Source organism: Capricornis sumatraensis, chromosome 16 (genome assembly GCF_032405125.1).
Source record: "Capricornis sumatraensis isolate serow.1 chromosome 16, serow.2, whole genome shotgun sequence".
In the NCBI taxonomy this organism is placed as follows: domain Eukaryota; kingdom Metazoa; phylum Chordata; class Mammalia; order Artiodactyla; family Bovidae; genus Capricornis; species Capricornis sumatraensis.
This window is the reverse complement of record NC_091084.1, coordinates 26,101,196-26,172,465: the sequence shown is the minus strand read 5'-3', so window position 1 is coordinate 26,172,465 and position 71,270 is coordinate 26,101,196. Positions and strand designations below refer to the sequence as shown.

Sequence of the window (71,270 nt, the reverse complement as noted above, 5' to 3'; positions counted from 1 at the left end):
GGGCTCATTCTTGTGAGAAGTCTGAATGCTGTTTCTTGTGAAGCTTTCTCTTCTTCCGTCTCTCCGCCCCTGTCGTTTCTCTGCTCTGCCCACAGGAAGTGTCTTCTAGCTGGCAGCCTCTCCCTTTTTATCCCAGCTTCAGTTCCTCGCTCACGTTGAGCCTGTGTCCACCCCGCTCCCTTTCCCTGAGCACTGGCTATTAAATAACAAACGCCTCAAATGCCGCTGACGGCTGACTCGCCACCACTTGCCCCTTGTGTCCTCCTCCTCTCTGCCTAGCCACTTGCTCCAGTTAACCCAGCTCCATGGTTTCTGCGTGTTCCAAGGTTGCCCAGAAAAGAGTCTTCTTGCTGATCACCTCATCAGAGAGGATATCTCCTGATGAGAGCGATCCCTTAGAACCAGGGTCTCCTGGCTTCCTCTCACAGACAATCCCAGCAGACTCGGTGTCCCAGCTCCAGCTCTCGGGTGTTGGCTGGACTCTGGGACTGGCTTGGTTTCAGGCAGAGTGGCTCCCTTCCCTCCGGCCTGTCTGGGTGGAGTGGCATCAGGAGTGGAGCAGCTGCTGGCTGGCTTCTGTCTCCCATTCCCATTCTCTGACTTCAGAAATGCTGCCTGAAAGAGTATTAATTGTTTTCATGTGCATGAAGGGCTCCATTTATGCCTGATGCAGCATGATAAAAATTATGCACAGCTTTAAATATCTCAGATTAACCTTGTTATACATTTAATTTCCATGCTAAGCTCTGTTCCTAAAGGCATAGTCTAAATAGTTTGCCATATCTGTATCTACCTTATTATTACTTAAAATTAAAAAATTAGGGCTTCTTGCTCACCTTCTCTTTAGTCATCTTTTGTAAAATGGACTTTAATCGCAGTAGGTCTTTTGCCCCCTTTTTGAAAATTGGGGCACTTTCTCATTTCAAGGACGATGTAACCTGGATTTGGGATTACATCTGAAGTTTCTTTTAAGTCCCATAATTCACCTGTGTCTGCAACTGTGAAAAACCCAGGTTTTCTTTTTCTGTCTTTTCACCTAACTTAGGCTCCATTTCCTCCCAAGTGCATTTGTCCTAGCCTTCCCAGGTTGAAGATAGTTCTCCTTGATAGGAACTGGGCAGAAAAATGGTGTTTGCGTTGTTCAATTCTCTTTGTGTCACTTTTTTAACATCACATGATCACGTGTGCGTGCCTGCACGCTCAGTCCTTTCAGTCGTGTCTGACTCTTTGCGATCCCAGGGACTGTACCTTTCCAGGCTCCACTGTGCATGGAATTTCCCAGGCAAGACTACTGTATCCAGTTGCCATGCCGTCCTCCAGGGGATCTTCCCGACTCAGGAATCAAACCCTAGTCCCCGGCATCTCCTGCATTGCAGGGGGAGTCTTTCCTGGTGAGCCATGGGGGAAGCCCCATTACCAAGTATAGCAGAACCCTTTTTTTTCCTTTTCTTTCAGTGACCATCCTCTTTTGCTGCTCCCCATCCACTGTCAAATTCATTGAAATAATGTTTTTCGTAAACTTAAGCATATTCTTGGTTTTGATCTTACTGACACTATCTTTTCATGTCCAGGCCATTCTTCTACTTTTGCTTATAAAGGGCCTGCTTTTGTTGCTGTTTTATTTAACTCATCACTGGGTTTTCATTTGTAGACTCTTTTTTTTTTTTTATTGTATTGTCATATTTATTATACAGTCAGATTTTCGGTTTTGAAATACTTTCTCCTCTTTCTTTTTTAAAAAAATTTTGGCCACACCTCAAGGCATGAGGGATCTTAGTTCCTCAACCAGGAACAGAACCCATGCCCTATGGTGGAAGCATGAAGTCTTAACCCCTGGACCACCAGCGAAGTCCTTCCCCTCCTCTTTCACTCAGAGTATGAAGTATTTTTAATTTTACTTATTAAGCTATAATTGATCTATAATGTATTAATTTCAAGTGTACAGCTTCAGATTCTTTTCCATTATGATATATTATAAGATATTGAATATAGTTCCCTGTGCTATAAAGTAAATCCCTGTTATTTATCTATTTTATATACAGTGGTGTGTGTCTACTAATCCCATACTACTAATTTAATCCCTCCCCTTCCCTTTTCTTCTTTGGTAATAGTAAATTTGTTTTCTATGCCTGTGAGTTTGTTTCTATTTTGCAAGTAAGTTAACTTTTTTATAAGTTGCATTAAAAAAATTCTACATATAAACATTATGTCTTTTTTAAAAAGTCTATAGCCTTGAGATGATTTCTGGCACCTTTCTGTGCTCTTTTTTCTTTTTTTGGCTTCGCCATGTGGTTTGTGAGATCTTAGTTCCCTGATGAAGGACTGAACCTGTGCTCTGCAGTGGAAGTTCATAGTCCTAAGCACTGGACTGTCAGGGAATTCCTTTTCTGTGCTCTTTGAAATATGCTTTCCTAAAACCAGGAACTGTGCCTTGACCAAATCATTTCTTCCTTGCCTATTGTGAACTTTGCAGTTGTTCTCTAACTGATGTTTTGAATAAAAAGTTCCCCTCTTTGCTTCTTTGGCTTTCTGAAAAGCAATCATTAGCAAAGCAACTTAAAAAACACATTAGACATCCTGGTTTTTAGTAGAATGGAACCTCTAGCAGACTTATGGAAAGCAGAAATTCCCTATGCCTCTGTGTCAACTTCTTGTTTATCAAAAAAAAAAAAAAAAAATCAGCCACTTTTTCCATCTGGCTGGGTGGTACTGCAGTAGATGCTTGTGGGGTATTATTTCTAATTTTCTGTTTCTCTTTGCCCCAAGTATCTAGTTGTTTATCATTCACTTTTTCAACCTATGAGAACTTAACTTGGGGTTCTCGGGAAAGTACAATCTTAACTCTCTGGTGTTTGGCTAATTTCTGCCAACAAATCAGTAAGGAACAAAGAGTAATTCAGTCAGAGGAGAAGCAGACCTATATGACAACTAATTTTTTTTTTTTTTACAAAGTCATGGTCTCATTAAGAAAGTAATATTATTTTTCCATGAAGCAAAGACAGTAAAAATGTTTTTTTTGCTTTGCACTGAATTATATTTCCCCTTGGAGTTTGCTTCAGAGTAGAAGAAAAATCTCCTGAAAAGCCTGAATCCTAGTTCTCTGTTTTTTTGTTTGTTTCTTTGTTTTGTTTTCTGGGGAAGAGTAGTAGAAGCTTTGGATGAGTAGGTGGGAATGAAAAAGGAAGAACAAGAAGAAAGAGCTTTGACCTTTTGGAGGATCATTGCAGCGGCCAGCTGGTCTACCCAGACTCGGGTGTGAGGAAGGGTAGAAGAGGCAGGGTTGGGGGTGGGTAGGTAAAGTGCCAGCCTGGGCTGTGGAGTCACACTGACCTGGGTTTCATATCTGCGTCTACATTTACTTAGTTCTGTGACCTTGGACACGTTTTTTATTCTAAGTCTCAGAATCTTCATTAGTAAAATGAAGTTAACGACTGAGGTCATGGGTTTGCTGAGAAGACTCAATGAGAAGATTTATGTAAAATGCACGGCACAGGGCCTGCCACAGAGTGACGACCACACAGACGTTAGCTTTAGCACTTCAACCTCAATGAACTCAACTTTAGAGTATAGTTATGTAGGGGTTTCTCCAACTAAACTGGAACTCTTTGTGGTCGAGAATGGTGTCTAATGCTCTTCTTGGACAAAGTATATTTAATAGATAATCATGGATTGATTTGAGGTCAGTCCCACACAATGTATGACAGCTCGGCTCAAATAAAATGCAGGGCACATTTGTGGCATGACCTGGAGTGTCCTTGTATGTAGTCCTTGTGACCTCTCATGTGGGAAGGGTTTGACATTGTTTTCCTTGACTGTGTGCAGATATTTGTACTTATGTATGTGTGTGTGTGTGTGTGTGTGTGTGTATGTATAGGTACATATGTATATGTTTATGCAGATGCATACAAACCTATTTGTTTAGAATTGATGCCACCTGGAGGTGCAAGTTATTGATAACTTCAGCTCTTGTTATCAGGACTCTTCACCACTAACTGAAGGCCTGACATTGTCCCTGAATCACTGACAGATTCTATAAGGCTACTGAAACAGGAAAGAGCAAACCATCCCAGTGCAGTTGGAATTTAGCATGTTTGGTTTATATTCTAATTCTTTGAAATTTGTTCTCTAGCTTTGATAGGCTAACTTTTGATCTTTATTGTTTTGTTGTTATTATTTTATTTTTGGTTGCACTGGGTCTTCGTTGCTGTGCAAGGGCTTTCTCTAGCTTCAAGGAGCAGGGGCTACTCTTCCTTGCAGTCCTCGAGCTTCTCACCGCAGTGGGTTTTCTTGTTTTGCAGCACAGACTTGAGGCGTACAGGCTTCAGTAGCTGTAGCTCGTGGGCTCAGCAGTTGGGGCTCTCCAGCTCTAGAGCATGGGTTCAGCTGTTGTGGCACACAGGCTTAGTTGCTCTGAGGCATGTGGAATCTTTGTGGACCAAGGATTGAATCTGTGTCCCCTGTATTGGCACGAAGATTCGAATCCACTGTGCCACCAGGGAAATCCTGATAAGATAACTTCTAAGGAGAATAGAAAGTTAACCAGAATAGTCAATCTCCCAACAAACCTGGACAAATAGAGCTTTACTATATGACCTTATTGTTACAGGAAGTGGTTTTCCATTTGGTTTTGTTATGATAATAACTATTTTGGAGTGGAGGTTGAAGGGTTTAAGTGACACGATTTTTTTTTTAAAGCAGGCAACAAAAAAGACGAATCAAAGTGCATTTCTTTTTCTCGAAGTCTATTTGGCTGTCTCCAGGAGTGAGCTCCAGAGTGACATGGTGAGAGGCAGGTCCTGGAGACTGCTAAATGAACTCTCCCCTCTGGCCCAAGTCTGGCAAGACAAATGAAGGAGGAGAACTTCTGAGCATTAAGCTGTAATCTCAGGATTTGCCTGGTGACCTCATGGTTAAGAGTCTGTGGGTTTGATCCCTGATTGGGAAACTAAGATCCCATATGCTACGGGGTAAATAAACCCATTTGCTGCAACTACTGAGCCTGCATGTTCTGGAGCCCTATGTACCACAGCAAAGACCCAACGCAGCTGAGGGGGAAAAAAAAAAGAAAAGCTGAAGTCTCCAGTCTGACAGAGGGAGAAAGAGCAAATGCGTGATAAATTCAGTGGGGCCAAAAGAATGGAGAAGGGATACAATCGTCATAATGTTCACAGAACCCCATGGAAGCTGTGGTAGCCTCAGACTCTCTTGCATTTTATAGTTATTTTAGGAAAATGAGTCATGTCAATTACATTGGTGTTGTTAAATGGTCATAATTTACATTGATGACTGTGCCTAGTTGCTGAGGGGTCATATGTGACCTGGATCAACAGAAGCCAAAGACTGTATGTTTTCACATTTAATCCTAAGAACACTCTTTTGAGAAAGAAGGATATTACTATCCCGATTTTACAGATGAAGAATCAAGGCACAGAGAGATGAAGTGTCTTGCCCAAGGTCACACAGTGGATAATACAAAGTCAGGGTTCCATCCCAGGTTGGTTTGACTCCAGAGCTGGGGCTCTTTTCACTGTTCTCATGAAAATTCCTTCTCACCCAGGGGTCTTTCTGGCTCTGGTGTGTCCCCAGATGTGTTAATTGGTGAGGTCTGCTGTAACAAAGCACCAGAAGTTGGGTGACTAAAGTAACAGAAATGTATCATCTCACAGTTCTGAAGGCTAGAAATCTAAAATTAAGGTGTTGGCAGAATTGGTACCTTCTGAAGGATCTGTTACAGGTCTCTCTCCTGTCCGTCTTCTCTCTGTGTCTCTTCATATCATCTTCCCTCTGTTCAAATTCCCCCTCTTTTAAGGACACCGGTCAGTCATATTGGATCAGGGCCCATCCTAATGACCTCGTTTTAACTTAGTAACCTCTATAAAGACACTATCTCCAAATAAGGTCACTGTCTGAGTCACTAAAGTTAGGATCTCGACACATGAATTTCGTGGAGGGAGGGCAATTCAACCCGTGTGTGTGTGAGTCACTAGGTCTTGTCTGACTCTGTGACCCCATGAACTGTAGCTCACCAGGCTTCCTGTCCATGGAATTCTCCAGGCAAGAATACTGGAGTGGATTGCCATTCCCTTCTCCAGAGGGTCTTCCTGACCCAGGGATTGAACCCTGGTCTCCTGTATTGCAGGCAGATTCTTTACCACGTGAGCTACAGGGAAGTCCTAATTCAACCCGTAACATCAGATAAATCACCTACAGGTCATTCTCTAGCAGCTGCCCTTCACATGATTTGTTTGTAGCGAGGGGACTTTTCCCATCACTCCTTATTTTCCGTGACCATTCTATTTAATCTGTTAACCAGTGAACATAGTCACCTTCTAAGTGGGCCTGCTCACTGGAGTGAGCTTTAGGTCAATAAAGCATTCAGTGGGCTCTAATTTAATTAACCAAGTTACTGGGACAGCTGCTGCATAACTCTTGTTTACGGACTGCCAGAGTTCACTGCTGATCCCAGGCATTCCTGATGCAGCCTCAGGCCCCGGGGAACTTTGCTCCTGTTTTGGCAGAAAAAGAGAGGGAAGCTGAACTGCCATCTAGAATTTCCTACCCTCAATGTGTCTTTCAAAAGTATATGGGAGAGAGGAGAGGGTGAGAAGTATAGAAAGAATAACATGGAAACTTACATTACCATATGTAAAATAGATAGCCAACAGGAATTTGTTGTATGGATCAGGAAACTCAAACAGGGGCTCTGTATCAACCTAGAGGGGTGTGATGGAGAGGGATATGGGAGGGAGCTTCAAGAGGGGATATATGTATACCTATGGCTGATTCATGTTGAGGTTTGACAGAAAACAGCAAAATTCTGTAAAGCAATTATCCTTCAATAAAAAATAAATTAATTTAAAAAATTCTATAGGCAAAAAATAAAAGTATATGGGAACCACCTTAAAAGTCAACGCCCTGCATTTTCATCTACCTCTTTTTTCATCTTGCCACAAATCAAGTCAGTTCTCTCCCATAATTTTAAGATTCCCTGGTGGCTCAGTGGTAGAGAGTCTGCCTGCCAATGCAGGAGACCCAGGTTTGATTCCTGGTCTGGGGAGATCCCACATGCTGCGGAGCATCTAAACGCGTGTGCCAGCTACTAGCCTGTGCTCTAGAGCCTGGGATCTGCAACTGCTGAGCCCACGTGCCGCAGCTAGTGAAGTCAGCACTCCCTAGAGCCTGTGCTGCGCCGCAGGAGAAGCCACTGCAATGGGAAGTCCGCACACTGCAGCTGCAGAGTAGCCCCCACTGGCGGCAACTCGAGAAAAGGCCCACGCAGCGACGAAGACCCGGCACAGCCATTAAAATTAAAAAAAAAAAAAAAGGTTTCCAAAAATCTCCCTCCGCTGGACTTGTCAGCTTCTTGCATCCCACTGGTCCAAGATGGCTTAGTTCCTCAAGCCTCTTCCTGTATCCCCCACCTAAACACTAGCTCAAGATCTCTCTTCCTCCAAGGGCACCAATGTTGTCCGTCTTTCTCTGATCTTCTCAGGTCTATGGGAGGCAGCCCTGGAGAAGGGGAGAGAGCTCTGGATTTAAAGTCAGAAGATTCAGATGCGTGTTTTGGCCTTGTCACTGGACTCACCAGCATGAACCTCGGCATAGCGTTTTGCCCCTCTGCGCTCAGTGTGATCATTAATCAAATGGAGATAGAAGTCTCCTGCCTCGTGTCCCTCCCAGGGTGGTCATGAAAACAGTAAACTTCAAAGGAGCTCTCCCCACACAGGATGACGTGAACATGAAGAGAAATCGGATTTTGCTTATGTTGTATGTAGCATGCAACATGTTACTGGGGCCATTTTGTTGCCTCTGTTTTGTGTGTGTCTGTGTTGGACCATGAATTCCAAGACAGCAGAGAACTTTGTGCAGTGGCCCAACCTCACCATCTGCAATCAGCCACTGATGTGCTTTGGATAACTGATGAAAGCCAGTCTTGGAGAAGAAAGAAGAGACCAGTGAGTGACAAAAAAAGTGAAATTTAGTTGCTCAGTCGTATCTGGCTGTTTGCGACCCCATGGACTGTAGCCTGCCATGCTTCTTTATCCATGGAATTTTCCAGGCAAGAATACTGGAGTGGGTTGCCATTTCCTTCTCCAGGGGATCCTCCCAACCCAGAGATTGAACCCAGGTCTCCAGCATTGCAGACAGATTCTTTACTGTTTGCGCTACGAGGGAAGCCCAGTGAATGCCAAAATGGATATCAAAACAATTTGTACATGGAGAGACTGACTGACTTTCTCTGAGTGACAAAGCTTTTACAGTCACATCAGTCGTTTAACATTGATTTAAGGTGTTTGCTATTGCTGACCTGGAGCAGATGTTTAGGAAGATACTTTTAATCAAACACATGATTGATGTATTTTGCTACTCCGTTGTGTCTTGATTAAGGCAGCTGCGAAATGCCCTTTGTGTCCAATAGTGACACCGCTGACTCCCATGTGGGGAATTCCTACAGTTCATATTGCACCGAGCATTCCCTATGGTTACGTCTTTAGATATAAATCTGAACGGCTCCCAAAGCAAATGGCTTTTAAGCACAGTGAAAAAGAGGTCTTTGATTAACAAAATGAGCAATCTGGGGAGGTCACTTTTATTTATAGTATGTAAATCACAGACTTGATAGTTTATTTTTGAGCTTAAGAAATCTTCCAGAAACAATGGCTGCTTCTTTGCAGGCTTAGAAACCGTTTCCTAGAATACGGGTCAGGTCATTTCTTTGAAGGTTTGAACAAGTGTGGCTGCTTTCCCGTCCCTCCCACCACTCTATTTTTTTAATTTATTAATTTATTTTTAATTGGAGGGTAATTGCCTTACAATGTTGTGCTGGTTTCTGTCATACGTTCTACTTTTCATGGCTGCCTCAGTGGCTGATGAGGGACAGCGCAGGGCAGGGACAGGATTGGGACAGGATTAGGACGTGCTGGCTACTGGGCAAGGTGCTAGGAATGACTATGTATCAATACAAAGAAAAGACATTACTAATTTTGGATTTGGGGGCTGAGAGGAGATGTTTTGTGATGGGTTAGCAGTCGAGCTATAGCTTGAAGCACCAGAGAAGTTTTCCAATTGTGAAAACATGAGGGAAGTGCAGCCTCAGTAGAGGGATGGGGGTGGGAGTGGGGGTCTGCTTGAGGAATATTCTAGGGCGTTGACTGTAAATGGAATAAAGTGTCCAAGGAAGGAAGGATCCAATGAAATCCGAGGCTAGAAAAATTAGTATGAGATTGGATTGTGAAGGGCATTGAATAATTAGCTTGAAGAACGTGCGTTTGACCCTGCAGACTTTGGGGAGTAGGTGCAAGCTTCTGTAAGTAACAGAGGGGCCTGGTCGGACCTTTGTTGAAGATGGAACCCTGGCAGGCATGTGGAGCGCGGGTTATGAGGGGAAAGAAGGGAGGCACAGTACGGGATCTAGAAAGATGGTACTGATGAGCCTATTTGCAGGGCAGCAATGGAGATGCAGACACAGGGAAGACAGAGTCTGTGGACGCGGTGGGGGAAGGAGAGCGTGGGACGCACTGAGAGAGTCGCACCGAAACACACACACACCACCATATGTAAAATTAGATGGCCAGTGGAAATTTGCTGTATGAGGCAGGGAACTCAAAGCTGGTGCTCTGAGACACCCTAGAGGGGTGGGATAGGGTGGGATGGGTGGGAGGTTCAAGAGGGAGGGGACATCTGTATACCTGTGGATGATTCATGTTGATATATGGCAGAAACCAACACAACATTGTGAAGCAATTATCTTCCAATTAAAACTAAATTTAGAAAAAAAGGAAGGGAGGCAGAGGGATTGCTTAGAAGCCAAGGGGTGATAGGAGTCTACCAGGAGGGTGGATGTTTCCTGACCGGGCGGCATGGTGGGGAGGAAGTAAGACTGACAGCTGCAGGTGCTGATTGAGTGACTGGCGGCTGGGAAACTCTTTACTGGGCACTTAGCATGTGCCACACTGTGTGCCACTGAGAGGACAGAGTCTCTGCTGTTGAGGATCTACCTATCACCTCGCTTGTCACCCCTGTGCAGGGTACCTGGGCTGCTGGAGGGAGCTCTCCAGGACGGGGACTCTCTGGGGTATTGGGAAGACAGAGGGACATTTGACTTGGGTCTTAAAGGATGGTGGCAAGTTGATCACATCCCTGGGCTGTTTTAAAATACATATATATTTAAGAGATTTATTAAAGCATCTTCTCTCAAAGATGGAAGCATATACACATTAGAAACATGTAACCATCATCTTCCACAGTCAAATTAAAATGTGATATATTTTTCCTGTTTTCATAGCTGAAAACTTCAGATCTTACACTGAACTCATTCACCCTGAATATTTAATTCATTCTTCCTGAAAGTATCCAGGACAGCAAATAACCAAAAAGCAAACTATTATTAAAAAAAAGTGCAAAGTTAAAAAAGAATAGGTATAAAGAATACCCCCTTTCTACCAACCCCCATCAAAGGCAAACAATGGCATTTTGCTCTTGCTTAACCTAGATAATCTTCAAAAATGACTAAAATGTAATATTCTTAACAACAGCAACAACAAAATCTGATATTTAATACGTATTCAAATAGCTTATCAGTGTTTGAAAATGAATACTTGAACAAAGGAAAATGTACTTTGTATCAAACATGTATGAAGAGCTCTGTTTTGCAGCATTCTGTAAAATAAACAGGACAAAAAGCTGGTACAGGGTTTATTGACAAAGGCAGAATTTCTTCAGGCAGGTATATAAGGAGGCTTGGTTCTTTCCCAGGCATCTTCACTGCCATTTCATAGGTTGGCAAAACATACTGGGGAGGTACTTCAAAGGCTGGATACACAGCAATCTATGGCATGTTGCTGTTGATGTATTCATAACAGTCCCTAACACAGTTGATCAGATAAGCTTTAAAGTAATGAACAAGGCAAAGAACGGAAGAACAATGAACAGGAGGCAAGCTGGAGTCCAATGCCAGGAGGTTATCTTTATAGGAAAATCAGGTAATTGATCCAGATAGTCTTTGATTCTTGGCAAATAAGTGAGAGAACTGATAGCAACCAGGCAGCTGAGAAAAAAGTAAAAAAGCCAGCAGTAGAAAAGCAGAATCAACCAACCCAATTGATAAGAAATTCCTCCGCATACCAGCATTAACCTGATTGTAAACATAAGAACAGAGACAGCAAAAAAGAACACAGGCATTATCAGCCATTCTCTGGGACGAACAGTAATTGCCAGTGACTTCACACTGAATGTTGACAGCTGGCATTGAGTTTGGGCGTGTTACCTCCGCGGTCAGCAGCATTACTGTCAAAGGCTGAGCACCATGTGTCCTGTCCCCAGGATGATCGCCAGGTGCAGACATCGCAATAGTCGCAGCATCATAGGACTTGTCACGGAGGCTCCGCTCCAAAGTCACGGACACCACTGGGAATCCAGAGGGCCTCTTTCTTGGCCAGGCCCCTCACAAACGCCTTCCGCCCCGCCGTTGGATATCGATAGCTCCGTCACTGTGTACAAGCCAAACGACGAGTCTTCCTGGGCTGCATTTAAAAAATGATTGCCGTGGCTCTAGGGAAAAGGCCCAGTCTTTACCTTGACTCTAAAGGCTCTGCTTAGGACTTCACTGGTGGTCTAATGGGAATCCACTTGCCAATGCAGAGGACACGGTTCAGACTCCGTCTTATGTCTGTTACAAGCTCTCTTTTGCACCTGGTACTTCTCAGAGCACTTCCTCACAGATGTAACTGAGCGCCTTCTGCGGTCCTTTGGTTCGTGTGTGTTTCTTCCCATTATCTTTGCAGCAGGGATTGAGTGAGATTTTTGCTCAGCATTGTATCTTTGGTGCTTGCACAGTGCTTGGCACATAGTACATTCTCAGCAAACATATATTGGCTGACTGGTGGACCAAAATAATTAGTAAAAGGGGGGATGGTCTTTCAGGAATAGAGGCCAGGAGGAACACAGGTGCTGTGATTTAGTGTAGGAAGGACTGGAGACTGGCTTATGCAAAAGGGGTTAAGCGAAGAAAAAATTAGGCTAGAAAAGTATGTTGGATATACTTGGAATAAACCGTCTGTGCCCTGCTAAGAACACCCTGGATTCACATTAGGTGCTCCCATCATATCCTGTTCCTCCCTGTCAGAGACGGCACTCTAATTGTTGGCTTGACCCAACTAGACTGTAAACTCCTTGAGGGCAGGGGCTATGCCTGACTCGTTCGTTAATGTTAAGTCCAGAATCTAGAATGGTATATCTGGTACTTGGTAGGAAGCAACAAAAACTTGCTGAGTGAATGAGTGAGGAAATGAATGAATGCTTTTTATCATGGGAGCTGGAGAGCCATGGTAGGTTTTTAATCTGTTTAGATTTGCTCTGGGAAATGCTGCTTTGGCAGCATGGTAGAAAAAGAAGGGTGCATTTTTCATTTATTTTATCCTTTCATGTTGACACTTGAGCATCTAGATTTCCTGAAAAGGAAGGTGTAAAGGTACAGACTGATTAGAATGGGATAGATGAGAAGCAGGAGACAAACTGGGTGCGTGTTAGAGTCACTCTGGGGAAGATGCTGGCGGATGGTCGGGGGTTAGCTAGGGGTAGTTGGAAGAAGGGATAAACTTGAGAGATGACCTATTTGCATGACTGCTGGAAGGTAAGGAGTTGGGAGCAGGCAAAGATAATCCCAAGATATTCACGATTTCCATTTGCCAAAGAAAAGTCAAATTTCTTGCTGTAGAGCAAAGGGGCTACTGAGGGGAGAAGACTAGTGAGGGGCTAGTGAGTAGCAGTCACCTCCCTCTCCAGTGTTCTTGCCTGGAGAATCGCAAGGACAGAGGAGCCTGGCGGGCTGCAGTCCATAGCGTCGCACAGAGTTGGACACGACTGAAGAGACTTAGCACACACGCATGCCAGGCCCTGCAGGACCCTTCTGAGGGGCTGCCCTCCCCTCTTGAAAATGCTTGGGCACCCCCTATTCTAGACTTCAGGCAAAATAACAAGACAGAAGGGAGTGCTCTGAGACAGCATGCTGATGAAAGTAAGTAGCTCATTACCATATGAGACCACATAGATTTCTTTTCCTTCTAAAACACGTTCATCTATTTCTTTGTGTTCAAAGCAAGCAATATGGCAACAGACACTTGGGGTTTCTTCACTATTTGTTGATATGCAATAATGGTCTGGAATAAGTTAGCTGGATCTAGCATTTTCCCAATTTTCACTCATTAAAGCGTCCTTCTTATTAGACTTAGGAGTCATTCATTTAACTTCTTCATTGAGATAAACACTCTCCAGAGGGTTGGATGGAAGGGGATGGGCTTGGGGCTCATTAGACTGTGGGATGGCAGTAGAGGGTCTGGTGGCTTGAACTAACCTCGGTGGGATGATCCAAACAGAACTTGAAGGAGGCGGGGCTATTTGAGGGGATGCGGGGTACTGTGGGTGTAGGTGGACCATGCCACAGATGGAGACTCCGTGAGGTTGATGGACTCATTGCTGATAGATGAAGCTAAAGAGGGGGGATAGATGGGACTAAGGGGGATATACAGAGTGTTCCAGAATCTCAAGCCGGTATGACACCAGACATGTTTTCCTCCTGGAGCACCAACCTTTCCCCCTCCAGAGGATAAAGTGAGAGCAATTATGGAGGCCGTCTAAGCAAGTTGGAAATCCACAGGGGAGGCAGTCAGAGATCATGGGCAGGCTTAAATCCACAAAGGCTGAAGCTGTCATTCACTGGCAGACGCGAAGGGGAGATAATGATCAAGCTGGAACTACATAGGCACTGGCTGGAGCGGCAGTCACAGGTGGGATTTCTTTTCTTGGAGCCTGCCCATGCAGTGAATATGTGGCTTGTGGGGCTTGTTTGGGAGCGGGGAAGACCCTGGGCCAGATGTCAGGAGACCTGGGCTTGGATGGCCTCCAATGTGCTATGACTTACTCGCTTTTCAGAGCATCAGCTTTCTCCCTTGATAAGAGAGATGGTAGATACAGTGGTCTCTTTTAAAAAACTTTATACATATGAGAATTCCATATAACTTGAACTTGGATATTTCCATTTGGGTAGGGGAGAAAGATCACAGTGTGTTCTCTCTGGAGGTACCAGGTCCCAGCTGAAGGGCGGTTGCAAAAGGCCCTTGTTTCTTTTTTTCTTTTTTTTTTGAGAGTAGAAACTGATGGAGGAGAGAAAGCAAGAAAGCAAGGCTCAAGAGGAGGCTAATCTGGAGAGGTGGTCCAGCGGAGTCAGGGAATATCAGTGCGGGGAGGCCAGGGAGCAGGGCCAGGACTAGGGTGAGACTACATCTGAATCTTCGGGGTGAAATTACAGTGGGGTTGTGCTTCAGTGGGTTTTGGATAAAGCACACTAGGGCGCCTGATTTAAGATGGCATCATTCAGGTTATGCAGGCGCTGACACTCGACTTGCTAGTGAGTACCTTCTTAAATTCTGAACCCTACACTCCCACTACCTCACTCTAGAGGCAGGTATCCTGTCCAAACCAGCGGGATGGCCAGAGCGACCCAGAATGGCTCATCTTGGATGGAGGGAGTTTCAGAGAGAGAGAGACAAGAGACTTCTTGGACAGCCAGGCTGAGGGAATGGCCAGGAAGAGGCCATATCCTCTGCCCATTTTTAAGCTGTTTTTTTTTTTTTTGCCATTGAGTTGTACGAGTTTTTTGTATATTTTATCATATATCAAATATATGATTTGCAAAATTTTCTCCCATTCTCCATGTTGCCTTTTGACTTTACTGACAGTTTTATTTTGTCATGCAGTCTTTTATGTAGTCCCAGTTTTTCATTTTTGCTTTTGTGGCCTTTAGTTTTGGTGTCAAATACAAGAAATCATTGCCAAGACCAATGTCAAGGAGCTCATCCCCTGTTTCTTCTTGGAACAGATCTTAAATATAAATCTATAATCAATTTAGAGTTGATTTTCATGTATGGTGTAACATAGGCATCTGGTTTCATTTTTTACACATGGCTATTCAGTTTTCCCAACTCTATTTATTAAAAAGACTATGTTGTGTTGTTGTTTAGTTGCTAAGTCATGTCTGAATTTTTGCAATCCCTTGGACTGTAGCTCGCCAGACTCCTCTGTCCATGGGATTTCATGGGCAAGAATACTGGAGTGGGTTGCCATTTCCTTTTCCAGGGGATCTTCCTGACCCAGAGGTGAAACCTGGGTCTCCTGCATTGCAGGCAGACTCTTTGCCCACTGAGCCACCAGGAAAGCCCAAACCTTCCCCATTGTATATTCTTGCCTCCTTTGTCACAAATGAATTGACAATGGGTTTACTTCTGGGCTGTCTATTCTGTTCCAGTGATCTGTGTGTCTGTTTTTATGCCAATGCTATACTGTTTTGATTACTATAACTTTGTAAAATAGTTTGAAATCAGGTTGTGTGATGCTTCCATCTTTATTCCTCTTTCTGAAGGTTGTTTTGACTATTTGAGAGTCATTGTGGTTCCATACAACTTTTAGGATTGTTTGTTCTATTTCTGTGAAAAATGCCATTGAAAATTTGATAGGGATTTCATTGACTCTGGATTGATTTGGGTAGTATGAAGATTTTAACAATATTAATTCTTCCAATCCATGAGCACAAATTTTGTGTCTTTTACAATTTTTTTAATCAATGTCTTATGGCTTTCCTGTGTACAAATATTTCACCTCCTTGGTTAAATTTATTCCTAGGCATTTTATTCTTTTTGATGCAACTATAAATGTGATAATTTTTCTAACTTATCTTTCTGATAGTTAATTATTAGTACATGGAAACACAACAGATTTTTGTTTAATGATTTTGTATACTCAAACTTTACTAAATTCATTTGTTTCCAGGTAAGTCTTTATTGGGGCTCTTTCTGCAGCAGAGGGGAGCAGGAACAAATAACAGTTTCCCAAACTTGCTTGCTCCCTGAGGGGCAGTGTTTCTTATATGGAGTGAGGGTAGGGGTGTGTCCAGGGGTCAAGTTGGAGGGGTGGTTTAGGTGTTTTGCTTACCCGTTAGGGCTGTGGTGTGTGTAGGGGGCAGCTCTTCAGAAGTGGCAGTTGGGTTTTTGGTTTCTTTGTATTTTTTGTCTAGAATTTTCCCCAACTGCACACCCATGCCATTATTTTTTGCTCTAATAGTCTTCAAGATTTTCTAGATATAATATCATGTTATCTGCAAATAAGGAGAGTTTTGCTTCTTCCTTTTCAATTTGGATGCCTTTTATTATTTTTTTCTTGCCTAATATGATTTGACATCCAATATTATGTTGAATAAAAGTGGCAATAGTGGGCATCCTTGTGTTGTTTCTGATCTTGGAAGAAAGTTTTTAGCTTTGCACCACTGAGTATGCTGTTAGCTGTGGTCTCTCATTTTTCTCTAATAATCTCTTCCCATGTTGATATAGTTCAGTTCAGTCGCTGAGTCATGTCGAACTCTCTGCAACCCCATGGACTGCAGCACGCCTGGCTTCCCTGTCCATCACCATCTCCCCGAGCTTGCTCAAACTCATGTCCATTGAGTCAGTGATGCCATCCAACCATCTTGTCTGCTGTCCTCCCCTTCTCCTCCTGTCTTCAATCTTTCCCAGCATCAGGGTCTTTTCAAATGAATCAGTTCTTTGCATCAGGTGGCCAAAGTACTGGAGCTTCAGCTTCAGCATCAGTCCTTCCAATGAGTATTCAGGACTGATTTCCTTTAGGATTGACTGGTTTGATCTTGCAGTCCAAGGGACTCTCAAGAGTCTTCTCCAACACTACAGTTTAAATGCATCAATTCCTTGGTGCTCACCCTTCCTTATGTAGTCACATCCATATGTGACTACTGGAAAAATCAAAGCTTTGACTAGACGGACCTTCGTTGGCAAAGTAATGTCTCTGCTTTCTAATATGTTGTTTAAGTTGGTCATAGCTTTTGCCTTTGATTATTTTCCAGAGTTCTAAAAAAGTTGATTCTGACAAATTTTTGGCCAGTTTTCTCATTGTTATGGAGGAGACAATTTTTGAGAGCCTTTACTCTGCCATTTCACTGGTATCCCTTGGACTATACTTGAAATGCTTTTCTATGTGATTGCCTTCTCATTTCTCAGAAATTCAGCTCAAATATCTTCTCCATTGTGAAGCTATCTCTGGGTCCTCTGGGTAAGGAGTAAGCTATCCCGTCATTCTCCTGAACCTCTGTGTTCATGCCTCCGTTATTTCACTTTTCACAAAAACAGTTCTTTATATCTGTTCCCATCTCTCCTCCCAGACTGCAAGCTCCTAACTGTGACTTATCGTTCCCCAGGCCCAGGTTAGTTCCTGACACACAGGAAGTATTCACGTATGTAGGCTGAAGAGTATTGTCCAGAGACCTCAGTGCCTGGCCAAAGGCTTCTCAGCTCCAGCCGTCGTGTTCTCCTCCTGCTTCTGTGACTGGCTCATAGCTGACCTCTGTCTCTTCACTGTATTGTGTGTGGAGATTTCTGTGTGATGATGAGAATGATGATACCATAATAGCAGCTAATATTTACACAGAGTCTATGTTAGACAGGAGATATAAAATTACAAGAATTTTAAAAATATATTTAAAAGATCCAGTATTGATGTATTTTGGTTGTGCTGGGTCTCCCTTGCTGCTCCTGGGCTTTCTCTAGTTGCAGTGACTGTGGGCACAGGCTTCCCGTTTTGGGGAGGCTTCTCAGGTTGTGGAGCACGGGCTCTAGCTGCAAGGGCTTCAGTAGTTGCGGCGCGTGGGCTTGGTTATTCCACGGCATGTGGGATCTTCCCTGTCCAGGGACTGAACCCACGTCCCCCGCACTGGGAGACTGGATTCTTATCCACTGTACCACCACGGAAGTCTGCTAAAAGTTTTATCTTCAATAGCTAAGAGTTTGATACCCAGTAACTCATTTAATTCCAGCATCAGCTCTATGAGGCAGGTACTATGATCATAACTTTACAGGCGAGGCTGGATAAGGGAAGGAGCAGAAGTGGGGTTGGATGAAGGCTGACTGTAAAACCCGTCTTCCTAACTGTCCCATCTGAGGAATCTTTGAGAGGCACTGGAGGAGGAGGAGCCACACTAGCCTTTCCCTTCCCTGGGACCTCTTCTGCCTCCTTGGCTAAACAGATGTGGCTCCCAGGTGTGTTTAGCCCATCCTCGTGCTTTGAAGCAACATGGCACTGAAGTCTCCTTTAGCAGCTGGTTCCCAGGGCAGTGAGGCAGAGAGGGCCCATTTCCCTGGCATTGGGGTGACAAGTGCAGCCCAGAGAAGAGAGGTGACAGGTTCCTTGTCATCATCCCAACTGAAGCACGGAGACAGCCCCAGACTGCTGGGAAAGCCAACCCACACAGAGGTGAGATCTCATCCGCAGGGCTCAGAAACATTTCAGCAAATGCTGATGTCAGTCTCTTGAATACAGCCCTGTCAGCAGGAAAGGGGAGGGTATTATGCCAGCATGGATGGGGTACACTTTTTGGCACAAGGGACCTGGTTGCTAAGCAACAGGAGCTGGCTTCCCCTCCTCCTTGTAACCTTTTTCTCTGTTTCTAAGCTTCCAGTTAGCAGATGGGAGGGGCCGGGGCTGCCCAGCCCAGCCTAGCCCTTGCCCCCCTTTCCTGCAACAAGGGGTCTATTCATGGTTTCTGAGCAGAGTTCATTGTCTCTCTTGTGTGTGTATGAGTGTGTGTGTGTGTGTGTGTGTGTGTGTAGGGCGATGAAGGGAGGAGCCATGTGTGATATAGGGAGACCTCAGCCCCAGCCAAGCTAGCCAGGCTATTTAATCAATGCTGATCCAAGAACAGAGCCAGGACATTGCCTAGCAGACCCCCAGGCTTTCATCAGTGCCACTGACCCACATGGTAAGGCTACACCCTGTTCTGGCCTCTCTTTCTTTCAACCCCACCCTTGACTCCACCTTTGGGCTTCTTTGTTGCTGTTCAGTGCCTAAGTTGAGTCTGATTTCTTGCAACCCCATGGACTGCAGCATGCCAGGCCTCCCTGTCCCTCACCATCTCCCAGAGTTTGCCCAATTTCATGTCTGTTGAATCAGTGATGCCATCCGACCATCTCATCCTCTGCCACCCTCTTTTCCTTTCGCCTCTGGTGCACAGGCTGGATCCTAGAGGGGGGTCCGTGTGGCCAGCCTTCTGGTTTCATTTTCTCTGGGGGCTGACATCGATTTCCCTCTCTCATCCCCCACACGGCGAAGCCAGGTGCTTTGCCCATAGGCGACTCTTGCTGCTGCTGCTGCTAAGTCGCCTCAGTCGTGTCCGACTCTGTGCGACCCCATAGACGGCAGCCCACCAGGCTCCCCCGTCCCTGGGATTCTCCAGGCAAGAACACTGGAGTGGGTTGCCATTTCCTTCTCCAATGCATGAAAGTCACACCAGCCAGTAAAGGAAACACAGGTAGAGGCAGCAAAGTGGAAAGGACGCGGGGTGCGCCCGCGAGCACTGGGCCTATGGGCAGTACCCGAGAGGCCTCCAGCTGCGCGGCTCGGGGCGCCACCCGCGCAAAGGGCGCAGAAAGCAGCCTCAGGAGCCTGACGGCGGGCCTAGCAAACGCCCCCGGCTGCCCAGCAGCGGCAGGGGTCTCTGGGCGCCTTCGGAGCCGGTGCCGAACTGGAAGCCGCCTCTAAGTTACCTCAGACGGCCTGGTTTCGCAGAAGCCGCTCCCTCTTCCCAGGGCTCAACCGCAAGTCGCCTCGAGTCTAACGGCGGCTCTGAGGAGGACTGCCCTCGCCTCGCCGCCTAGCGCGCCACTCAGGCCAGAGGCAGGGGGAAGAGGCGACTCTTAGTAAATCATTATAACTCAAAAGGAGGACCTGTGTCATTAAAGACCATTTTTGCAGGCTACCACAGGAGCCTGGACAGGTGAGTATTGAGTTGGGGTAGCGTCCCCGGTGAGGCCAGTTTGTTCAGAGTCTGAATGTCAAGCCAGGCTCCCTTGATCTGAGACAGGAAAAAAGGCTGAGCGTGCCCTGAAATTCTCTCCAGACCAAGTCTGTTGACATGCGAAGGTGGTCTGCAGGGGAAATGGGCATCACTTCAACTTTAGGGACTCTTTCAACTTGAGTGGAGTATAATTTCACTGAAGAAATGATCCATAGCGTTTACATATTTCTAATTAATACACTGGGCTTCCCTGGTAGCTCTGACGGTAAAGAATCTGCCTGCAATGCAGGAGACCTGGGTTCGATCCCTGGGTCGGGAAGATCCCCTGGAGAAGGAAATGGCAACCCACTCCAGTATTCTTGCCTGGAGAGTTCCATGGACAGAGGGCTACAGTCCACGGGGTCACAAGAGCCAGACATCACTGAGCAACTAACACACTATTAATATATTATTATACTTAATATTTGTGGTTTACTTTATAAAACCCTTTCAGCCACATAATCTGTTTAGTTTCTTCCTTCCTCCTTCCCATCCTCTTTCTTCTCTGCCTTCCTTTCTTCTTTCTTTCCTTCCTTCTAGTCAATGTGCATTAATCGAATTCCCACTTTGTGCTAGGACTTGAGCCAGACCCTGGGATCCTAGACCAGAGAGAAAGGGGAGCGAGACAGACAAGTAAAGGAGCGTAATATAGGGTCACAACAGGTGCCCTGTGGGCTGAAGAAAGCTTCCTGAAAAGATGGCGCTTGAAGGGTCCTAGGGGTCAGTGTGTGGAAAGGGAGAGCAGTCGCCATGCCTTCATGGAGTGAGCGTGTGTGAAGGTGTGAGGATGGGCATGTGTGTTAACATGACCCCGAGTCCTGCTGTGGAGGAGTTAGCACTGGCAGGTGAGGATGGAGAGCTGAGGAGGGCGAGATCACAGAAGATGCTACGCGTCATGCCAGGGTGCTCCTGAAGGCTGCAGAGACCTACTGGGTGCTATGACGATGAGGTTAGCTCGCTCATGTTTGCATTTTAGAAAGATCACTCTGGCTTGGAGAAGGAATGGAGACAAGGCTAGAGAGGGGAGGCTACTCAGCTGGATTTATCACTCTTATTTCATAAATGAGAAAATTAAAATTTGGAGGGCTTATAAGTTACCACGTTTTTGCCAAGATCTTACTCTCTATTACTCTTCTTCATGGGTCATGAACTTCAGACAAATGTCTGACCTTCCCTCCTCTAAGCTTTCTTACTCCTATTCCTTTGCCTCCTCAGTACCCTTTTTCTGAAACACCCAATGCCCATATATGTCATTTCAACCCTATTCATCTATGAGGGCCTGTCTCAAAGGCTGCCTCTTCCAGGGAGCCTTTCTTGATGTTCCCAATAAGAAGAAAGCTGTCCTTTTGAATCCCAGTGGTAGCTGAACAGAACTTCCCTTTTGTCGCTGAACACAACTTACTTTCAAGGACTCACACGTAGATTCTCGGGTTGGTGGTGGTGGAGGTCCACATTCATTTATCTTGAACTCCTTACAGCACCCCCATCGTGGCCTGTCCACTTGGGCTAAATGCTATTTACTGGGTGAGTGACTGCATTGTTCACTGGGGAGGGGCTCTTCTTCCTCTGAGATGGGAGGGAATGATGAAGGTGGGATCTTAGGATCTGATGAGGGATGTTGAGGGACTCAGTGGATGCCCTCCATGCTGGTGAGGGGGCGGTGAGAAGTGTAGGCTTCAGAATCAGCCCAGTCAAGGCTCGGGTGTCTGCTGGGACACTTACTGGGTGGGTGAGAGTAAGGTGAGTATGGCAAGGGGTTCCACGAGAGCTGGGAGGCTCGGGGGGCCTCTGTGGGGACACACACCGAGTCCCCAGGGTGGAAAAAGACTTGCAAGTGGCAGCGAGGGTGTGGCTGGAGTTAGAGAGTGAGGACTTGTGCTGGGTGGAGATTTTCTTCTTGGTGAGTGACAGCTGTTTCTGCAGAGCCCGACGCTGGATGGCCAAGCCCCCACAGAGGCTCAGGATGCAGAGGAGAGGCCAGAATCTGCAGAGCCAGGAGACTCACTACGGGAGCCTGAGACCCAGCAGCAACCCAGCAGGCCAGACTGGGCCACCAGGGAATGACAGGGTGGGGCAGTGAAGGGACGATCTTCCCACATCCCCCAGCTTCCTTCTCCCCAGATCGTCCTAGGTCAGACTTAAATGGCTGATGGCCAGAGGCTTTCTCACTATCCATCCTAGACTGCTTTCTCTCTGTTTCCCATTTGGGGGCTTGAGTGGGCTCTGAGGCTCCTGTGATCAGAGCTCTGACCACCCCCCACCCATCCCATGATAATGGGTCAGGGGAAGGTGGACAGGTGCAGTGGGGCAAACTCTTGCTGCAGCTTGGTGGCTGTCTGGCTGTCTGGGATGCAGTGGGCTGGTAGTCAGGGGCAGGACCCTCAGACACTCCTCTGCCCTCCCCACAGTCTCTGGGGCAGGCGCTGGTGTGTTGGGCGGCGCTGCTGGGCAGTACTGGGAGCCCTGGGGCTGCTGGCTGGTGCAGGCTTTGGCTCCTGGCTTCTAGGTCAGTACTGGGACCTTCAGTGGCTAGGGGAGGGACAAGAACGGATTCTGGGGGTGCTGGGAGAGAGGAACAGGAAGTGAGTGGGTGTCTAGGGCAGGTGCGATGACTGCCTTTTCCATCTTCTCTGACAGCAAGTGGAGACGGGATGCAGGTCCAGCTGGAGGGCCTTGGGCTCTATGCAGAGGAATGTTTTCATCCTATAGTGAGAAATGTGCTTGAGCAGGTGATCCAGGGAGGCCCTGGTCAAGCTTCACCTGGAAATCTTTCCCGTTGTGAGAGAGAGACAAACATACAGAGATGAGACAGAGGATGTGACGCCTCTCTGCGTGTTGGGAGGGACCTGCCTAAAGCAGGGTGGTAGTGAGAAGTCCCCAGAGGCTGCCTTCCCTCCCTCTGCAGCAGGTGTCTTGTTCTGCGCCTGGGCCCCCTCCTGGGGGAATCCCTTCCTTTCCCAGCCTCTTTTCTGTGACCCTCTCCTTGTCTTTGTCTTCTGAAGTGCTGTATCTGTGGCCAGCTGCCTCTCAGCCCACTCCTGGAGCCCTGCAGGATGAGATGATTTTGAACTGCTCTGAGGCCAGCAGTGAGGAAGCCTTACTCCCCTCGATTCCCAGAACAGGTGAGCCACACCCCCAAGGTGGGGAGACTGCCCTCCCCACCCCCCAGGCCCAGGGCCCCTGCACAGCGCTGGGATCCTTCCAGTTTGCTGTCATCCACCTGCATCTCCTGTGCTGTGAGGGTGAGGCCCTGGTCCAGCCTCCAGAAGCTGATCTCTGATTCAGGGCTTTCAGCACTTCCTGGGGACTGTTTTGATCCCTAGTGGGGCCACGGCTAAAAACCCAGGCTTCCAGGAGAGGTGGCAACTTGCCATCTGGACAGAGGGAGCCTGCCATGCAGGGCAAGAGGAGCCAGGTGTGTGCTGGAGGCCAGTGTGTGGTGGACACGGGTCTTGACCCAGTGGCAAAGAAGGTGTAGAGGGCTGGAAACTTCACACCACACTACCTCCCCATCCCCAACCCCCCATTTTCTCCCCTCCCCTCCAGGTAAGGGTGGAGGGTCAGAAGATACCGTGCTGCCAAAGCTAGGGTTAGAAACAGTTACAGAAATTATTTAGGATAGGCTTGCCTGCCTTTGCTAGCTGTGTGTGCCTCTGGATACATTACTTCTTTGAGCTTCCATGTCCTTCTCCATGAAGTGGAGATGAAAATATTTACTGCGCGAAGCTGTAAGCATAACAAGAGCATAAAGTAAAGGAGCTTACCACAGAGCCCGGAAAAGCAGATGCTCAATAAGTGGGCACCGTCACCAGCACTGTCACAAGATTTGAAATTGGATGCTGCTGCTGCTGCTGCTGCTAAATTGCTTCAGTCGTGTCCGACTCTGTGTGACCCCAGAGACGGCAGCCTACCAGGCTCCCCTGTCCCTGGGATTCTCCAGGCAAGAACACTGGAGTGGGTTGCCATTTCCTTCTCCAATGCATGAAAGTGAAAAGTGAAAGTGAAGTCGCTCAGTCGTGTCCCCTCTTAGCGACCTCATGGACTGCAGCCCACCAGGCTCCTCCTCCCATGGGATTTCCCAGGCAAGAATAGTGGAGTGGGGTGCCATTGCCTTCTCCAGAAATCGGATGACCTGGCTCCATCACTTGCAGATCCTGTGACCTAGGGCAGGTTGCTTCACCTTCGTGCCTTACTACCTGCTGCAGAATGGGGAGGATGTGCATTCTCACGCCATTGGGCAGCTGTGACCCTTGGTGACGGAGCACGTGTGAAAGTGTTTGGTTAAACACAAACCTAAAGGGCAGCACAGAGAGGGGTTCTTTTGTTCTCAGCATTGGCTGGCTCCCGGGGGACAGGGAGCCCGACATTGGGTAACCAGGCGATCATGAAGGTCTCTTCAGGGCCCATGGTGAGGGGTCCAGCTCCTCCATCCCGCTGCAGATGGGAAGTGGCTTTCATGCTGGGGTCTCAGTATCTTTCAGAATAAACACTTCTGAGGACTTCTTGCTGGAAGTACAGCTGAGGGCCCGGCCAGACTGGCTGCTGGTCTGCTACGAAAGCTGGAGCTCTGCCCTGGGGGCGTGGGTCTGCAGGAGCCTCGGACATCGGGCCTGGGGAAGGTGGAGGGTGGGGGGGTCGGGGAGGGGATTTGGAGACCCTGCCTGCTACCATCAGAGTACTCAGGAAATGACAAGAGGTCATTTTGGTTGTCTCCTGGTCTCTGGGCATGATGGTGCCCAAGCCTGTTTCTCTCCTTTGGGCATCTTTGCTTTTCAACAAAATATAAATCCCAGCAGAAGTCATTCATTGTCAGTCTTGCTCAGTCACTAGCCTGGTGCAGTATCTCCTGTACATTCTGTTATGCTAACCCCCCGTCTCTTGTATTGCCATTTAAAGCCAATTTCCACCCATTTTATTCCTCTTTCCTATCAAGACTCACTCACCACAAGGAAGTGAACCTGTCTGACATCAGGCTCAATAGTTCCAAGGAGTTTGCTCAGCTCTCTCCTAGACTAGAAGGCTTCCTGGAGGAGGTGTGGCAGCCGAGGTAGGGCTTCTCCGGAAGGGGTGGGCTTGGGGGTGGGACTGAGTGGTGCTCCTCACTTCCATGAACAACCCAACAAAAATCTTCCTATCATGGGAGCCTGGTGGTAAGGACACCAGAGGCATAAGATAGGACGACAGAGAGGAATATTTCATTTCATAAAAGTTCTGCCCATATACATAATTTATTTGCCCCTCACAAAAATGGCAGGATTGGGTGTTATTGTCAGAGGATTTGAAATGGTACTCTTATTCCCATTTCACAGGTGGGGAAACTGAGACTCAGTGAGGTAAAGGGCCTTGTGTAAGGTTGCAGAACTGATAATTGGCCACACCATGTCTTGAAATCAGGCTCTTGCCTCCAAACTAGTCCCCCTTACCCCTGCCACACTTTATTTGGATGATTCTGGTATCTCAGGAGAGAGATAGTGGACTGCTTGGAACCCAGAGACTCTGCAGAGAAGAGAGGGTTCTGGAACGGACCTTCCCCCGATCCTGGGGGTGGGCGTCCTCAAGCTTTCCAGCAGTCCTCTCAACCCTGCTCTGAAGCCTTCTCACCTCTGCAGCCACTGTTCCCATCTGAACCTTAGCCCCTCTGACCCAGCTCCTGCCCCCTGATGCTCCATCAGGGGAACGCAGTGCTCCTGCCTTAGATATCTGAACAGGCAAAGGGAAACAGCCGTGGACAGACTCGGCCAGGAGAGTCGGAGGGCTGTGGGTTTGGGAAACCAGTAGCAACTGAGGATCCAGGTGTTGGATGCTGGGGGCAAGAGATGAGCAAAGAGAAGAGAGCTTTGGTCCGAAAGGAGTGGAGGTTTATGCTAAGAAAGAGGAGGGGAGAGGAGGGTGGGCTGTGAGTACACAGTGCTGGGCAGAGGGCTTGGACTAAGTGGAGTCAGCTTGGGCTGGAACAGGAGGTGAAGGACCATGTCCATTCACTCACTCACCTATCCGCGCTGAGCGTACCTGGGGCTTCAGTGGGAACAACTGAATTTTTACATCCATCAGTGCTCCATTTGTAATTCTGGGCTCTGCCCACATCGACCCCCTGAATGGTCAGGCAGAGCATGCTTACTTCCTGGGAGACCTGCTATGAGGAGGGGTCTGAAGGCTTGCAGGGGTGCAGGAAGCAGACAGCTGTGGCCACTGAGCGGCCCTGTCTGCTGTCCCCCAACAACGCCCCCTCCTCCAGGCCCCGAGGGGCGTTGGGCTGGGCTGGGTCCCTGTCCAGCTCCTTGCTGGTGCTGCCTCTGGTTTGCAGGGACCGCTGTGCTTCTGGTCAGATCGTCTCTCTCAAGTGCTCTGGTGAGTCCCCTCCAGGGTCTGGGAAGGAGGCGGTGGGAGAAGGAGGTCTCCCTCATGGCCCTGGGGTGGAAGAGCCCTGGTGGGAGGCTCGCCTGCTTCTGGGGGGGATGTCTTGCCCACCCACCCACTGGGCCCTTCCTGCAGACACAGCTTTGCCGAAACAGAGCGTCGCCCCATGGATGCCTCTGTTCTGTCCCCCACCAGCTGCTGATCTGGGCAGGTGACCTCCTTGCCTTACTCCCCGCCCTAGCCTCTGACACACCCTCCCTTCTTACGGAGCATACCAAAGGGGGAGCAGCAGTTTCCAGAATCCAAGGAGGGCAAGGAACTAGGGGCCAAGTAGGAGACAGTGTGTGGAGTTCCTTTCTCCCATCTTCCCAGTCATCTAGCCATCTTCACGTGTCATCTTCAGTTCAGTTCAGTCACTCAGTCGTGTCCGACTCTTTGCGACCCCATGAATCGCAGCACGCCAGGCCTCCCTGTCCATCACCATCTCCCGGAGTTCACTCAGACTCACTTCCATCGAGTCAATGATGCCATCCAGCCATCTCATCCTCTGTTGTCCCCTTCTCCTCCTGCCCCCAACCCCTCCCAGCATCAGAGTCTTTTCCAATGAGTCAACTCTTTGCATGAGGTGGTCAAAGTACTGAAGTTTCAGCTTTAGCATCATTCCTTCCAAAGAAATCCCAGGGCTGATCTCCTTCAGAATGGACTGGTTGGATCTCCTTGCAGTCCAAGGGACTCCAACACCACAGTTCAAAAGCATCAATTCTTCGGTGCTCAGCCTTCTTCACAGTCCAACTCTCACATCCATACATGACTACTGGAAAAACCATAGCCTTGACTAGACGGACCTTAGTCAGCATAGTAATGTCTCTGCTTTTGAATATACTATCTAGGTTGGTTATAACTTTTCTTCCAAGGAGTAAGGGTCTTTTAATTTCATGGCTGTAATCACCATCTGCAGTGATTTTGGAGCCCCCAAAAATAAAGTCTGACACTGTTTCTACTGTTTCCCCATCTATTTCCCATGAAGTGATGGAACCGGATGCCATGATCTTCGTTTTCTGAATGTTGAGCTTTAAGCCAACTTTTTCACTCTCCTCTTTCACTTTCATCAAGAGGCTTTTTAGCTCCTCTTCACTTTCTGCCATAAGGGTGGTGTCATCTGCATATCTGAGGTTATTGATATTTCTCCCGGCAATCTTGATTCCAGCTTGTGTTTCTTCCAGTCCAGTGTTTCTCATGATGTACTTTGCATATAAGTTAAATAAGCAGAGTGACAATATACAGCCTTGATGTACTCCTTTTCCTATTTGGAACCAGTCTGTTGTTCCATGTCCAGTTCTAACTGTTGCTTCCTGACCTGCATACAGATTTCTCAAGAGGCAGGTCAGGTGGTCTGGTATTCCCATCTCTTTCAGAATTTTCCACAGTTGATTGTGATCCACACAGTCAAAGGCTTTGGCATAGTCAATAAAGCAGAAATAGATGTTTTTCTGGAACTCTCTTGCTTTTTCCATGATCCAGTGGATTTTGGCAATTTGATCTCTGGTTCCTGTGCCTTTTCTAAAACCAGCTGGAACATCAGGAAGTTCATGGTTCACGTATTGCTGAAGCCTGTCTTGGAGAATTTTGAGCATTACTTTACTAGCATGTGAGATGAGTGCAATTGTGCGGTAGTTTGAGCATTGTCTTTCTTTGGAATTCGAATGAAAACTGACCTTTTCCAGTCCTGTGGCCACTGCTGAGTTTTCCAAACTTGCTGGCATATTGAGTTCAGCACTTTCACAGCATCATCTTTCAGGATTTGAAACAGCTCAACTGGAATTCCATCACCTCCACTAGCTTTGTTCATAGTGATGCTTTCTAAGGCCCACTTGACTTCACATTCCAGGATGTCTGGCTCTAGATTAGTGATCACTTCCTTATCTGTTGCAAAACCTGGAGGGCATTATGCTGGAGGGAGGCAGTAGTGGCCGATGACCATGGCGTCTCACTTCTCAATCCATCCGGGCCTGAGCATTTATTAAGCACCTACTGCATGCCCAGTGTCTTGCCAAATGCTGGGGCAGATTTGAAAAGGCTTGGGTCCTGGGAACTTGCAGCCCGGTGATGGGGCCCCACTAACAGCCTCTCTGGTGGCTTCTTCCACCTGACACCTCACCGATGTCAGCATCTTTGCCTCTCCTTCCCCCGGGCTCAGCACGGCCTCCATGTGCAGTTTCAGGCTGTCCTGCCTGTCCAGCTGGCGGGTCCATGCAGGGCTGGTCAGCCACAGAACGGTCAGGCCACACCAGGGGGCTGTGGTGGAGCGGATCATCACCCCCCCTCTGTACAGCACCCGGAACCACGACTATGACGTGGCCCTCCTGCAGCTCCACACCCCACTACACTTCTCAGGTGAGGCTGCGGTGAGGGTGGAGGGTGGGAGCCGCGAGGGTTCCTAAGACCCCCTGTGCTGTGAACCTCACAATGGTCACTTCATTTGCGGACTGTCATGGACTCTGGCATCACGGGGACCTTGGGTTACACCAACTCTTCCACGTGCTCTTTTGGGGACAAAGGGTCTGGCCCTTATCATAGCTGGGTGGCAGGTGGAATTTGCCTCGAGGTCCCCAGAAGAGCTTCCCAGTGACTCCATCTCCAGCAGGCTGCTCCACCCAGTTCCCAGGCTGGTGCCAGGTTCCAGCTGGGTTAGGATGGATGACAGTTAACTATATAGTTACTGGGCTTCTTACGTGGCCTAGTAGTAAAGAACCCGCCTGCCAATGCAGGAGACATGAGAGACACAGGTTTGATCCCTGGGTCAGGAAGATCCCCGGGAGGAGGGAATGGCTACCCACTCCAGTATTCCTGCCTGGAGAATCCCATGGACAGAGGAGCCTAGCAGGCTACAGTCCATAGGGTTGCAGAGTCAGACATGACTGAAGCAACTTAGCACACAACACTTTAATAGGATAACAGTTAATAAGTAGCACTATGTTATGGTTAATAAGACTTACTTTACTAAATATCCTTTCACCCAACCCCCCATCCTTGTAACAACCCTTTCACCTCCCCATCCTCATGACAAGCCTGACGGGGAGCTGAGGCAGGTGTGTACAGATGAGGGAAGTGACTCTCTCCCAGTTCAGGAGGCAAACAGTTCCCGGGCAGGGCGCCTCCTCCACAGTGTCTGCCCTTGAAGGCCAGCTCTCTCTTCCGCATGCATGCGCCAGGCACACACGCACACCTGTGCATGCCCTCACACACTCATGCAAGGCTCACATAAGTACACAGGCACACCTACTCCTATGCATGCTTACTCTCACACCACACACACACACACACACACACACACACACACACACACACACACACACACTCATACACACTCAGCACTCCTCCCTTCCATTGGTTCCTGTTGGGGAATCCCCAGCAACACATGTTGCTCTATACTGTTTAGAGTCTACCATACACGAGTGCTCTCTGCACTATTGTTCAACAGCTAATGCTTCTAAATTGACTTAAATAGACTTAAAGGGAAATTTGAGGTTTCCACCAGACTGGAGACCTTATGACTTAGAGTGAATATAACAACCACAAAAATGTATAGACTGGAAGCAAAACAGTGCTCAGGTCCCAGCTTGGCACTGTGCTCTGCAGAACTATTGACTCAGGCTGCTCTCTCTGTGCTTAGAAGGGGAGGATGGAAGTCCAGAGAGGCCCAGAGCGGCCCAGACAGTCTCTCTCTCCTCATTGCAGAGGGGCTGAAAGAGAAACGAAGAGGAAATACTTTCTCCCAGTGAAGTGGTGTTTATCTAATGGCAGGTCTACACGCTCTGTAAAATCAGGTTCGGGCTCACCCATAGAACGGGTCCCATAGGTTTGGAACCATGTCCCAAGAGGATCTAGACACCCTGGGGAAAATCCACACAGGGTCCTCATTAGGAGAGGTTAGGTACAAGAGCCCAGCATGAGTTTCCATCCCTCATTGGTCCCAGGTGGGAGGTATCACGTGTACCCGGTCCAGCCTAGGACGCCAGGTACACAGCAGTTTCCACACTGTCCTCTGCGTGAATGGTGACCCTCAGGTGGTACAGAGCCTGGCCCGCACAGCCACACAGGAAGCTGGAACTAGGACTGTTTGAAGAAAGGGGCGAGGAGGACTGGCCGGCCTTGGTCCTTGCGCCCAGGCTCGGGGGCAGAGGGGTGGAGCCTGAGTGGGGCCCAGGACCGCTGCCTCTCCGCACACACTGTGGGCGTCGTGTGCCTGCCGGCCAAAGAGCGGGATTTTCCGAGGGGCTCGGAGTGCTGGGTGTCTGGCTGGGGCCACACTGACCCCAGCCACAGTGAGTCAGCTCCCAGGGCCCTGGGTGCACAGGATGGGGGGTGGGGGTTGGGAGGCGAGGCATCTGTCCCCAGAAGTGAGGCACCGCGGCCTCCTCCTCCCTGGCCACAGGGCACCACGAGTCCCCTTCTCCTCTGGCATCACCCTCGGTCAGACGGGGGGCCCCAGGGTCCTTCCGGGAGAACAAACTGGTATTCCCCCCGAAACCAGGCCCTTTCTTCTCCCTCCACGCCTCCCAGGAGTGCCAGGGCCTCAGCATCAGTGTGTATGTGTGATGCATACCCCTCCCTCCAAGTCTGATGGACCCTCCTGGCCAGAGTCCTGGGCTTCCATGTCCCTGGGGTCCCTAACGCCCTCTAGTGCCTCCACCTCCCCCACCTCTGTCTGTGACCCTCCCATCTCCCATCTCCCTCCCTGCAGCCCGCAGCTCTGACGACGTGCTCCAGGACTCTGGTCCCTCTTCTCAGCACCCAGCTCTGCAACAGCTCTTGTGTACAGCGGGGCCCTGACGCCCCACATACTGTGTGCTGGCTACCTCGACGGGAGGATGGATGCCTGCTAGGTGTGGCCGAGGGCCTGGTGCGGGGCAGGGGCTTCGGGCTGGGTGCCTGGCGGATGTCTTCTCTGGTAGCAGAGGAGGAGCCCAGGCAAGTGGGCAGCGCAGTGAGGGTCAAGGAGGGGTGAGGCGAGACCGGATTCATCCTGGAAGCAGGACGGCTTGGAGTGCAGGGTGAGCGCCCAGCCTGGGGTGGGGGCGGGGAGCACGCTGGTGCCCCTCCACCAGGAGGGACTTAACTGCCCGCTTCTCTGTGTCCGGTGGCTGGATCCCTCAGGGGGACAGAGGGGGTCCCCTGGTGTGCCTGGATGAGGGCATGTGGCGCCTGGTGGCGGTGGTCAGCTGGGGACGTGGCTGCGCAGAACCCAGCCACCCCAGAGTCTACGCCAAGGTTCCCAAGTTCCTGGACTGGATTCAGGACGCGGTGGCGCAGGTGAGTGGGGGCAAGTGGAGAAGACTGGTTTATGAAAGACCCAACCCTCAAAACCGTGACCCTCTGCTGGGGGCGGGGGAAGGTTTCAGACTGCAAGGAGGAAGTGATGCTTATGACAGCTGAATCCATTCTATCAGTTTAAGCATTCAGTCGGGAAGAATCGACCCGAATTTGTAGCCCAGATTCCTAAGCTTGGTAAACTTCAGTCTCCCGGTTATAACCATCCAGTCTATCTTATATGCTGTGATATGTGAAGATTACATGAAGTAAGGCCTGCCCAGCTCCAGGCTTGGAGTGTGTGACCCAAGTGTTACGATGCATTTATTTATGACCATTACTCTTCCCTGGTCCCGCCTGCCCTCCCTGTACTAGGGAGAGAGCTCAGCATCTAGCAGTCTGGTTTCAGCAACTAATTCATTCTGTGTGGTCCTGAGCCAACCTCTCCACTTCATCCTTACAGTGGGAGAGGCAAGTGAGAGAACAAGAGCATGTGATTTGTATAAAGTCCTTTACAAATGCAGGGCGTGCATCTTTCTGCAAAGTTGGGCTCAGGGCAGGTGGTGGATAATACACTTTGTAGAGTTTATAGGACGCCTATGTATCCATCTTCTCATTCAAACCTTACAAAAACCCTAGAGAAATGGATAGGCTAGTCCTGTTTGATAGAAGTGGAAATGAAGGGGCTGAGTGGTTAAGTGATGTTTAAAAAAATTGTTCTTGGAGTAGAGTTATTTACAGAAGTGTGTTGGTTTTGAGTGTACAACAAAGTGAATCTGTTATACAGACATATATATTCACTCTTTTTAAGATTCTTTTGGACATATACACACAGCTATATATATAAAATAAGTGGTCTGTTGAAATGCTAGTTGCTTGGCTCATGGAGGGGGGAGCTACGCTGTGGATCAGCTCCTTTCTCTTTCAGCCCAGGACTCCCTTCCCCACTCCTATTGATTAGTTTTCTCCCTCTCACTACACACCAGCATGTTTCCTGGGCTCTCTGGCAGGTCCACTAGATGGAGGAGAAGCAGCCCCAGATGCAGAAGGCATGGATGGATCTCTTTTCCGTGCACAGGAGACAGCCACCACCCACCGGCCAGCCTCCAGGCCACTGTGCCTGTCTCCGTGGGCCCTGATTTCCAGTCTCTCTATCTCAGTGGAGCGCCTCAAGGACGGGAGAGAAGCTGGGACTGGGCTGGGAAGATGGGGTAGCAGAGGGCTGGGGCAGGGGAGCAGCTGGAGAGGAAGAGGCTGTCAGCGGCAGCGAGGAGCCTGCCCTCCTACACCATCCCCTCTGCGGTCCTGTGCGCATCTTTGGGAGGACGCCCAAGCCTGCCCTGGGCCTGCCTTCTTCACACTCTCAGGCCGGGGAAGTGCCTCCCCAGAGACCCAGACTGGGAAGCTCCTGGGCAAATGGGGTCAAGACTGGGTCAGCCCAGGTTCAGCCCACGGAGCCAGGATCCTCCCAACTCCCTGTCGATCTCACCTGCTTCCTGCTCTCACTTGGCTCTGGCTGGCTCTGCTGCGCTAAGGCAGGAGACCACTGTCAGAATACTCCGCTCGGCATTGGAACAGTGGGGAGGTTTTAAAATGACAGTTCTGTGAACTGGTCCAGGACTTCCGGTATTAAAGCGAAGTACGGTCTCCGTCTCCTCCTCCCATTCCCCCTTCTCTCTCTCACACGCCCACGGGAAGGTGGTAGTAGAATAATCTCCTCCCGTGCGTGTTTCCTAAAGCTCTGGAGCTCATCTCTCTAGCGCTTATTTATGTACTTCTTTACATCTGGTAGGACTTCCCTAGTAGCTTCGAAGGTAAAGAATCTGGCTCCAATGCAGGAGACCCAGGTTCGGTCCTTGGGTTGGGAAGATCTCCTGCAGAAGAGAATGGCAACCCACTCCAGTATTCTTGCCTGGAAAATTCCATGAACAGAGGAGCCTGGAGGGCTACAGTCCACGGGGTCACAAAGAGTTGGACATGACTGAGCGACTCTATTTTTTCAATCTACATGTCATGATTGGCAACAAACAATGTTACAGATATCCAAGTGCTCTGATCCTGCATGTCTGAGGGCCACTGAGACAGTGGCTCCCTCAGGGAGGGTCTGGTGGCCCACAAGACCTATCTCTCTTCAGCTCTTGTTTCAGGACTGGGTTTTCTGGCTTAGGGGGATGTCTTTCTGAGTTTCTGCCCAGCTAGCATTTTCCTGGTTAAGCTTCTCCCTGACTCTCTCCTCTCTAGCAATTAAAATGCAGTTGGCATCTTGTTTCTAAAAACTGCAATGAATTTTTTATGGTGCTTACCCAAGGAAATGCAATTAGCATTTAGCAATAACACAGCTTATTTTCATGAGTTTGTTAGCATTTTTTGAGGGGTAGTACAAATGAAGATTCAGTTCTGGAGGGTCTGCTTCCTTTGCAGGAAGTGCTTAGAAAGTAAGGGCCACAATTTACTGTGGTATTATCACCTGGGGAAGTGGTTGCTGGGAGTCTGCTGCCAAATTGCAGAAGCAACGTGGGAGGGGCCCCAGCAGGTGGAAGGTAGCCTCACCCTGTGTTCTGAGAGCCCTAACCTCCAGCCCCCATCCTGAGATCAGCGTTTACTCCTCTGCTCGAAGTCTCCATTTCAAGAGGCAATTCCAGGGCAGCCTATCTCCCTGGGCAGGCAAGAGTTACCAGCAAATCCATCAGCAATGGTCTTTTTTGTGTTTCTGTCATCCCCTATATTTGCTTATTTAGAAGGTTTTTATTTACCATAATCATTATGATCTGTTAATAATCAGTAACATTTGGATACTACTTTACAGTTTAGCAATCCTGCTCATGTGGTATCTCATTTAAATCTCATACCATCTATGTGGTGAAGATATTATTTTGCCCGTTTCACAGGTGAGAATATTAGTTCAGAAAGATTTAAGTGACTTCCCAGTACCAACCAGCTAATAAGGGCCAAAGCCAGGATGGGAACCTTGAGTCTTTTTATGCCAAATCCATTTCACTGTTTTGCACACAGATGAACGAGATGGTCCAATATTGCACAGAAGTGTAGAATAGAGGGCTGGTTTAGTCACCTGTCCATAGTAATGCATAGCTATCTACTTTTTATACGCGAGGAAATCAAAACCAGGGAAGCTGAGTGGCTCCTGCTAGAGTCCCTTCCTGAGCAATGTTCTTACAGTCAGTTCTGCATGATCTGATTCAAAATGTTACAAATGAGTATCTTCCACAGGAGGACAATAAAGAGAATGCTGGTTAGAGAATTTGCTAATAGCAATTCCCTCTTTGCCTATAGATGGCCCTGGTAGATTTCACCAGGCTACCAGTCAGATTTCACCAGGCTACCAGTCAGATCTACAGACTCAGAGGCTCTCATCTGCCCTTCCGGCACTGGCACCTGGCAATCCAGCCCTTAAAAATGAGAAGTGAATGTCCTGGGCTGGCTGCTAGAGAGCAGGGCTGGAGATGGGAGTGAGGGAGGGTGGGAAGATTCAGGACTGGAAGGGTTTTAATGAGGACCAGCTGGGGTGCCCAGCTGTGTTACGCTCTGCAGGGAATTCAGAGGTAGAGAAGTGGCTGCCTTATTGGAGCAATGAGACATTTGCAATAAATTATTAGTGGCCAGCCATGAAGCTGAGTGGCAGTAATTGCTAAGGGAGCTCCAAGAGCCTGTTGTTGACTAAGTCAGGGCAGTTCTGTGTGCAGGAAACCTGTCTCTCTCCCCAGGGATTCAGCTTCCCAACTGCCTGGGGAGAGCTTGCAGCTTCCTGAGGCTTCCCAGGAAGGGAGGCTCCTAGCTGCCAGGGCAGAGCTCTGCTCTTGTCTACTCCTTCTCTGTGCTTTGGGGGTCTGGAGGGTACTGCGGGGTGCAGGCTCTCTTCTTGTTAGACTTTCTGTAGAGTCCTGCTTCTCCTAGGAAGACTTGCCGTGAACAAGGGGGCAGCCCTGTCATTCCTTGGGAACATTTCTCAGGCTGTCTCCTGCATTTTACATTTGGACTTGTTGGATTCACCCACAATAGGAGGAAACTGGAAGTGTTATAAATGCTAAAAGCTGGTGTATCGGCTGTCAGGAGATGCTTTTCCCGAGTCTCTTCCTTGTTTCCTCTCTCCCTCCTCTGCCTTCTCCTGACCATACACTTAGGCCCCTCCTGGCTGCTCAAAAGAGAACCCACCCAAACCTGCTCCCACTCTTTCACCTCCCTCGGCATCCTGGGTCTGGATCCCTCTCCACCTCCCTCCTTAGACACACCAGAATGTGTGTTTGGGTTTGCATCACCCCAGAGCCCTGCTTCCTGCTAAACTCACTGGAGCCCAGTGTGGTTGATGGCCCTTTAAGCTGTGTCTTAAATACCTCCACCCCTAGGAAGGCTCCTTATAGTAGGTGGGGAGCCGCTTCCTACTGAGAGGTGAGGCTGGCGTTTCTTACACCTTCCAAGGCCAGGAAACGGAGACGTGGAACCATGGTAGGTTTCCAGTGCCCTGGAAGCCGCAGGGCTGAGCAGTGTAGGGAAATCTGCTGAGGGTCTTCTCCTGGGGTTGGTACTGGGATGGACCACACTGGGGACTTGAACAGAATGGAGAGAGGAGTTATGACTCCAGAAGGGGCCATCTTCCACTAATGTGATTGGAAGGCCAGGGCTTCCACAGGACTAGGCTTATCTTCTGAGCATCTTCTCTTCTGAGGAAGCTCTGGCATCTGATGGCAGATAGTCCTGTCTGCATCTCTAACCCCTTGAGAATGTGCTGTCCTGAGCTCATGACTCAGCCTCCCTGGGGTTTGGTCTCCCATCTGTCAAATAAGGGGTCTGGGCAAGGGGGTCTCCGTGGGATCTGCCTTGTCAGGCTGGCTATAACACAAACCTCTGTTGCCTCTGGAGACATCTGTCTGTCCACAGTGTCCACTTGGGACCCCCATGGAGAAGGGTCCTCTGCCTGGGACAGATCTAAAGGAACAAGCTTGCTCTGGCTTCTTAGGCTCACGCCAGGGCTGTGCTCCGACTGCCTCCTGGGTCCCTGGGAGGCTGAGGCCCCAGGAGGAAGATTTTAAAGCCATCTTTCCCCTTGTCCCACGTGCCCTGGTGAAGGGCTCAAGGGCATGTTTTCTCAGGGGCTCCCCAGCTTACTCCCCGACACGCCAGGCTCTGGGTGGGGTTCCATGGTGCCAGCTCCCTAGAGACAGTGAGGGAATTTCCTCCCTGCCCTGAAGACTGTGGACACTTTCCTTCTGCCTGCTTTTCCTTGGCATCTCCTGAGCTGCCCACAGGATGACCTGCTCTCCAGCCTTTACTCCTCCATGTGGCTCAGTAGTGAAGAAAGTTCTCGGCCTGCAGAACCATGACCAGGAAGCCTGGGTCCGAGCCATCCTCTCTCCAGTGCCGTGTGCCAGGCACACCGAGGGCAAAGTCTTTCCCACGGCCCCTCAGTTAGGGGACCCCATCTTCCCAGATTGCCCAGGACTGTCCCAGTTTTAACACTCTGTGTCTCCAGAAATCTGCAGTTTCTGGGCAAAGCAGGACAGTCACGCCAAGTCCTTCACCTCTTCTCTGTATAAATGGCAAGATCTAGTGCCCTTCAGCCTCCTCCCATCTCTCTTTGGTCTGTTTGAGCTTAAAAGAAGCCCAGGAGGAGAAGGCTTCTTGGAATTCTTGAGATCTGGACTCTTTTACAAAGACAGTGACATCAGCCGATGCTGCGCTGGCCCAGAGGCTATCGGCCAGAGAGTCCCTCTTCTGTGGGGTCTGTAGCTCAATTGACTGCCCCTCCTTTCTCTCAGTGGTCTCTCAGCTGGCACCCAGGGCAGCCACACCTCATCTGGCTTAGTGTTTGGAATAAATAGCCTGGCCCCTCCAGGCCCAGAAGCCCTGCAGTCTGGGGTAGGAGGGAAAGGTGAGGCAGAAGCAGGACTGCTCCCAGAAGCCAGGGATGCTGATGGCTGGGTTTCCCTTGGTCTCCCTGATGTCTGGTCCGCAGAGCTTGGGCCGGAGCTCTGCCTGTGACAGGAGCTGGCTGTCAAGAGAGGGGGCTGACACCCCCATCCGAGACTGTGGCTCTCTGCTCCTGGCCTGTGGCTCCCGGAGGGGCCTGGGGAGGAGCAGAGAAGAGACTGCCAGACTGCGGGAGCCCGCGGGGATTTGGCGGGGTTTGTTTTTCCTCCACGCTGTCTGCAGAGGTGAGGGCATGAATAAAAGAATGAGGAAGATTTACTGTTCCCACCGCTTGGCAGTAGCCCTGTATTTGTACAGGGGATCCGAGGCGGGAGCGGGTGGGGGTGAGGCTGGCACTCAGAGACAGCCAGAGCCTTGTCAGGCTTTCTGCCAGCACCCTGGGGTGAAGATGAAGGTGAGGCGGGGAGGGGCCTCCTTGGACCAACTCTCCAACCAGCAGGGGCCAGAGAGTCCCCTCCGCCTACTCTGCAGCCTTCCCCCTGCAGGAACCCAGGGCAGACGGCTTGCATCCTTGAGTCTCTCAGTCCGGGTGCATGTGCTGGACCTGACGGGCCTCTGCAAGTGGGGACCCTGAAAGAGAGGGCTGGGCTCGTCTGTCACACCTTGTGTCTGGGAATGGACTTTCCTCACGGCCTCGCCTGGCCTGGCCCTGGGATCCAGAACTTTCAGCTGAAAGTGGCTGTGGACAGGGTCCACTCTCACCTCTGTGTGTGTGTGTGTGTGTGTGTGTGTGTGTGTGTGTGTGAGTCGTGTCTGACTCTTTGTGACCCCATGGACTGTAGCCCACCAGGCTCCTCTGTCCATGCGATTTATATTCTCTGGGCAAGAATAGTGGAGAGGGTAGCCATCCCCTTTCCCAGGGATCTTCCCAATCCAGGGAGTGAACCTGGGTCTCCTGCCTGGCAAGCGGATTCTTTACCGTCTCAGCCACCAGGGAAGGCCTTTGCATGCATGTCCATGGCTATACAAGAGTGTCTTGATGACACTGTCCTTTCCTGGGGCCATGAAAAGATGGGTCACTTTTTGAAGCAAGTCGCTTTTAATGGGCCACTCTGGCGTTGGGAGGGAGCAGAGAGAGGAGAGTCTGAGTGACCGGGGGTGGCCCCTGGGATCCGGTATGTCTGGAGGTCTGTGTGCCTCTGTTTCTTTCTCTGAGTGTGTGTACGTGTGCATCTATGAACGTGTCTGCGTGCATCTGGGTGTGTCTGGGTGTATTTTTGGGTGTCTCTATGTGTGCGTGTGTTCTGTGGGAAACCTGGGGGGACTTGAGAGGAGAAGCGGGAAGCGGAGAAATGTGAGGAGCCTGGGGAGGCCTCGGCTGGATAAACCCCCTAACCCTGAAGAGGAAGATCTGATTCTGGGCAGTTTCCTGATGAAGGGCCCCCACCTCTTTTATTGCCCCCTCCATGGTCAGTGTCAGAGAGGACTTCTCTGGTCCAGTCTCCATGGGAGTTGAAATTCTTGCCTGTCCGTTAATCGAGGCAGAAAAAAGATACCAGAAGGGGATGGCCTCCCTGTGCACCCCCACTCCTCGGAAGTACTGAAGCAGGGCACCCCGGCCACGTTTCAGGGAACCCCACTTTCATCAGCCCGGCCCCCACGGTGGTCCCTGGGCTCCTCCTACCTGGTGGAAAAATACCCAGGGTGATTCTTCAGGATTCCCACTCATGAGGTCTCTCAGAAATTAATTGAGATAAACGTGGAGAAAAAGACTAGTGTACAAATAGCTTGTGCTCCAGAACTCTCTTACAGAATTCAATAAAAACTGAGGCGAGTCAAAGCTAATTAGGAAAAACAGACGTATAGGGCCAAGGGAAGGCAGTGGGAGAGGAACGGGGGTACGGGTCTGCATGTGCGTTGGAGAGATCTGAATTAAACCAGCCCTGGACTGAACTGTGTCATTTCCCTGTTCCCAGTGTGTTGAAGCCCTAAGCCTCTGGGTGACTGTATTTGGAGAAGGGCCTTTAGGGGGAAGTTATGACCAACCTAGATAGCATATTCAAAAGCAGAGAGATTGCTTTGCCAACTAAGGTCCATCTAGTCAAGGCTATGGTTTTTCCAGTAGTCATGTATGGATGTGAGAGTTGGATTGTGATGAAGGCTGAGTGCTGAAGAATTGGTGCTGTTGAACTGTGGTGTTGGAGAAGACTCTTGAGAGTCCCTTGGACTGCAAGGAGATCAGCCCTGGGATTTCTTTGGAAGGAATGATGCTAAAGCTGAAACTCCAGTACTTTGGCCACCTCATGTGAGGAGTTGACTCATTGGAAAAGACTCTGATGCTGGGAGGGATTGGGGGCAGGAGGAGAAGGGGACGACAGAGGATGAGATGGCTGGATGGCATCACTGACTTGATGGACGTGAGTTTGAGTGAACTCCGGGAGATGGTGATGGACAGGGAGGCCTGGCGTGCTGCGATTCATGGGGTCGCAAAGAGTCGGACGCGATTGAACTGAACTGAACTGAAGGGTGGGGCCCTGATCCCATAGGATTGGTGTCCTTAGAAGAAGAGGAGAAGACACTGGAGCTCTCTCTGCTTTTCTTATCCACATGGAGAAGAGGCCATGTGAGGATGCAGCGAGGAAGTGGCCGTCTGCCCTCCAGGAGGGGAGTTCCCACCAGAAACCCACCCAGATGATGGCATCTTGATCTTGGACTTCCAGGCTCCAGGACTGTGAGAAATAGATTTGTTCTTTGAGCCAGCCAGTCTTGGTTTTCTGTTATGGCACCCCAGCAGACTCTTGGGGAGCCCGGGTGGCTCAGCGGTAAAGAATCTGTCTGCCAATGCAGGAGACGTGAGTTTGATCTCTGGGTCAGGAAGATCCCCTGAAGAAGGGGATGGCAACCCACTCCAGTATTCTTGCCTGGAAACTCCTGGGGATGGAGGAGCCTGATGGGCTGTGGTCCATGGCGCTGCAAAGAGTTGGACACGACTGAGCAGGAGCACAGGCAGACTAGTAGAAAACCAAATCACCACGGGACACACTCACAGACCAGTTTAATCAACACCAGAGCAGCCCGGGGCGCTCCAGCCTGCCGTGCAGCCTGTGGCCCTGGCATTCCTCTTACCATGTGTGGGAAGCATTAAGAGGAGGCTGGGCGGGAGGGGAGAAGCGTGCTGGCCCCGGAGCCCTGAAGTCTGGGTCCTAATCTGTGGCTTGCTAACCAAGCCCAGCTGTCACTGGTCCTTGCTGAGTTTCTATTTTCTCCTGTAAGTAACGGGACTAATAAAATATGTCCTGTGAAACTCACAGGGCAAATGGGAATATCAGTAAAATAATGAGAATGCGCTGGAGATTGTGAAGAGCTAGGCAAATGTGAAAGGTTACCGTTCCCAACCTGTAGTGACAAACCTGCCAGAAGTCACATCTATTCAGTCAAACCCCATTTCTTGAAGATCATCTTGATACTATGTCCCCTCTAAGCCTAGAGTACCCAGAACTGAAAAAAGAAGCACTGCCTTCAAGGGGTTTGTGATCTAGTTGGAGACACTCACTAAAAACAGGTCATAATTATTATCTGCTAAACAACACAAATATGGAACATTTGGAAAGAATTTGCTATAACTACCTTACAACCTTTATAGATACATGCTTATTGCCAAGAAAGAAATGATATGGTAAATGTAGAAATTTTCCTACTATCTTAGCATGTAAGCTTTCAAGAAAACCAGTGGGGGCTAATAGTGTTTTGATTGTAACCACAGACATGTGGTTTCCATGCCAATGTATTTGTGAGAATGAAAAGCTCAAGATGAAATACTGCCTCAGAAATCACAGTATGGCTAGCTTGCCTTGGTTGAGTCATATTCTCAATAGAAAAGGTGAGCTCTCTCCCTGTCCCCAACACCCCCAATGCCCGTGCCTGGCCGTAGTGTGTGTGTGCTCCCAATGTACACATGAACACAATGGTGGGTAAAGGGGGGGGCGGTGTCTGGGTGGGGGGGTCAGATCAGGCTCTTCTTGGAATCCTGAATGCTAACCCTGGCCCATCACTTTATGTCCCTGAGTCTCAGTTTCCTTGTCTGTATGATAGGAGTAATACTGCCTTAAAAGATTTATTGTTTTATACCTGAAATGATATCAAAGGTATTATTATCTTGAAAGAGTGAGTAGCATTGTAGTCACACAGGTAGCAGTCCAGAACACAGCTCAGCATGGAAGGGCTTTCCCATGCCTGTAGGAGCCAGGCCAGCAGGGCTCTGGAGGCTGCCTGCAGTTTGCCGCCTGCCTTTAGTTCTGTGCCTGGCTTGTCTCAGCATCTCCCCTGCTGGCTTGTGACCATGCCTTCCTCTCTCTCTTCTCTCCTCTTCCCTTTCCTCTTCCCTCCCTGTCTTCCTTTTCTTCACTGTTACTGAATACCTGTTGTGTGCTGGATGTAATAAAGATAAATATCTCACTATTCCAGTAGAGCCTTTGACTGTGTGGATCAAACAAACTGTGGAAAATTCTGAAAGAAATGGGAATACCATAGCACCTGACGTGCCTCTTGAGAAACCTATATGCAGGTCAGGAAGCAACAGTTAGGACTGGACATGGAACAACAGACTGGTTCCAAATAGGAAAAGGAGTACATCAAGGCTGTATAGTGTCACCCTGCTTATTTAACTTCTATGCAGAGTACATCATGAGAAATGCTGGACTGGAAGAAACACAAGCTGGAATCAAGATTGCCAGGAGAAATATCAATAACCTCAGATATGCAGATGACACCATCCTTATGGCAGAAAGTGAAGAGGAACTAAAAAGCCTCTTGATGAAAGTGAAAGAGGAGAGTGAAAAAGTTGGCTTAGAGCTCAACATTCAGAAAACTAAGATCATGGCATCTGGTCCCATCACTATATGGGAAATGGAAGGGGAAACAGTGGAAACAGTGTCAGACTTTATTTGTTTGGGCTCCAGAATCACTGCAGATGGTAATTGCAGCCATGAAATTAAAAGACACTTACTCCTTGGAAGGAAAGTTATGACCAACCTAGATAGCATATTCAAAAGCAGAGGTCTTACTTTGCCAACAAAAGTCCGTCTAGTCAAGGCTATGGTTTTTCCTGTGGTCATGTATGGATGTGAGAGTTGGACTGTGAAGAAGGCTGAGCACCGAAGAATTGATGCTTTTGAACTGTGGTGTTGGAGAAGACTCTTGAGAGTCCCTTGGACTGCAAGAGATCCAACCAGTCCATTCTGAAGGAGATCAGCTCTGGGATTTCTTTGGAAGGAATGATGCTAAAGCTGAAACTCCAATACTTTGGCCACCTCATGCGAAGAGTTGACTCATTGGAAAAGACTCTGATGCTGGGAGGGATTGGGGGCAGGAGGAGAAGGGGACGACAGAGGATGAGATGGCTGGATGGCATCACGGACTCGATGGACGTGAGTCTGAGTGAACTCCGGGAGTTGGTGATGGACAGGGAGGCCTGGCGTGTTGTGATTCATGGGGTCGCAAAGAGTCGGACACGACTGAGCGACTGAACTGAACTGAACTGATTCCAATAGAAGCTCGAGGTCATGTGTGCACTTGGAGATGTGTACCAGTCCTCTCAGGACAGGATCAGGAATAAGGAGCCTGGATTGGGCATGGCGTTGGGTAGGGGATTCCGCTTGAGTTGGACCTGGACTGAAGAGATGTTAGCCGAACTGGGGCAGGACCAAGGGGATGTGACTGGGAAGGGAAGAGAGAATGGGGGCATCTTGGGACAAGGGAAGTGCGTGAAATACCTGATATTTCTGGGCAACGCCAAGTGGTTCTGTGCAAGTGGTCCTCCGGTGATGGAGCAGGAGCAGGTCTGATGCCAGTGAACACTACGTGGGGAAGAGCCAAGGAGTCCTCACTTTGTTCTGTGGGAGATGGGGAGGAGCCTGAAAGTGTTAAAGCTGGGGCGACTTGTAGTCAAATCTCGTGAGAACCTGTGAATGTGTAATGGAGAGGTTGCTCTGGAAGAGGCATGCAGGGGGCTCTGAGGGTGCACTGGCACCCCATTATAACCAACTGAGTTGGACTCCAAACTTCTTCTAAAGATAAAATCTTTATTTGGGACCCTTAAATATATGAGGCAAAAGCAGTGTTTTGTTAGTATGCGTTTATATCCCAAATTGGTGTTACCTACTTAGTATAAAATCAGTGTGACTGATAACATCATTTTGATGAGCATAGGAATTTTTAGTCAGGGACCATGGCATCAGATTGCAGAGTAATATCAGTTTCCAGACTCATTTTGCTCCCAGGGTTTGGTTCGGTTGCAAAGCACCAGGAAGTCCTGACTTACACATTTGGGTGCCTGCTTAGCTGTTCAGTCGTGTATGACTCTTTGCAACCTTTTGGACTATAGCCCACCAGGCTCCCCTGTCCATGGGATTCGTCAGGCAAGAATACTGGAGTGGTTTGCCATTTCCTTCTCCAGACTTACAGATTTAAGTAGTGGATAATAGCAGTGGGTTTTTCACAACTTGACTGTTAGTCTCAGTAGACTCTTTAATTAAAAGGGGAAAACTTCGCTCAGAGACTTGCATAAAAATGTGTTAATTTTGTATTCTAAGTTAATAGGCTGATGGTCTCCATGTGCCTAAAATGGTATTAAACATACTTTAATTATGATTTAATTAGTTAAAATATCTTCACTTAGGCTACCATAACAAAATAATATAGACTAGGTGGCTTAAATGACATAAATTAATTTTCTCACACTTCTGGATGGAAAGTCCCAAGATTGAGGCCTAGAAGGGTTTGGTTTCCAGTGAGACCTCTCATCCTGGCTTGCAAATGGCCATCTTCTCACTGTGTCCTCACATGATGGAGAGAGAGAGAAAGCTCTAGTTTCTCTTCTTCTGAGGACACCAAGGGACTTCCCTGGTAGTAAGAAGGCTCCATGATTCCAATGCAGGGGGCCTGGGTTTGATCCCTGGTCAAGGAACTAGATCCCATAGGCTGCAACTAAGAGTTTGCATGCCTCTTGCTGAAGGCAAAAGGAGAAGGTGGCACCAGAGGATGAGATGATGAGATAGCATCACTGACTCAATGGACACGAATTTGAAGAAACTCCAGGAGACAATGGAGGACAAAGGAGCCTGGTGTGCTGCAGTCCATGGGGTCGCAAAGAGTCATATAAGACTTAGCCACTTAACAGCAAGGACACCAATTCCATCATGAGGCCCTATCCTTGTCACCTTGTCTAAACCTAAGCACATTCCAAAGGCCATCACATTGGGGATTAGGCCTTCAACATGTAAGTTTTGAGGGAACACAAACATTTAGTCCATAACAGTCTTATAGCACCAAGAAATCTTGATTTTCACAGTTAAGTAGTTGTGAGTAGAAATAGGTTTTCCACAGCTTGACTTTTAGTCTCAGGACAGTCTCTAATTAAGAAGGGAAAACTTAACTCAAAGCCCTGCGTAGCAAGGAGAAATTTTGGCATCCTAAGTAAATGGGCTGGTGTTCTCCATGTACCCCAATGTGATGGGCATATCACATTCTCATTTTGCTTTATATGGTTTTCATATATTTTCAATGAAATTTAGGGCTTCCCAGATGGCTCAGTGGGTAAAGAATCCACCTGCAATGCAGGAGACACAGGTTTGATCCCTGAGTTGAGGACATTCCCTGGAGGAGAGCATGGCAACCCACTCCACTATTCTTGCCTGGAGAATCTCATGGACAGAGGAGCCTGGTGGGCTATGGTCCATGGGGTCGAAAAGAGTCAGATATGACTGAAGTGACTGAGCAGGCATGCATGCAAATGAAATTTAAATCGGTTATTTAAGAAATCTTGAGTCACATATGGAAACTGAAGAGACATGAGATCATTCCTCCCTTGAGAGTGAAGGGTGTTGCTTGACTTGTGTGTGTTGGTCATTCCCTGGGGGACACAAAGTGACCCTCACCGTAGCCAAAGTTGAACACTTAGGGTTGCACTAACACCCAGTTCTTCAGTGTGGGCACAGACAGACTTCTCTCAAAACTGGCAGGAGTATGTGTGTGTGTGTGGGTCTCTCTTTCCCATGGACAGCATGTAGCATTTGTGTAACCTTGGTCTCTGTCTGATCTGTGGGCTTTGGGAGAGCCCAGCAAACTGTCAGGCTATTGAGAGACCTTGTATCCATCCCGTGTACACTCCTGGAGATTCCTTGGACTACAAAAAGCCCACCAACAGGTGACTGGCAGCAACTCCAGTTACTGAGTACCTACTGTGTGCTGGGCACAGGTTGATGGACTTTATATGCACTGACATTTAAAATCTTTGCAGCAACCCTGTGAGACAACTGCGATTATTATCACCATTTTATAGACGAGAATATTGAGGCAGTAGGAGGTTAAGCATCTCCTTGCCCAAAATCACACAGCTAGTAAGTGATGGGGCTGGGATTTGAATCACCATGCCCCTTAGTGTCTCTTGAAGATAAGAATTCACATGAGACCTCTGAGGTCAACTATCTTATCATTGGGAATCAATATAGCATTTCTTAATTTTCCCTACTAATACCCTCAGTGTTAGTCATAGAAAGTGTGTTCCTCTGATGATTTGCAACCCGCAGTACAACTGGAGAGGAGGATTCAACATATGTGTGAACTTTTTTTAAAGGTATAGATATTAATTTTTATTATGGAATAAGATTTTTTGGGGGGCTGTGCTGAGCCTTCCACGCTGTGCAGGCTTTTCTTTAGTTGTGGCGAGTGGGGGCCACCCTATAGTTGCAGGGCACAGGCTTCTTATTGCAGAGGCTTCTTTTGTTGTGGAGCGTGGGCTCTAGGCACTCAGGCTCAGGAGCTGTGGTTCCCCGGCTCTAGAGTACAGGCTCAACAGTTGTGGCTCACAGGCTTAGTTGCTCCCCAGCATGTGGGATCTTCCGAGATCAGGGATTGAACCTGTGTCTCCTGCATTGGCAGGCATTTTCTCTATCACTGAGCCACCGGGGAAGCTCTGAACTTTTTCGCAGTGTGCTGTTTTGGAACTGGGCTTGAGCCCTCCCTGGTCTGGATTCACGAGGCTATCAGAAAGTATTATGGATCATGAAGTCAGTAAACTGTCCTAGTGGGTCTGTGAGCCAGGAAGTCTCCGTTTAACTTTTAATTGCATGATCCAAGATACAAAAGGGTGGGACAGACTCGGTGCAGAGAACGGGTGGGATCCTGAGGCTGTGGGTGCGACGTGGTCCTGGTCCTGGATCCTCTGCACTGCTCTTTTTTTCTTCTGGTCTTGGTCCTTCCAAGTAATGAGAAACAGCCCATTAAGGTTCCACCAAAGATAGGGGGTTGAAATGCTCTAGAGGAGCCTGGAATGAAAGCGAATCGACAAAGCAACTAAATTGATAGGAAATGGCAGAATGTGTGTGTGTGTGTTGCGGGGTGGGGGCAGCCATTGCAAGCTCAGTCTATTACGGGAAGATCCCACAAGGCCAGGCTGGATTTTCTTGAGAATGAAAGCTAAGCTGAGCAGACTGAATAAATGAAGACACCAAGTAAACACAGAGCTGCACGGATCAGCAGGACCAGCGCCTTCTGGAATCAGGTCACAGTCCAGGTGGCAGCTGACCTGTTTGCCAAGGTCTCAGAGTGGCCACCACACCTTGAAGTTGGAAAGAGTTTATTTCAGGGTTAACGAAAGGAATCTCCTGCTGGGAGCAATTTTATGAAGCTTGTTATCTCTGGTGTTCATGCCAGAGGAGGACAATAGCATCAAGGAAGGGCTTAATGAGTTCTTGGGGAGTGGAGGGGGAAAGGGCTGTTAAGGGGGGGTCAGGAAGGTGCGGGGAAGCTGACTGAGCTCCTGGGATTGTCGCTGTGAAGCAGCCCCTCCGCCCCCTGGTGCCCCTGCGCACCCAAGTGGATGCAAGTCACGATGCCCAGTGACCCTTGAGGGCTTCTGCAGTTTCCCGTGTGAGGTACCCACTCCCAGGCTTAGTCTGAGCATTGTATGCAGAGGTTGAGCACCCCTGATTCAGAGCCCAGAAAACTCAAGGGGGTGGTTCCCTAAGTCACACTGAGCGCAGGCTTCTCTACAAGCAAGGAACTGGTTCCAACCTAACCACAGCTCTGTGAATTGAGTGTGTGGCCCTCTTTCCCAGTGGCCAGACCATCGCCTTTGGCCCAGAAGAGCAAGGAGGGAACCAGAGCTTTGGGAACACCTCCTTTGTAACAGGCACTTGAACCACGCATGTTAACTACATTGGTTCACTGAATCCTTACAAAAACCCTGTCAGGGGACTGTCTGTTCTTTTTTTGTCTAAATGGGAAAATAGGCTCAGAGAGGCCAAGCAACACATCAAAGATCACACAGCTGGTGAGGCTTAGGGACAGGGTTCAAGTACACATTTTGTGTGTGTGTGTGGGGGGGGGGGTCCCAAAGATCACACAGCTGGTGAGGTGTAGGGACAGGGTTCAAGTACACATTTTGTGTGTGTGTGTGTGGGGGGGGGGTCCCAAAGATCACACAGCTGGTGAGGTGTAGGGACAGGGTTCAAGTACACATTTTGTGTGTGTGTGTGTATGAGGTCCCAAACCCCCAAATGCAATGTGTTCTTTGCATTACCCCTGCCTCCTGAGCAGAAGGCCAGAAGCTCATCTCTTTCCCGAAGCCTGGGAGCAGGTGGCATGTTGCCTCCGAGCAGGGCCTGGGCCAGAAAGGTCCCCTCAGGACTCAGATGCTCTCAGTCCTTGCTCTGACCTTGGACAAGTCTTTTGACTGTTCTGGGCCTCAGTTTCCCTAATGGCACTCCCTGTTCCCTTGTAGGACCATGCGCATAAGATGAGAACAGATGTACAGAGCCCTTTGTCACTGTCAGGGACAGGTTTGCACATGGATCTTTAGGATGACAACTCTATCAGCGTTAAACTGCCCAGTGCGGTCCCTCCTCTCTTCTGGAACTTGCACCCCTGGGGATCTTGGGGAGAATGTTGGTGATGCGTAGACAGACATTCTGGTCTTGAACAATGAAGATCTCACTATTCAACCAAGGAGAAAGTCATTGACAGTTTCTTTCAGAGTCTGCTCTGATCGTTGTGGGAAAGAGTGGGGAAAAATCCATCTAAGAGGCAAAACTTTTGTGCCAGCACAAGAAAAGAAATAATTTTTCGACTGAAGGCCTGGGCAGCCCGCCAAGCTCCAGGGAACAATGGAAGGCGCTCTGGCTCAAGAGGAGGGCAGGCTGTGGGTCAGTTCTCTGCAGAAGCTCCAGCCAGAATCTCAGGCGTTGGATGGAGGAGGGAGGTGGTGTTGGTAAATGCAGGAGAAGATGAAGGGTCCATGTGGACATTGGGAGGCCCTGTGGGCTCTGCTCAGCGGGCTTGGCTCCCTGCTGTTGTGAAGGAGCCCTCCCAGGTCCCTTGCTGTCCCATTTATTTCCTAGTGGCGAGGTCCCTGAGGAACTTAAGGTCCCTGAGGAACTTAAGGTCCCTGAGTTGCGAGCATGTGTGCCCTGTTGTGTCTGCCTCTTTGTGACCCCATGGACTGCTGTCTGCCAGGCTCCTGTGTCCATGGAATTTCCCAGACAAGTTTACTGGAGTGGGTTGCCATTCCTTCTCCAGGGGATCTTCCTGACCCAGGGATTGAACCTGCTTCTCCCATGTCTCCTGCACAGTCTTTACCACCTGAAATGGAAATTGTCCACTGAAATTGCCCCTCTCTTAAAACACTGTCTCTAAAGAGACTTCATCCCTTCCCAGACCACTCCCTTTCTTGCCACCTGTCCCTCAGCTTATTCTTTGCAGACTGTCCAGAACAGACACAATCTGATCAACACCTCCCACTCCCAGTTTTGATCCTTCAGAGACATAAAGGCTTTTATTGTGCTGTTCTTCTTTATTTTCTATGAGCAGCCACTGAACTACTGCTCTGTGCCAGGCACCCAGGATGCGGGTAAATACATTGGCACTTGTATTAATCATACCTTTTCATTTTCTGGTGTTTTAATCTCTGGGCCTCGCTGACTCTGGAGGGGGTCACTTGGGACACTGTAGATGAGATATATATATATATATATATATAGGAGAAGGAAATGGCAAACCACTCCAGTGTTCTTGCCTGGAGAATCCCAGGGATGGGGGAGCCTGGTGGGCTGCTGTCTATGGGGTCGCACAGAGTCGGACACGACTGAAGCCACTTAGCAGCAGCAGCAGCAGCATATATATATATACGCACACACATATATAAGTATAGTTGCTGTAGAATATAAGTTACAGGTGCATAATATAGTGATTCACATTTTTAAAAGGCTATAATATATTTAGAGTTAAATAGAAAGCTCAATAAAATATATTGGGCTTCCCCAGGGGCTCAGATTGCCTGGAGAATCCCATGGATGGAGGAGCCTGGTAGGCTGTGGTCCATGGGGTTGCGAAGAGTCTGACAGGACTGAGCGACTTCGCTTTCACTTTTCACTTTCACGCATTGGAGAAGGAAATGGCAACCCACTCCAGTGTTCTTGCCTGGAGAATCCCAGGGATGGGGGAGCCTGGTGGGCTGCTATCTATGGGGTTGCACAGAGTCGGACACGACTGAAGCAACTTAGCAGCAGCAGCAGCAGCAGCAGTGGCTCAGAAGTAACGAATCTGCCTGCAATGCAGGAGACGCAGGAGACTTGGGTTTGATCCCTGGGCAGGAAGATCCCCTGGAGAAGAGCATGGCAGCTCACTGCAATATTCTTGTCTGGAGAGTCCCATCGACAGAGGAACGTGGCAGGCTACAGTCCGTGTAGTCTCAAACAGTTGGAAATGACTGAAGCAGCTGAGCACACATAAAGTATATTACTCATTCTGTACAATATGTCCTTGGAGCTTATAGTTGTATCTTATCATTACACCTTAGTTTATAACTTTAGAGTTATACCTTAGACCTATAGTTTGTGCCTCTGACTCCACTATCCCTATATTGCCCCTCCCCCTTCGCTTTCCCCATTGGTCACCACTAGTTTGTTCTCTGTGTGTGTGCTGCTTTTTGGTTATATACACTAGTTTGTTGTATTTTTTAGATTCCACATACAAGTGATATCGTATAGTGTTTGTCTTTCTCTGTCTGACTTCAACTAGCATGATGCCCTCCAAGTCCAGGTTGGTGCAAATGGGAAAAATTTCATTCTTTTTATGGCTGAAGAGTATTCCATTGTATATATGTACCATGTCTTCTTTGGCCTTCCCAGGTGGCACTAAGGGTAAGGAACTCACCTGCCAATGCAGGAGATGTAAGAGACTCAAGTTTGACCCCTGAGTAGGGAAGATCCCTGGGAGGAGGGTAAGGCAACACACTTCAGTGTTCTTGCCTGGACAACCCCATGGACAGAGGAGGCTGGCAGGCTATAGTCCATAGGGTTACAGAGAGTTGAACATGACTGAAGTGACAGCACAGACATGCACACCACATCTTCTTTATCCGTTCATCTGTTGAAGGACACTTAAATTGCTTCTACGTATTGGCGGTTGTAAATAATAATGATGCTATGAACATTAGGGTGCACGTATCTTTTCAAATTAGTGTTTTTGGTTTTTTTCAGAGAGATATATTTTGGAAATAGAATATTCTAGGCTTGGTGAAAGAATTGATGAGGGGGAGGGATGTAGAAGGATGGGTGGCAATGTATATAAACCCTGAGATACGCTGGGTTTCTAACTTGAGCAACTGGAGAATGGGAACATCATTCTTAAGTTGGGCAGACCACAGGAAGAGGAGATTGGAAGGGAAATTGACACATTCTGATTTGGATTTCCTAGGGGTGACGTGTTTTCATTATAGGAAACAGCCTTGGTGGAGCAGCTGGAAATCAGACTCTGGGAGCCCATGTAGGTAAGGCTGAAATGTTTCTGGTGTGGGGTTGACACTCCCTGAGTAGACCTTAGTGGTCTGTACTCTTTGTGGGACTATGGGGCTGCTTCCTTGTGTGCATTAAGAGTTTCTCCAAAAGTTTTTTTGTATCATCCAGCGACTCCAGAGATTCTATGGGGAAGGCTGCAGAGGGCTTGGCAGTAGGGAGGTGGGCTCAACTCCTTCCCCCGAGGCTGACTACATCCCTTCGGAGGTTCTGGGCATCCTGGAAGGACTCAGAGGGGAGAAGGGAGCTTGGATAGACCCATTTCATCTAACCATAACAATGCTAAAATCAAATGACTCAGCATCCTAGACTGTGCTTAGAAGTGAGATGGATCCCACTCCACCCCCCAAATCTCCTGTTTTTCATATCAGATACAGTGTTTTTCAGAAATCCCAACCAAAGCCTGGGTATTACTGCTCAAACACCCCGAGCCAAAATGCAAGGAAACACAAATAAGTCTAAAGCTTTGGCAGAACAGCTGAGACCATTAGAGCAGGAGAGAGAGAGCTGGCAAAACATCAAAGCAAAGCCAGTTTTCTTCTGCAACTCAAGGATTGTTCCAAAGGCAGTAATCAAGTATCTGGAGAAGCAGAGAATTTGTCCTGGGCTGGGGTTGTGATGAGAGGTTCCTGCTGATACATGTGCTCTTGTTTAACCCTTTTCCAATGTTTCTGACACTGGGTGAGGTGATGTCTAGCTTAGGCTAGTGGTCAAAACCCTCAAGCCCAAACCAGCCCCAAAGAGAGGGCGGTGATGTAGCGGTGGAGTGGGGGATGGGGTGAGTTTGGAGTGTGGCTTCCGAGGCGGCTCAGCCGTAAAGACTCTGCCTGCTAATGCAGGAAACTCAGGGGATGTGGGCTTGATCCCTGGGTTGGGAAGGTTCCCTGGAGAAGGAAATGGCAATCCCTGCCCGTATTCTTGCCTGGAAATTCCCATGGACAGAGGAGCCTGGTGGGCTACAGTCAGTGGGGTCTCAAAGAATTAGTCACGAGTTAGTGACTCGGCAACAGTGGAGGGATCTTAGCTGAAGCAGATATGCTGGTCTGGGCGCACTCAGATGTCCTTAATGGAAATCTTTGGTGTGAAAATGGGTCTTGTTTATCTCCATATACACAGCCTAATGCTGGCTGGTGCAGGCAGCTAGTACTTGGTAAATATTTGAGGCATTATACTGTGAACTGCTTTATGGGAATAAAGTGGAGGCGATGAAACACTCCAGCCTGGGAGGAGAAAGAGTCTCTGCGGAGCCAGCAGCGGAGGAGGCCGGAATCTCCCCAGAGGGAGATTGTGGAAGGTGAGGCTTGATGTGGAAGGTGAGGCAATTAGAGGGATTACAGGGAGAGAGGAGGACAGACAGAATGAAGGGATAAGGGCTGACAAAGGAGAGCAAAGGGAGAGATGAAAGATAGCTGATGGAGATCAAAATGCAGGGACAGATGGAGGTCCTGGCAGGACTTCTGCAGGCCAGAGGAAGGAGACATAGCGGTTCCCAGGCCTAGGAGCTCCTTTGCCTAGGCTCCAACCAAGTCCTTGGATGGAGGCCTTGGAAACTAGAGCAGAGACTGCATGCTAAGTGGGCAACTTTGCCAGCAAGACCACTCAGCAAACCATGGTTCTAATGCCCTTTCTCAGAAAATATCCCCAAATATCATTGTCCTGTCATTTATCAACTCAGTGGCTCCCCAATGCTTGCAGCTCTAAGTCTCACCTTTATTCCTCATCTCCTATCCATTTACTCATTAATTAATTCAAAAATATTTATTGAGTGCCTCCTTTATGCCAGGTTCACACTGGGCACAAGGGTTAAAATAGTGCAATCATTCTCGAAGTGTAGTTCCTGGACCAGCCTCATCAGCATCATCTGGTGTATTAGTTATCTGTGGCTGCCTAACAAGTCACTCAAGACTTGGTGGCCTAAAACAACAATAGCAATTTGCTGTCCCTCATAGCTTCCATAGGTTCTGACTTAGGGTTTATTGTGAAGTAGCAGTCAAAATATTGGCTGAGGCTGCAGTCATCTGAAGGCTTGACCAGAACTGGAGGAATAGCTCCCACGGTGACTCATTCACATGGCTGGTAAGTTGGTGTTGATTTTTCCTTGGAGGCTTCAGTTCTAAACCCTGTGACCCTCTCCACAAGGCTACCTGAGTGTCCTCAGAACATGGTGGCTGGCGTCCCCTGGGCAATCCAAGACAGTGAGCGGCAAGCTGCAATGTTTTCTATAACCTCATCTTTTTATTTTTATTTTTTAAGTTAGTTAATTTGATGAGATGGTTGGATAGCATCACCAACTCAAAGGACATGAGTTTGAGCAAGCTCTGGGAGTTGGTGATGGACAGCGAAGCCTGGCATGCTGTAGTCCATGGGGTCACAAAAGTCGGACACGACTGAGAGACTGAACTGAACTGAATTTATTTTAATTGGAGGATAATTACTTTACAATACTGTGATGGCCTCTGCCATACATCAACATGAATTGGCCATAGGCATACATGTGTCCCCCCCTTCCTGAACACCCCTCCCACCACCCTCCCCACCCCATCCTTCCTGGTTATCATAGAGCACTGGCTTTGGGTTCCCTGCATCATACATCAAACTCCCACTGGATATCTATATTACATATAGTAATGTATATCTTTGGATAAGAAAGTTGTGGTACATATGCACAATGGAATATTACTCAGCTATAAAAAGGAACACATTTGAGTCATTTCTAATGAGGTGGATGAACCTAGAGTGTATTATACAAAGTAAAGTAAGTTAGAAAGAGAAAAGCAAATATCGTATATTAATGCATATGTACAGAATCTGGAAAGATAGTACCCGTGATCCTTTGTGCGGGGCAGCAAAGGAGACACAGGCAGGAAGAGAGGGTGGGATGATTGTAACCTCATCTTAGAAGTCACACACCATTGCTTCCACAAGACGCTCTTGCGTCACACAAGTCAGCTCTGTTCAACGTGGGAGGAAACCCCATGCAGGTTTCCCAGGAAGCAAGAATCTCAAGGGTCATTTGTGAGACTGGAAACTTGTTAGAAATGCAAATTCTCAGGGCTTCCCTGTGGTCCAGTGGCTAAGCCTCTGAGGTCCCAATGCAGCAGGCCTGAGTTCGATCCTTGATTGGGGAACTAGATCCCACACGCCGTAACAGTTTGGATGGTGCAACTAAGACCCGGTGCAGCCAAATAAATCAGAAATAAATATTAAATAAAAAAGAATGCAAATTCTCAGGCCTAACCTAAGACCTATGGAATCAGACACTCCTGGAAGAGGGACCGATACCTGGTGTTTTTTTTGTTTAAGATTTTTTTTTGATGAAGACTATTTTCTTTAAAGTCTTTATTGAATTTGTTACAACATTGCTTCTGTTTTTACGTTTTGTTTTGTTTTTGCCCTGAGGCATGTGGGATCCTAGCTCCCCAACTAGAGACTGAACCTTACCCTACATTGGAAGGTGAAATCTTAGCCACTGGATCACCAGCTCCTGCTGCTGCTGCTAAGTCGCTTCAGTCATGTCCAACTCTGTGCGACCCCATAGACGGCAGCCCACCAGGCTCCGCAGTTCCTGGGATTCTGCAGGCAAGAGCACTGGAGTGGGTTGCCATTGCCTTCTCCACTGGATCACCAGAGAAGTCCTCAAATGGTGTTTTAATAAGCACTCCCAATGATTCTAAAGCACAGTAAAATCCAGGAAACACTGCGATGGTGGATGAAACAGTCTCCGTTTTTGAGTTGCTCATCGCCCAGCTTAAATGTTAAGTAATCATGAAACAGTCCCATAGCAAGCGCAGAGAGAGGTCTGGGGACGTTTCCTGGCCCTGCATTTAAGGTCTGCCTTAGCCTGAGCTCCTCTGACCCTCCCTTTTGCTCCTTATCTTTCCCTTCCTACTTGGGCCCTCTGCTGTTGTTGCAGAAACCAATACTCAAGAAATCAAGCACCACACTCAGAGAGTTGGAGAACCAGGTTTATTACACTGGTGGGCTCAGAGGAGTTAACACTCCAAGCTCTGAGCCCTGAACAAAGGGATTGCAGAGTTTTTATAGACAGACTGTGGTGGGCAACACTAGCTGTTAATAGGCTGGTTTAAACTAAGGCGTTTCATGCTTGCAGGAACTGCAGTCAAGATGGGGAGGGGGATGCCTAGCCTGGACAGGCATGATTAAGCAGGTTTGCAGGGGCTGGGTGACTGCAAAGAGCAGGACAAGGGCGCGTGAGATAAACTCCAGTTCCTAGTATTGCAAGTCCCCACTTTCTGAGACTATGTGGCTACGTGATCTAGAGTTTGCAAGGGGCTAGCTGAGTTACAGAGGCAGAAGGAGGAGGTTATGTAAAATTTTAACTTTTCCTCTTCACTGTCATCGGCCCTCTTTCTTGTTCCCGGGCCCCCACACGGTGCTTATTCCCTCTTCCGCATGGGTGTGACGGCCTCTGGCATGGTGTCTGACACATGGTAGTCGTTTTATAAATGTGACCTTGCTTCCATTCCTTTGTTCTGGATTGCACATGTCAGCTAAAATTGGCAGTTGCCAAGGGCTTTTGCCATCTGCCTCTAGAGACTGAACCCTGTAGCTCCTGACCTTCAATACCCGCTGAGGGGGATTCAGCGTGGAGAGTGAGGCACTCTGTGTTCCAGGCAAACTGGTGGAACCAGTCTTTGGACAATCAGATATTTTCAGGAACTGATTTCCTGATTCCAATCCTTGCATCTCCTCATATCTAGAAAAGCTCTAAATTCCTTCTAGAAAAGCACTAACTTCCTTCATAGTGATGTCACCTCCTTGTGATTAGCACGAGACTTTTGTAAAACCAGTGCTTGATTGCACTGAACTCCCCTTCACCAGAATCTTATGTACTGGCCTGCCCCCACTGCCTCTTTGGAGCAGTCTCAGAGCTATCCTAGGTGCTGTCTCCTGGGCTGCAGTCCTCATTTTGCCCCAAATAAAACTTTACTCGCAGCTCTCTTGTTGTACACCCTTTTCACTTGTCACACATTTGGAGGATCCGTATCCTGTGCCTTCCACCCAATCAAATTCTAACCTGTTTTTCAAAGCCTGATGCTGGGTTCCATTTTCACGAAGCATTTCAGACATCTCTAGTTTCTCCCTTCCCTGAATCTCTGAGCACTTAGAGTCTGACTCATACAGTCTAAACCTTGATTCCACTGATGCATTTTGTCCAGTATTTTTCTTTCTCACAAATTCTCCATTTGTGACCATCTTTGCAGCCCTAATCACTGTTTGAAATGGCTTTATTGTTCTGCTTTCTTGCTGTTTCCTATCATCACCACCTAGGCCTCAGCCCTTGCCTCCACCAATAGGCTTAAATCACTGCCCCTCCCACCCAGGGTCCCTGGGAGAGAAGAGCCTCCAAGGTCAAATACCTCTAGATTGGTTTGTCTTTGTTAATGTGCTCCTACTACACGCAAGGCCCCAAGGTAGAACCTGGACTATTGGAGAGAGTTCCCTCATAGCTAGGCTGGTAAAGAAACTGCCTGCAATGCAGGAGACCCCAGCTTGATTCCTGGGTCCCGAAGACCCACTGGAGAAAGGATAGGCTACCCACTCCAGTATTTCTTGAACTTCCCTGGTGGCTCAGCTGGTAAAGAATCCGCCTGCATTGTGGGAGACCTGGGTTCAATCCCTGGGTTGGGAAGATCCCCTGGAGAAGGGAATGGCTACCTATTCTGGTATTGTAGCCTGGAGAATTCCATGGATTGTATAGTCCATGGGCTGGCAAAGAGTCAGAAACGACTGAGCGACTTTCACTTTCACATTTCATGTGACTGTGGCGCATTCGTATCCCGAGGCAGACACCTCCTGTGGCTGAAAGAGCCCAGGGCAAAATGCCTGCGGATTCCTGGCTCTTCTGCTGCATAATCCTGGGCAAGCCCTCCTCATTCATTCTGACTTCAGTTTTCTCATCTTTGACACGATGCCCACAGCCACCCACATCCAAAGGCTCATAAATACCTAAGGAAAGAATGGATATGGAAGAATGAAACTATAAAACTACCAAAGAAGTGAGTGCTAATACTGAAAAGAGTTATCAGTGGTTTATTACCTACATATACAATGTTTACTACACGTTAGGACCTGCGTCAGGTCCTGGATGTAGCATGGTGAAAGATCTCCCTTAATTATCACTTGAGACTTTGGAACAGTTATCAGGGAGAACAAGGCAGAGCTAGATAGCTCTTATAAATTAATTATTTGTGGTGTAATTAGAATTTAGCTATTTTAAAAACTGAAGTATAGTTGACTTATAGGCTTCCCTGGTGGCTCAGCTGGTAAAGAAACCCCTGCAATGCGGGAGACCTGGGTTCGATCCCTGGGTTGGGAAGATCCCCTGGAGAAGAAAAAGGCTACCCACTCCTACATTCTGGCCTGGAGAATCCCATGGACTGTATAATCCATGGGGTTGCAAAGAGTCGGACATGACTGAGCGACTTTCTCTTTCATTTGACCTACAATATTGTATTTATTTCAGGTGTACAGCACAGTGATTCAGATACCTACATATATTTATATAAAATACATTTTTCTGAGTTTTTTCCTTTATAGCTATTACAAAATATTGAGTATAGTTCCCTGTGCTATACAGAAGATCCTTGCTGTTTATCTATTTTATATATAGTAGTGTGTATATGTTAATCTCAATCTTCTAATTTATTCTTCCCTGTCTGCCCTCTCTTCCCCTTTGGTAACCAGAAGTTTGTTTTCTAGGTCTGTAGGTCTGTTTCCGTTTTGTAAATAAATTCATTTGTATCTTTTTTTTTTTAAATTCCTCGTGTAAGTGATAGCATATGATACTTTCCTTTCTCTGTCTGTACTTCGTGCACATGTGCGTGTGTGCTCAGGTACCTCAGTCGTGTTTGACTCTGCAACCCAACCAGTAGTCCAGCTATTATGGACTGTGACCGCCAGGCCCCTGTGTCCATGGGATTCGCCAGGTGAGAATACTGGAGTGGGTTGCCATGCCCTCCTCCAGGGGATCCTCCTGACCCAGGGATCAAACCTGCGTCTCCTGCTTCTGCTGTACTGCAGGCAGATTCTTTACCACTGAGCCGCTGGGGAAGCCCCTGCCTTACTTCACTTTGCATGGTGGTCTCTCGGTTCATCCCTGTTGCTGCAGATGGCATTATTCCATTCTGTTTTACGGCTGAGCAATACTCCTCTGTGTGTATATACCACATCTTCTTTGCCCACTCATCTGAAGTGAACACTTAGGCCGCTTCCATGTCTTGGCTATTGTAAATAGTGCTGCGGTGAACACTGGGGTGCATGTATCTTTTCGAATTACCGTTTTCTCCTGATACATGTCCAGGAGTGGGATTGCAGGCTAGCACTTCGAACAAGTGGGCAGACACTGTGTGTGTGGGCAGGAGGGAGGAATAGGAGGACTAGGACCCTGACAGGCTGGCAGAGACCAGTTGAAATGGTACCAGTTCACAGGCAGCTCCCTAAGACCTTCACCTTCCTTTCTTCCTGCCCCCAACGCCCCAGTGCAGTCCTCAGTTTTGCTATAGGACGTGGCTGTCTTGTGTCTTCCCAGTGGGCTGGGCCAAGGAGCAGAGAGGAGGTGGGTCTCTGTGGATTCCTCTGAGCTGGGCTTCATCTGCAAGAGGCCCCTTTGGAAAGCCTTGCCCACTAGGCCATGATCCCTCCCTCAGGACTATCCATCAGGCCCCTACCTTTTAAAAACTATAACAGCTGAACTGTAACTCATGTAATTATTTCTCAGATTGTTTTCAATATCAAAAGCAGGTGTCAGTTCTAATTGCCTTGAGGAGTGATTCCTCTGTACAACCGACTCAATTGCAGACATAAACATGCTTACCCTCACTGCAGGGGTGGGTGTGGGATAAAAAACATGCCCCCATGGTTGGCTTCTAATAAGGAGCCATGTTTGGGCCTCTCTCACTAGCGTGATGCTCTTGGGGCCCCTCTGGCCTGCTTGGGATGGAAGGCAGTCATCTGCTTGCCTCTGATGAATTCATGTTCAGAGAAGATGACAGCCAGGTGTAGTGGGAAGATCATTAAAGCGGAGTCAGGAGAATGCTCTTGGTCCCAGCCCTGTCACTAACTAGCTGGTGGCCTTGGTCCAGTCACAGAGCCTCCTTGTACCTGAGTTCTCTTCTGTCGGCTGGGTGGGAAGGATGAGGGTGACCCCTAAAGGCTCTTGCAGCTTTCATAGTCTGGGATTGTAGGAGGAGCCTCCAAGCTTGTTTCATGCCCTCTGATTTTATAACTTCTGTCTGCCTCTCCGCAGTACCTTTCTCCTCCTCACAAGCTGGTATTTCTGTGCACATCAGCATCCCACCAGAAGGGACTCAGTATTATACACAGATCAGGGATGAGTGTTGCAATATGAACACCCTACCCAGCAGCCCACATGTAATGTGGTATGTCCTCCCTTAAAGAGAATGAAAAGGGAACACCATAGAGGTGAGCTCTGGAGACTGATTGTAAATTTTGTGACTAGTCTAAATTTGTGTCTTTGTCACTTCCAAGCTTAAATTGTTACCTCTCCAAGCCCCAAACCCCAGTATAAGGTAATAGTCTCCAATATCAGTTATTGCTGAAATAGTTTATCCTTGGTCATTAAGGAACTTACCTCAATTTTTCAAAAAGCTGCTGACCTCCTATCATGTGCAAAATCATGGATGCTATAGGCAACGAAAAGGACAGAACAGTCTCTTTTGGGGGAACATGTAGTATATGCTATTCATTGATTATCTAAGAGAATAATTGTACGTTTTGAACATCTTAAGGTCTCAGCATGCTGATTTCGTAATAGCAGCAGTGACTAACTTTTTTTTAGTTAATGCAGAAATATTCACTAGCCACCATGCTAAGCACTATGTAGTTATTTTCCCACGTAATCTTTACAACAGTCCCATTCTAGGGATGTGGAAACTGAGGCCCAGAGACTTCAAGTAACTAGTCAAAGTCGTATAACCAGTTATGACAGCATAGGGGCTCCAATCAGGTGGCCTGCCTCTAAAACCCATGATATTTATTGTATGAATGGTCTGCTTGGTGTGAAGTTAACAATCTACAAATATCACTTGGATGATTAATCAGAGAAGAGTGGGACCTTGAAAGAACAAATAAGTGGAAAGCTTTGCAGTGCAGCCCGAGCGGCTTGGGGTGTTCCATGCCGCCCCTTCCACCTCAGTGAATGGGGCCCAGGCCCTGCCACCAATGAATGGCCTCTGGGTCTTTTTTAGTTCTCACCCGCTCTGGCACCCATATTTATGTTTTTATTTGAGGGCAGCCTGTGCTCTGGGTCCCTCAGATGACTCCTTTTCACACTGTCTTCACTCCCACCTCTGCCCAGGCCTCCTTTCAGTTGGGGTGTTATGTAATGTAGTCCTGGCCTGAGATCCCTAGATATCCTGGGCTGTGCTCTCAGGGTTCTTCCCTTATCTCCTTCCCAGACGCCCAGGATGGAGACCGGCCAGAGGAGCCGGGAGACAGCCTGGTTTATTGCCCTCAGCGCCCGCCCTCTCCACATTCAGAGACTGCCGAGCTGAGAGACGCCCAGAGGCTGGGAGGCACCGGCCGGTGACAGCCCTTCCACTGGGCCTCCACGTTTGTGGTGCCAGTCCCTGGAGATTCAGGGAGCCTGGAATGCCCCCGAGGGCTGGCCATGGAGTCTGACCTCACCATGAGCCCTGGGGCCCGGCCGGGCTGTTCTCTACCCTCGCTCAGCCTTTGTGTGCTTCGTTTGTGTTCCTATCAGAAGCCTGGTCCCTTGGGCCCCTCAGCCTCCCTGCGGTGTCAGCCCTGCCTCAGGAAAGGCTGAGGGTCTCACTCCCTGTAGGATGCAGAGGCTGCCCGGAGACGGACGAGGCAGGGGAGGGAAGGAGAGGGCTGGCTGCCCTGAGGGATGATGCCGGAGAGTGGGGAGAATCGGGGCAACTCCCGGAGGGTGAGCAGGCTTCCTGGGCCCTGGAATCACAAGCTGGCCCTCAATGCTGACTGCGGGAGAGAAAGGTGAGAGGGAATACATCCATTGAGAGCTTGCTCCCGGGAGCCCAGTCTGTGCTAGTCTTTCCGCATGGTCTCGCCTTTGACGCTTACGATGATCTTCTGGGTTGGGTTTGATGATTCCTGTCTCACAGATGAGGAAACTAAGGCTCAGAGAGGCTAAGTAACTCAACCATATTTTCACAGCCATTGGTGAATCTGAGGCTTCCTGGCTGCCTCCCTGCAGTTGGCTCAGATGGGCACTTCTAGGGTTGGAGGCGAACTCTATGCTTCTGTGAATGTGTGTGTGTGTGCGTGCACGTGTGTGCACGTGCCTTCACATATGGACGTGGATGGTGTGGGAAGTACAGAGAAGAGGAGAAAGGCTTATCCTTCTCAGATTTGCAGATTCTGCCCAAATGTAGTGTCCGTGGGGGTCTGCAGAGATGCCTTCCCGCCCCACCCCAGCTCCTGTTGCTGCCCGCCGGCTCTTCTCCTCCTCAAGCTCAGACTGCCAGGACCGTGGTCCCCAGGCTGCCGCAGGGCTTTGTTGTTTCGTGGTGGGCTCTAGTCTCTTTCCGTAAGTGGGGGATAATTACCGACGACATTCATGTGGAGCAGTGTCAAAACCAACTTTATTTTACTTAATTCCCCCCTTCTTCTAGGTGCTAAAAAGCTTTAGGGGGAAAAAAGCCTCTTCTAGAAAATTACACCCTGCATCTCTCTTTCTGCTGCTCCTAGGAAGTCATTTAAGATGGAAATTAGAGCCCATTATTGCACATTTAATTACCTACAAAATGAATGGCATATTTAATAGAAATGGCAAAATCCTCCAACATGTATAAGATTTCTAGTTCACACATCTGCAGACATGTTGCAAAATAATTCATAAACTGGGAGATGTGAGTTGCTGGGGGTTTCTTGGGGGAAAAGCCAAGGAATAGGGCTAAGGATCCAATGAGCTAACATCTCTGCCCCTGGAAGAGAGGAAATACAGAATTTGTTTCTAATGTGCTCAGAGATGGAGGTCCCTCCTTTTGGGGGGGGTGGGACAGGAAGGCCAGCTCTAGGTGGGGGCCTGGACAGGTTGCTCCTCGGCTGAGTGGGGAGAAGGAGGGGCGGCTTGTCCATCTCCAGCCCCTTACCCAGCCCCAGCTTCCCATGTCACCCATGTTGCAGCCCAGGAAGTCCGCAGAAGCAGCAGTGGGGAAGCCTCTAGAAATGGCAGGGTCAAGCGGAGTCTCTGAGATAGTCACTGCGTGGCCGGCTTCATCATCCATCTCCCCCAACCACTGCTCTAGCTGTGTCTTCTCTGGCTTTGACTCTAAGCTATTGTATTTTAGGATGTTTGTTCATTCACTTACCCAGGCAGCATTTATGGAACATCTGCTATTTGTGGAAAATCTGTTTGCTCATTCAACCATGCAAATAGGCAACCTTCTTCTTAAATACTATTATTCTTTCCTCATTCACTCATTTGTTTTAAGCAAAGAACTAACCAGCCAACACATATTAAATAACCTACTGATTCACTCATTTATGTAACCAGTTGGCAACACTAGACCTACTGTTTGACCAGCCATCTATTGCCCACCCATCAACCAACAAACTGGCCAACCACCCAACCAATATTTATTGAATGCCTATTCATTCATACAATGAACATGTACTGTATACTGGACATTGTGTAGACACTAGGGAAAAAATACACAAACACAACGAGCACATACTATTTACTGGGCGTTGTGCAGACACTAGGGAAACAAAGATCAATACACAGGTCCTGCCTTCAGGGAGCTTAGAGTCAAGTAAGAATATTAATAGCTGACATTTTTTCAGCATGTAATATATATGCCCGGCACTGTGCTGAATGATTTACATAGACTATCTTATTTGCTGTGCTAGGCACCATGAAGAAAAAGGCATAGAGAATGTAAATCAATTTCTCAATGTTACACAACTTTTGAGTGATGGAGTTTCAGAGTTTGAACCCAGGCTCCTGGGTGGGGTATACATGTGGGATAAGATATATATTGTACATCTTATGCAGGAGAAAGAGAAGATGAATTGGCTCTGCCTGGAGGAAACAGAGGCAATTGGCATTTGATCTGGATATTTTGGCCCAGCCAGGTGGCTTCTGAAATCTTAGTTCCCCGATAGGGATTGAACCTGGGACCTCGGCAATGAGTGTGCAGAGTCCTAACCACTGGACTGCCAGGGAATTCCCTGACCTGTATCTCAAAGGAGTCCATGAGCCCGGGAAAGGGAGAGATATCCTGAATGGGACAGTGTTGGGAACAGGAGCATGCAAACACACGAAGACAGTTTCTGCTGTGGTACCTTCAGTATAATAGGAGAAGTGGTACACAGACACAATTTCAGCACATGATTTGTGGGAATGGATGACAAGTGTGAGACAGTGTGTGATGAATCAGACAGGTGGTCCAAATTAAGTTGTTAGGGAAGCAGAGGGAAAGAAGACATCCCACCTGCTGCTGCTGCTGCTGCTGCTAAGTTGCTTCAGTTGTGTCCTGCGACACCACAGACGGCAGCCCACCAAGCTCCCCCCATCCCTGGGATTCTCCAGGCAAGAACACTGGAGTGGGTTGCCATTTCCTTCTCCAATGCATGAAAGTGAAAAGTGAAAGTGAAGTCGCTCAGTCTTGTCTGACTCTGCGACTCCATGGACTGTAGCCTACCAGGCTCCTCTGTCCATGGGATCTTCCAGGCAAGAGTACTGGAGTGGGTTGCCATTGCCTTCTCTGAGACATCCCACCAGTTGGAGATAATCAGAAATGAGAGTATGGAGGAGACAGAGTTTAAGACAGACCCTGAACTGAGGCTAAGTAGAATCTCCTAAGCCAGGGACGGGGCTGGGAAGAAGTGGAATGGCATGAGAAGAGGAAATGGGCTGGAAAACCAGTGGTGCCATTTCAGGGTTCGGCGTGTGAGCCGTGAGTGAAGAAGAGTCTGGAAAGATGGTATAGATTGTAGAGGGACTTGAATGGCCATTTGGGGAGATTAGGCTTTATTTAGCAGGCAGTGGGGAGCCACTGGAAGTTTTGAGAGGGGAGACTGCTAATTATTCTGTTTCTTCCCTAAACTGTATGTACCAGGAGAAGGATTCCCATAAGCTCTATCACCCAGCTCCCCTGCTGGCCAGCTTCTGTTAGGCTTGGTCAGTGGGGCCCTGGCAATAGATCCAAGTGTGGGAAGAGAGAGAGGTCAGGAAACACCTCTGCTCTGTCCTGCTGGTCCAGCGGTGTCCCTCCAGAAATCTGTATTTTTAGCATTCACCCTGGGTAATTCCGATTTTCTAGTGGGTCTGGGAAGCATTGATCTATACTGTGTACAGGTCACTTTCTCACTTAATCTTGCAACTGAAAACAAGATTTTTATCCATATTTTACAGGTGAGAAAATTGAGGCTCAAAAGTGTTGTGATGTGTCCAGGGTCACCAGCTTTTAAGCAGAATAGATGGGATTATAACCCACATTTCTGACTCCATTTTCAATTGTGGGAGAACCAGTACCAAGTTAGAAGAACTTTGCAAAGATTGAGTCATCATATCATTTTCTTGAACCTGTTTCCTCTAATCTCTGTATTGCCAAACATTGCTCATATATTCTTTAATGCCCATCTTCACCATCATCTCCTCCATATAGCCTTATATGGTCCCTAGATAATCATAACCTCATTATCTTGTGGCTAAACCTAGTTGGTATATATACGCATCTTCTCTCTTTGGTTTTATCTAAATTTTAAGGGACAATATGGAATAGTGGTTAGTGTGTGGCTTCTGGAATCTTTGCTCTCTTGGATTCAATAATCTCACTCACCCCCTCACTCAACTTTTACATCTCATTGTCAGCTAGATGATGAGTGGTTCCATTTATGAAGCCCCAGGGCATCATTCTCTGACCACACACACCCCCTGCCCAATCCCTCCAGGCTTATCACTCACCATTTATGGATTCCTTGTTAGTAATTGCCCAATTTTGCCATTTTCTTGTTAGGGTGAGGAGGAAGAAGACAAGCCAGTCAAGTAGAGATAATTAATGGGGGGAAGAAGGAGCCTGAGGGTAGAGTTTATTATATCTTATGTCAGGATGAGGCCAGGAAGGACCATTATTTCATACCTAGTACGTAACAGCTACTTAGTGATATGATCGAATTTCACCCTCAGGACAAAATCCTATGAATTTGTCTCTGTTTCCATTTTGCTTAAATAAACTGAAGTTCAGAGAAATAAATTTCTCTAGGTCCCTCAACTCATGGTTGCAAAGCCAGGGCTGGAATTCATATCTGGGTGACTCAGGAGTCCAGGCTCCATCTGCCGCGCCTGTGACCTCTGAGATAGGCGTGCTGAGATGGAGTCCAAGGCAGAGGGACCGCTGCAGGACAAGCGGGTCTCAGGCCCCAAGCTGTGCCCAAGGATCTCAGCTCCCCTTTCCAGGTTGCCAGGGGCTCACTCTGCTCTGCCCCATTGCTGATTTCTTCCCAGAGACCCTGGCATTGACTCAGCTGGGAGCTGTCCAGCCCCAACTTCCAGACCTAGTAGGAGAGACTTCTGAGGGAGATAATGGCTTTCAAAATGTAATTTGAACTTAAGGCACTGCTGTAGTGTTACCACTGTAAGCCCCATTGTGTGTGTGTGTCTCTGAGGCAGCCAATTACAGAAACTTACAGAAGAGAATGTATAAGCTGAGGCAACTGTTACTTTTCTGAACAAACGGAACAGAGTTTCAGCCAGCTGGCCAAGTGCTGACATTTGTGGCCTCAGTAACTGTGTTTGAAATCCCAGGCTTGATCCCCTCCAGAGTGGCATAGAGACCTGGGCTGAGGGTCCCTCTGTCCCCATGCCACCCACCCACGCCCAGCCCATCTCGATGGAACAAGGCTGTCAATACCTGCATGGGGATTTTTGTGTGTACATGGGCTGAAGGCTTCATGTGAATAAAAAGGCATCTCAGAAGAAAGGGAAAAGGACTTGTAATACATGTTCTTCAGGTTAAGTGATCAGATGTAGTCAGGTTGCCAGCATCTGGGGACACTGAGTCAAGTCACAATTCAACGCTCGTCTGACTGGTATACAAAGAAAATGCTTGAAATATACTGAGATAGGGACTCCGCTTACCTCCCTTCTGATTTCTGACATGAATCGCCCCTCCCCTTTCCTCCCACACCAAAGCTGCCACCGTGGGGTTCCGCTGGGCTTCCTGCAGGAAGCTACCTGTGGCTTGAGTGCTCAAGCTACACTTCAGCACTCCTGCTCCGGAGGTAAGTTTCAAGGGCCCGTGACCTGGAGGCTGGTGTATGACCCACTTCTGGGGAAATGTCTGCCTCATCACATCCAGGCTGAAGCCTCATGTGCTTCTGAGATTTCTGAGGGCTGCAAACTGAATTTCAAAGCAGCTTGTTTGTAATACTCATCTAATATGATGCTGAGAGCAAAGTAATCTGCGCTATCCAATGTTGAGAAGCTCTCTGTTTGAGGATGGCAGTTTGGAGAGGTCCTTTCTCTTGGGGGTTTTTGGGGTCAAGGGTTTTTAGTGTCATTGTGTGACATGGGGCCTTTGGGGGTGCGTGTATCTGTGTGAAGTGACTAGACTAGGTGAGAGGTGTTGTGTGGACAAAGAGAGCCTCTCTGTGTCCCCAGGATTGGTACACGGAGTGGGGAGAGCACTGGGTCTTGGATTTAGTTTCTGCTTTGCCAGCCCTGCTTTTCCGGGACTTGGGAATCAGAAGTAGAACAAAACCTCATCACCTGGTAGAGCCCACATTGCAGTTTTGCTGGAGACCTGGCTGTGATATCCAAGACCACCCACCCATCACCACTCCATCAATCCATCAGTGTGTCCATCTTTTCATCTTTCCAGCCTTAATTGCCAAATTAGTCAAAAACATCTTTTTCAGGAGATTCCAAACTTTGATGAAGTTTACAGGGCTCTTCAGCCTGGCTCCTGTCTACCCTCCAACCTTGTCCCTCCTGACTCTCTGCTCATGGTCTCTGCACCCTACTGAACTGGTCACACGCTCACCTCCCTTCTATGGCACATTTTGTCCCCTCCACCTCATTTTCTACCCTTCGGACTTGAGTTCATATGTCTCTTCTTCCAGGAAATCTTCCCTTACATCTGCCCTGTTGCTCACATCTGGGTAAATATCCCTCATCTGTGCTTCCCCGTGAGGACACCTGTCACCTCTAGGGGAGGTCATGCGTGTCATCTCAGGGTGGACAGATCTATTGATGGTCTGTGTCTCTGGGTTTTAGCCCAGGGGCAGGAAGCTGGTAGACGTGGCCGAGGCTGGTTCTCGGCCTCCACCTTGGAGTCATCCAGGTGACTGAAACCTCACAGAATGCTCCTCATCAGTGGATCTCCCTAGAAAAGCAGCTTCTAGTCAAGAAGAGAGCCTCAGATTTTAATCTGAGGTTGGTCGTGGGTATCACAGGGGCTAGGGGATTAGGGGCAAGGGGAGGGGTGATGATTAATTTTATGTATCAACTTGATTGCGCCAGGGAGCCCGGAGGGTCAGAGGGTGCAGTGATAAAGACTCCACCTGAACCAATACAGTATTGTAAAGTAAAATAAAGTAAAAATAAAAATTAAAAATAAATAAATAAATTAATTAATTAATTAAAAAAAGAAAAGAATCCACCTGCCGTGGCAGGAGATGCAAGAGGTGCAGATTCGATTCCTAGAGTGGGACGATCCCCTGCAGGAGGGAATGGCAACCCACTCCAGAATTCTTCCCTGGAAAATTCCATGGACGGAGGAGCCTGAAGGGCTACAGTCCATGGGGTGGCCAAGAGTCGGACACAATTGAGTGACTAAGCACACACATGCCCAGAGAGCTGGTAGAACATTTTTTCTGGGTCTGTCTGTGAGAATGCCAAGAGATTGGATTTTGAATTTAGATTGACTAAAGAAGATTGCACTCATCTCTACAGGTAAGCATCATCCAATCCATTGAGGGCCTGAATGGAACAAAAAGACAGTGAAAGCACAAATTCACTCTCTGCTTGAACTCAGCCATCTGTCTTCTCCTGCTCTTGGACATCATTGCTCCTGGTCCTCAGGCTTGCAGACTCAGAGCAGGACTTACAGTATCAATGCCCCCAATTCTCAGGCCTTCAGATGTGGCCTGAATTGCACCCCTAACTTCCCTAGCCCTCCTGCTTGCAGATGGCAGATTGTAGGACTTCTTGGCCTCCATAATTGAGTGAGCCAACCTCAGTATGGCTCAATAAATCTCAGTCTCTCTCGATATCTACCTAACATGCTACAGTCCATGAGGTCGCAAAGAGTCAGACACAACTTAGCAAATGAATAACAATAACATCTATCTGTCATCTATTATCTAGCTATCTATCCATTAATCTATCGATCGATCATCTCCCGCTAGTTCTGTTCCTCTGGAGAACTCTAAGGCAGAAGATATATATATATATATATATATATATATATATATATATATATATATATATATATATATATATATATTCATCCTTTTGTGTATGTTTTGGGTCTGATGTCAAGGGCAGTCTAATCTACTTTGAGCCCTGCATTGAGCAAGGGTGGTAGGGAGAGTTACAATACAGCCTTTATTCAGCCATCCAGCAACTTGAAAGGCCTTTCAGACGGGGAAGGATGTGAAAGTGGGAAATCCTAAGGAGATATTTTGGGTAGGATGAGGTGGGGTAAACAATCCCACGGCCAGGCAGCCTGTTTGTTGGTAAATGCACCCTCCCGTTACACGTTGCCTGGGTCTCGGGGCTTATCTTCTCTGTCCAGGTGGAATTTCAAAGCCAGCTGGAGCAGAGAATCCTGGGACAGAAGCAGGAACATGTCACCAGTTTTTATGAGAGTCATCCCTGGAATTTTAATTACCTTATCTTCACACTATTATATATTTACATATCCTAATGATGAGATTACACATTTCAATTAGTATGTAATTATGAGTTCTATTACTTAAAGAAAAATACTTGGGGATAATTACACAATTATGAAGTACAATTAGAAAATGACATATAATTAAATTTAGAAAAGCTTTTGAAACCCTCCTCCTACCCTCCCACCCCACCCTCCTGTACAAAGATTTCTTGTATTTTTTTTCTCTCTCTTCTTTCTCTTCTTCAAGAACAAGTGCAGCCCAGTCCAGTCTGGTATAAAACAGGGGTGGATATTCCCCAGGAGGGTGCAGGGGCATGGTATCCTGGGGATGTAAACCTTCATGACCTCATGCGGGTTTAGGAATAACACCTGACGTTGAAAGTTTACCTGAGGTTGTGGGTGGGGGCATTTTTTTTTTCAGGCCCTTCCTTACTATTCCATCTGTGGGGAGTGCAGGAAAGGAGGGAGTAAGATGGGACCTGGCAATTCCAGGGACTGTGAATGTGGCAGGCAAAACGAGGCTTGCAGATAGGTTATGGGCAGGCATCTCTTACATGGCTTACCATTGTGAAAATGCTTCCACTTTCCCCAGCTTGTTCAACCCTCAGCACCATCCGATGAAACATGAAAATGAATTAGATGTTCTTGCCTCCTTTGTGGACCTCCTTCCTTTGATCTCAATGTCTCCACACTCCTGGTTTTTGTCTTTTGTTCTCTGATTTCCCTTCTCAGTCTTCTTCATTGCTGTTTTTCTCCTTGGCTCTCAGGTTAAATTTTGTTGTTCTCCAGAGTTCCATTCTCTCTCCTGTTCTTTTTTCTCTCTTTGGCAATTCAAATGGGATAGAGGGTGAGGTTGAGTGGTAGCAGAGAAGGCAGCCAGATGGTGCTAGGAAGCCTCTGTAGCAGAGACTGCCACTGTCTACACACTCATTTTCCCTTCCCTGGGGGCCCATCTTTCCCAGAATTCCTTGCAGTTATTACATGTGGCATGTGACTGTGGGCAGAAGTAAGGTGTCTTGCCTCCAGGCTTGGCCCAGTAAACTTCTCTCTCAATCCTCTTCTTTCTCTTCCATTATCTCCAGGCTGAGTGCTGATGCCCCAAATTGCCTTCAAAGTCCCTTTGAAGAAGGTCTGGACCCCAGCATCTCTAGAGCACAACACTCATATCATTTTCCTCTTGCTTTTCTGTAGTGTTTGAACAAGAAAATCTTTTATTGCATAAAATTATTGAAATGTCCAGGTTTATCTGTTATAGCAGCTGCTTATAAACTGACACATATGAATATGAAATACAACTTGAGCCCAAATGTTTATACTGGCAGTATTTTTTTTTTTTCCTATTTTCTGGTAGGTCGATATATGAAGCCAACTTCATTCAGAAGTTGGTAAAAGATGAAGCTCTATATGAGTATGAGTTACTATACTTATACATGAGTCTAAGGAGCCTTATTTAGCATCTGTTTTTATCTAAAATGAGGCATGTCTTATAGCTTTTCATTCTTCAGAATTTCTGAATTGCACAAGAAAATGCTTTTGCTCTGAGGGAGCCAAAGGTCACTGGTTAGTTCTTGATTTCTCCTGGCATCTGAGGCATGGATCATTTCTGGTTAAGGGGATCATTTGCCTTCATGTGTAGCGTTTTAGTCTCCTCTGTCTCACTGTTAGGGGAAGCACACTGATTGAAACCGCCCGCCCTGGCCAGGCACCATAGTAACCATTTGCATGAGTTGTTTTATGACAGGAGATCCTGATAAGGAATATAGAACTAATAAGCCACCCCCAACCGGAAGAGTTTGGGAAAGGTCTAAAGGAGACACCGTGTGTCCGTCCACTTCCCAGAATCCCTCTCGCTAAGATCCATCTTGGCTGAGTGATGTGTGCACCACCAGGAAAGACTCTGAATTAGAATGATTGGCCAAAGACCACCCAGAAACTAATCTCATCACCATAAAACCCGAGACTGTGAGCCACACGGCAGAGCAGTTCTCCTGGCTTCCCTTAGCCTACTGCTCTCCACCCGAGTGCCCTTTCCCAGTAAAATCTCTTGCTTTGTCAGCACATGTGTCTCCTTGGACAATTCATTTCTAGTGTTAGATAAGAGCCCAGTTTCAG

General features: G+C 48.1%; 1 protein-coding gene and 1 pseudogene across 1 annotated transcript; one reads left to right on the top strand and one right to left on the bottom strand.

Annotated features, from left to right (window-relative positions):
- Positions 1 to 10,718: 10,718 nt before the first annotated feature.
- Positions 10,719 to 16,090, bottom strand: LOC138092086 (lysosomal-associated transmembrane protein 4A pseudogene; annotated as a pseudogene).
- Positions 16,091 to 21,503: 5,413 nt separating this feature from the next.
- On the top strand, positions 21,504 to 38,072 carry TMPRSS5 (transmembrane serine protease 5). Its single transcript, XM_068987964.1, is given in 12 exon segments — positions 21,504 to 21,628; positions 22,297 to 22,394; positions 22,891 to 23,010; positions 24,360 to 24,507; positions 24,822 to 24,935; positions 28,461 to 28,639; positions 30,472 to 30,570; positions 30,997 to 31,060; positions 31,062 to 31,131; positions 31,403 to 31,558; positions 32,716 to 32,922; positions 37,524 to 38,072. Coding segments are annotated over 12 exon segments (1,929 nt in total).
- The last annotated feature ends 33,198 nt before the right edge of the window (positions 38,073 to 71,270 follow it).